Source organism: Hypanus sabinus, chromosome 4, assembly GCF_030144855.1.
Source record: "Hypanus sabinus isolate sHypSab1 chromosome 4, sHypSab1.hap1, whole genome shotgun sequence".
Lineage (NCBI taxonomy): Eukaryota > Metazoa > Chordata > Chondrichthyes > Myliobatiformes > Dasyatidae > Hypanus > Hypanus sabinus.
In genome coordinates, this window is record NC_082709.1 from 134,069,788 (window position 1) to 134,136,312 (window position 66,525).

General features: G+C 38.7%; 1 protein-coding gene and 1 pseudogene across 5 annotated transcripts; both read right to left on the minus strand.

Moving 5' to 3' along the window:
- Positions 1 to 2,431: 2,431 nt before the first annotated feature.
- LOC132392358 (sin3 histone deacetylase corepressor complex component SDS3-like) lies at positions 2,432 to 3,368 on the minus strand (annotated as a pseudogene).
- Positions 3,369 to 12,750: 9,382 nt separating this feature from the next.
- LOC132393213 (zinc finger X-chromosomal protein-like) lies at positions 12,751 to 46,151 on the minus strand. 5 transcript variants are annotated; one of them, XM_059968191.1, is made up of 11 exons: positions 42,539 to 46,151; positions 35,850 to 35,933; positions 34,900 to 34,937; positions 32,344 to 32,441; positions 30,765 to 31,094; positions 24,308 to 24,466; positions 23,649 to 23,792; positions 22,440 to 22,481; positions 20,061 to 20,198; positions 18,583 to 18,723; positions 12,751 to 16,278 (listed from the first exon to the last, which is right to left on the minus strand). In XM_059968191.1, the coding sequence occupies exons 4-11, from the start codon at positions 32,408 to 32,410 to the stop codon at positions 15,083 to 15,085; spliced, it is 2,217 nt and encodes a 738-aa protein (XP_059824174.1). In that variant the 5' UTR covers positions 32,411 to 32,441; positions 34,900 to 34,937; positions 35,850 to 35,933; positions 42,539 to 46,151; the 3' UTR covers positions 12,751 to 15,082. The 5 variants fall into 5 exon arrangements, with proteins under 5 accessions (XP_059824174.1, XP_059824171.1, XP_059824173.1 ...); XM_059968188.1 differs by having other exon boundaries at positions 30,528 to 31,094; XM_059968190.1 differs by having other exon boundaries at positions 30,528 to 31,094; positions 42,533 to 46,151.
- Between the last annotated feature and the right edge of the window lie 20,374 nt (positions 46,152 to 66,525).

Consider the following 66,525-nt stretch of genomic DNA (forward strand, 5'->3'; position numbering starts at 1 on the left):
TAAATGCCCTGACATTGTTTTCAGCATTTCAAAAATCATTAATAATCAAACAAGCAATCACAAAAATAAAAAAACTGTAAGTGTAAAGGAAATACATATTAAAACATTTTTAATATTTAAGAACATAGAAATACAGAAATCTACAGCAAATTACAGGCCCTTTGGCCCGCAGTATCGTGCCAACCATGCAACCTATTCTAGAAACTGCCTCGAATTTCCCTACAACATAGCCCTCTATTTTTCTAAACTCCATGTACCTATCTGAGACTCTTAAAAATACCCTATTCGCCTCTACCACTGTCTCTGGCAGTGCATTCCATGCATCCACCATTCTCTGTGTGAAAACTACCTCTGACATCCCTGTTGTACCTACTTCCAAGCACCTTAAAACCTTAGTGTTAGCCATTTCAGCCCTGGGCAAAAGCCTCTGGCTATCCACATGATCAATGCCTCTCTTCGTCTTACATTTTTAAATATATTACAACACACAACATCAGCTTTTAGAACAGTCACTAAACTCATTTCTACCTTAATTTCCTGCAGCTGTAAAATCTCCATTGAGAAAAGGTATGTTATTCCCAATCTAAATCTTGCTTGCAGTCGGTGGTCTCCATTGTCTCCAGATTATACTTGTGCTTCAACTTTCTGTGGGCTTTTCCACTGTGGCTGGAGGTCATTAAAGGACCAGAGCAGTGCAGTGCCCCCACAGTGAAATTTCAACCTATATAAACCATATTTCTTCATCATTCTATTAAAGAATTCTTATTGAGACCCACTGGATATTGAATTATTCAATCAATGTCAAGCCATGTATGGAACGCTAAATATAGAAAGAGAAAAAATGGTGGTATTAAGAGACAGAGTTAGAGAAACTGATTTTTTTTTTGAACAACTGATTTGGAGACACAAGTGAGTCTACACTGCAGATGCTGGAAATCTGGAGCAACTCACTGAAGGTTAGACAGCATCCATGGAGGAAAATGAATAGTTGATGATTCAGGCCAAGATCCTTATTAGAACTGAAAGAATCTTGAATTTGTAGGAATGAATCTCCACACATATGATTTTTTGGTTTTAACATGAAGAGTTAACATGGTATGTGCTAAATTTAATGTGCTTGTTTTCCAAGTTTGTAGTAGGCACCCATGTCAAATGTATGACATTTTACATATTTTAATGACATATGTCAATGTAACAAAATTTGTGTGGATCTGCAGAACAAGTCGGGATATTTAATTCAAGGTAAAACCTTCCACAGAAGACCAACTAAAAGGAGGCGAAGAATGGTGGGATTAAGGAAGTTTAGATGCAGAACAAAAGCATACAGGCATTTGAAGCTACGCTACATGTTAAGGCAACCATCTCAACTATGCTAGATGCTAAATCTTGAGTCCGATTGTTGACATTCTTCTAAAACACATAAACATATCAATGTATTAAATCCAGGAATTCTTTATTTGTAAGCAGAGCAGAGGGCCACTGTCAATACACTGTGTAATTATTTGATTTTTTTTTTGGAGCAAACATGAACAACCAGAAATCTGCATTTTCTGCTTTCATGAATTTCCATCCATATGTGCTCAGGACAATTTCAAACAACAAGACTAGATCTGGCCAGGGTAGGAATGATTGTGGGACAGTTGTGGTCCTAATTTCAGTCAAGCTCAAAGTGGACAGTTTACTCCAGTGGGGCCTGACCCATCAATTAGGAGCTGCTCCTAACAGGTTCCAACTCCCAGGAACCCCTCCACTTCACCTGATAGTTCTCCTGGTAGGATGTACTTGGCACTTTGCTGATCCTGTCTCATGGACTACTCAAACCCAGAAAACAACTCAGTGAGACCAAGTCTATTTGACAAGCAGTACCAAGGGAGTAATCCCACCACTTTGCTGTTGCTGTGTATGTGGCCTGGTTACACAACAAAGCTATTAATAAAAAACGCTGCAGATGGGAGCGAAGTTTCATGGAGCTTTACTGGCAGAATCCGAACTCGACACACATGTACAGATCAATACGCGCCTAATAGCACATTCAACGATGTGTAATTAAAACATAAAGTAGTCCCTTATTATACTGTAGGCTATACGGTACACTCCTCCCCTTTTACTTTAATAGTGTATCAACTGTTGTTTTTACTGGGGCACTATGCTAAACAAATATGTTTACCCTTAACTTACAAATGACTACCATTTGTTTTCTTAGTAACTTGATAATATCAAATTATAACAAAGTATAACAAGCCTTTTTTTTACTTTTGGTCTAAGACCCATTTATAACTCAGGTCTCTGTGGGGGTCTTCTCTGCCTCTCTGGATAACGTCTGTCAATAAACTTGTTTGTTTTAATACAGATTTCCATATAAAAGTCATGAAAAGTTGACCTCTGAGCAAAGGGAGTTAAGGAGATGTGCGCCTCCAACTTGCGAAGAGTTCTAGGCAGCAGATCGCCTCTGTATCATGAGGACTCCTCTGTGCAGATGTCCTAGATATATACGCATCTTTGTGCTATCACCTGTCTTCTTTGCCCATTTCTCATTTGTTCCAACTGAGCTAATTACACAGCCAATCTTTGTATTCTCCTTAGATTCCAAATAGATAGCCTGACCTTTATGACACCATCTCTTATAGTAATATAACTTTCCAACTTCTATTCGTGCTTCATATCTTTGTGCTGGTGATTCAGCAGGAGTGTGGAGAAGATGCTCAGGAGAAGATAGAGATGCTGGTCTTTTTGGAGATTTAAGCTTATTGAGAGTTTGCAGATCTTCCATTATCTGTTCATCTGTTAACAAGTAACTTAACTGCGCAGGTGTATGTTTTTGTCTTTTGTCTGTAATTGGAACAGGGTCATTAGGTTTCCTCCTTAGTTTTCTAGTCATTATTGGCTTTACCTCCATAGAATCTCCTGCTAGTTCCATTGTTATCCTCTCATTCTCAATCATCTTTTTATTTCCTTCTAACTCAATCATTTTATCTTCAAATTGCTTCACTGCTGCTTTTGTCTCTTCAATATAATTCCTTTCCACTTGTTCTGTCTCCAGTTACAGAAAAAGCTCTGCATTTCATAGTCTTTCCTTGTATTGTTGATCTAGTTTCTTCATCCTTTTCTGATACTCTTGAAAAGTGTCTTCCTGTAACTGCTGTAGCTGTCTTTTGAGAGATGTCAATTTCTCTTGGTACATCTGCTCTTTTACTTCCAGGTAGTCTTCATCATCCTGCTTATTGACAATATCCGTCTCCCTTGCATCCTCTGTATATTCATCTGAGTCGCGGCCACGGATATTTGCGTTAGTCCTCATCGTCAACGCTGTCTAGTTCCTTGTCGTCATTGTAATAGTCAACAATGGGTGAGAGGAGAGCTGCAGACATCTTCCCTGCCGAGCTGCTCTCCTTTGTTGATACATCTAGTGCCTTGATGGTGTGCCAATCCAACTGAGCCATTCACGTCCCAGCAATGGTGGTCCTCCATTTTTCAGTACATAGAGGTTCAGCTGCTGTGTTTTGTCTCTGTAGGTCACTGTCACTTTAATTTTACCTTTGGGATGCACTTTCTGTCCTGTGTAAGTCTTTAGCAGTAGCTTAGTTCGTTTTAGAGGTGTGTGAGAAAACAGTCATTTGTTGTTGTGTACAGAGATCACTGTTAAAGCTGAGCCTGTGTCCAACTCCATTTTCAGTCTCACGCCTGCCACTTGTGGAGTGACCCTTATTACTGTCCGATCATCTGTCTCTTTCACGCTGTGAAGTTGCAGACAAGACAATTCACTTTCGTCAGAGTTGTTTTCATCAGAGCTGCTTTCTTCTATTTTGTGTTCATTGTTGTGTTTTCCTTTCTGGGGTTCCTTGTTTCTCTGTATTTTGCCCTTTTTCTGCTGTTTACTAGCTTTGCATACTCTGCCAGTGTGGCCCTGTTTGCCACAGTTTCTGCATTCTTTGTCTGTAAACCAACAGTCATCAGGGTCATGTGACCTGTTCCCACAATAGTAACATTACTTCCCTTCATTTCTGTTCAGTGACATTTTATCCGTAGCGTATTCCGGAGATTTTTTGTTGTATCGGTGAAGCACCCCATGCTGCTGTTCTGTTGATATTGCAATGCCCAGTGCCTATCTCTAATGTAAGGTCTATTTCACCCAGGAGCATCTTCTGAGTGGTTTCACAGTGCATGCCACAGACTAACCTGTCCCTCAATGTGCCCAATAGACCTCCAAATTGACAATGTTCTGATAATTTGCACAATTCAGCACAATATTCAGAAATGCTTTCATTTTTGCTCTGATTGTGTTTGTGAAATTTAAATCTTTCAGCGATGATCAGTGGTTTGGGGTTTAAATGCTGTTGGAGAGTGTCTACTATTTGCTTGAACACTTTGTCAGCTGGCTTTTCAGGGGTTAACAAGCTCCGTAGCAGCCCGTATGTTTTTGCTCCCATAATACTGAGTATGACGCTGGCTTTCTTTTCATACTTAACACTGTTGGCCTCACAATATAACCCCACTCTCTCAATGTAAGTTGCCCAGTCTTCAACGCCACTATCAAATGCTGTAATGGTTCCAATCATTGCCATCTTTGTTATGTTAATTTAGCCCCGGGTTTTTCTCATTTTCTTTTTGACTCACGTGTCCTTTTTGCAAATGCCACGAGTGCACTCGTCTAGTTGGGTGTGTCGCTCCTTTTTATCTTCCTTCTGGGGCAGGCAGACCCTCAGTCCCTGGGTTTCAGCACTGGCTGTGGTCTCGCCTGGACGTGCTGCGGCTCCGACTGTGTCTCTTGTTCTCCCAATGTTCCCGACCCTGGTTGTGCTCCCGCTTCCTCTCCGGCTCGCAGCCTCACTCTGCCTCCATCTCCCACTCCTTGTGCTCTTATTCGGAGTGTCATTATCAATTAAAACATGGCATTCCGATATGATGTAGGTTCAGTAACCTTGTCGCTAGTTTGTTGTGTATGTGGCCTGGTTACACAACAATGCTATTAACAAAAACACTGAAGACAGGAGCAAAGTTTCATTGTGCATTACTGGGAGAATCTGAACTCGACACACATGTACAGATCAATACACGCCTAATAGGGCATTCAATGACATGTTACTAAAATATAAAGTAATCCCTTATTATACTCTAGGCTATAAGGTACAGCCACAAAATCCAAGGTCCTGGAAGATGAGGAATAATGGTTGCTGAATGAGGGTAGCAGTGAGTATGAGAGGAAGTACAACAAATGGACAATTGGGCAATGGTTAGAGAAGGTGGCAGTGAGTGGAGATTACACACAATACTCCAGTTGTAACCTAACTGATGTTTTATATTGTTACCATCTTAATCAATTAATAAATGCAAATATGCCTTCTTAACCATCATGTCCACTTATAGACAATAGACAATAGGTGCAGAAGTAGACCATTCGGCCCTTCGAGCCTGCACCGCCATTTTGAAATCATAGCTGATCATCTACTATCAATACCTGGTTCCTGCCTTGTCCCCATATCCCTTGATTCCCCTATCCATAAGATACCTATTTAGCTCGTTCTTGAAAGCATCCAGAGCATTGGCCTCCACTGCCTTCTGAGGCAGTGCATTCCACACCCCCACAACTCTCTGGGAGAAGAAGTTTTTCCTTAACTCTGTCCTAAATGACCTACCCCTTATTCTCAAACCATGCCCTCTAGTACTGGACTCTCCCAGCATCTGGAACATATTTCCTGCCTCTATCTTGTCCAATCCATTAATAATCTTATATGTTGCAATCAAGATCCCCCCTCAATCTCCATAATTCCAGCGTGTACAAGCCCAGTCTCTCTAACCTCTCTGCGTAAGACAGTCCAGACATCCCAGGAATTAACCTTGTGAATCTACGCTACACTTCCTCTACAGCCAGGATGTCCTTCCTTAACCCTGGAGACCAGAACTGTACACAATACTCCAGGTGTGGTCTCACCAGGGCTCTGTACAAATGCAAGAGGATTTCCTTGCTCTTGTACTCAATTCCCTTTGTAATAAAGGCCAACATTTCATTAGCCTTCTTCGCTGCCTGCTGCACTTGCTCATTCACCTTCAGTGACTGATGAACAAGGACTCCGAGATCTCTTTGTATTTCTCCCTTACCTAACTCTGCACTGCTCAGATAATAATCTGCCTTCCTGTTCTTACTCCCAAAGTGGATAACATCACACTTATTCACATTAAACATTATCTGCCAAGTATCTGTCCACTCACCCAGCCTATCCAAGTCACCCTGAATTCTCCTAACATCCTCATCACATGTCACACTGCCGCCCAGCTTAGTACCATCAGCAAACTTGCTGATGTTATTCTCAATGCCTTCATCTAAATCGTTGACATAAATTGTAAACAGCTGTGGTCCCAATACTGAGCCCTGTGGCACCCCACTAGTCACCACCTGCCATTCCGAGAAACACCCATTCACCGCTACCCTTTGCTTTCTATCTGCCAACCAGTTTTCTATCCATGTCATTGTCTTCCCCCCAATGCCATGAGCTTTGATTTTACCCACCAATCTCCTATGTGGGACCTTATCAAATGCCTTCTGAAAATCGAGGTACACTACATCCACTGGATCTCCGTTGTCTAACTTCCTGGTTACATCCTCAAAAAACTCCAATAAATCAGTCAAGCATGATTTACCCTTGGTAAATCCATGCTGGCTTGGCCCAATCCTATCACTGCTATCCAGATACGCTACTATTTCATCTTTAATAATGGACTCTAGCATCTTCCCCACTACTGATGTTAGGCTGACAGGTCGATAGTTCTCTGTTTTCTCCCTTCCTCCTTTCTTAAAAAGTGGGATAACATTAGCCATTCTCCAATCCTCAGGAACTAATCCTGAATCTGAGGAACATTGGAAAATGATTACCAATGCATCCGTAATTTCCAGGGCCACCTCCTTTAGTACCCTAGGATGCAGACCATCTGGACCTGGGGATGTGTCAGCCTTCAGTCCCATCAGTCTACTCATCACCATTTCCTTCCTGATGTCAATCTGTTTCATTTCCTCTGTTACCCTATGTCCTTGGCCCATCCATACATCTGGGAGATTGCTTGTGTCTTCCTTAGTGAAGACAGATCTAAAGTACTTATTAAATTCTTCTGCCATTTCTCTATTTCCCATAACAATTTCACCCAATTCATTCTTCAAGGGCCCAACATTGTTCTTAACTATCTTCTTACTCTTCACATACCTAAAAAAGCTTTTGCTATCCTCCTTTATACTCCTGGCTAGCTTGCATTCGCACCTCATTTTTTCTCCCCGTATTGCCTTTTTAGTTAAGTTCTGTTGTTCCTTAAAAATTTCCCAATCATCTGTCCTCCCACTCACCTTAGCTCTGCCGTACTTAGTTAATGCTATGCAATCTCTGACTTCCTTTGTCAACCACTGTGGCCCCTTTCCCCCCTTTGAATCCTTCCTTCTCCAGGGGATGAACTGATTTTGTACTTTGTGCATTATTCCCAACAATACCTGACATTGCTGTTCCGCTGTCTTTTCTGCTAGGATATCCATCCAGTTAACTTTGGCCAGCTCCTCCCTCATGGCTCCATAGTCTCCTTTGTTCAACTGCAACACTGACACCTCCGAGCTGCCCTTATCCTTCTCAAATTGCAGATAAAAACTTATCATATGCTGCTGCTGTCTTCATAGATCTTTGGACAACCACATCACGGTACTATTACTCAACACTTTCTCTAAGGACATACAGTACTATTCCATATGGACATTGTAGCCTTACTAGTCCTTCCAAAATGCATTACATTACCTTTTACAAGATTTAATTCCATCCATCATTGTTCTGTTTGTTAAGGGGTAAATATTGGACAGAATATTGACACCTGGGAATGTTGTCAATATCTTTGCTTCTCATTTCTTCTGAAAGACAATTCTGCATTTGTACCAGAAAATATTATTTCAATGTGTTGTTGGATGTGTATATTCCAAAACTAGTGTTCATTTTCATGAACCATCCTTAAAGCAAACTTAAGCATACCACAAAAAATATCAGCAAAGGCACATTGATTGGGAGAAGTAATAATGTGCACAGAGTATAATTCTCTCTAAAGTACTGAGAATGCTAAGATATAACTAAGAGTGATTTACATCTCATTTGAGAGTATTTAGAAAGAACCCTTTCTGAAAACAAATTGAGCTTACAATATGAAATGCGCTTTTTGTTTAATCCTGAAGAATGTCTTTCATGCCCTCTGTAGATAAACCAGATTGGTTTTCCAGATAATACACATTTGCTTTTCTAGCATCCGCAGATTTTCTTATTTGTGATTGTTTTTCCAAATATCCATATGTATTTAATGTGACAAACTGCATTTTGACTTTCAATTCAAAGGCTTGGAGTTTAAAAACAGGGAGGTTTTGTTATAATTGTACAGGATGTTGGTGAGGTCTCACCTGGTGCAAGTTTGGTTGGTTCCCTTACTGAACCTTTTGCAACATTGGAGGCAATACAAACCAGAATGGGAAGAAGTCAAAGTAAATTTATTATCAAAATACTTGTACAGAATGTCAGTATATACGAATCTGAGATTTATTCTCTTGCAGGAATTTATAGGAAAGGGGTATCCAACCAAATGAGATTAAATAATTTGGTCTTGTATTTCTTAGAGTTTAGAGAATAAAGGGTGATCTTGTTCAAACATGCATACTCCTAACGGGAATATTGGAATATTCTCACAAGTGGAGAATCTCAAACGAGGGAACGCAACAAGAGGGAGTTGGTCATGTGAAACGAAGGTACTGTACTTAGAAATTTCTTCTCAGTGAAGCCCTGGCATTCTCTGCCTTGGCAGATAGTGGAAGCTGGATCAGTAGATTTACAGTGACTGTGTATAACTATTTGATAGATTGAGGAACAGATGGTACTGGAGAACTGGCAGAGGAGTTGTCATCAATAAGCTCTAATCATGCTAAATGGCAGAATAGGTCTGATGAGCCCAATGGCCTCTGCTCTTATTTTGTATGCATTCACTTAATATTCTTGTATATATATATTTTTTAAATCAGGGAAACAGGTTAGAGCGCCATGAAAATTAACAAAATAAAGAGATGAAAAATAATAGCTGGCTTATCATTTTCAGTACTGGCAGTTTGTTAGCAAAAAGATATGCTTAAATAACTATTTCAAGGTTTTTATTCAGAATTTCACTCTTGATTAATCATGCAATCTCCTCATAATCATTTAGCTTCAATTACTAAATACAAATATTAACCCCATTTTCAAAATACAACCTGTAGAGTTAAATTTGTAACTTAATGAATTAGTTCAGTAGCCCTGAGGATATAATAACCCAGAGGGAATTATTGCAGTAAAATAGAACTAAATTTATTATCAAAGTACCCACATATCTATCACCATATACTACCTGAGATTTGCCACTGCCATTACAAAAAAGGCACATCAGCACCTCTACTTTCTTAGAAGTTTCCTAAGATTTGGCATGTTATCTAAGATTTTCACAAACTTCTATTGCTGCAGCAACAACCTTGCACTCAACATCAGTTAGACCAAGGATTTGATTATGGGCTACAGAAAGGAGAAGTCCAGCAAACACACAACAGTCTTCACCTTGGAGAGGGTGCTGACTGGTTGCACTATGGCCGGGTATGAAAACACCAAAGCCCTTGGAATGGAAAAGCCTACAAAAAGTAGTGGATACAATCCATTCCATCATGAGCTGTGCCCACCATTGAGCACATGCTGTCAAAGAAAAGCAGCATTCATCAAGGACCCTCACCATCTAGGCTATGCTCACTTCTCACAGCTGCTATTAGGGAGGATGCACCAGAGCTTCAGGTCTCACACCATAAGGTTTAGTCAGAGTTATTACCCCTCAACCAACAAGCTCTTGAACCAGAGGGGCTAACACAATGACAATCAACACTGGTGGACATCAAAGGTGATCTATACACCCATGACTTTGTGGCTAAGCACAGCTCAAATGGCATCTATAAGTTTGCTAACCACACTACAGAATTTCAGATGGTGATGAAGAGGCATACAGGAGTGAGATAGATCAGCTGGTTGAGTGGTGCCACAGCAACAACCTTGCACTCAACATCAGTTAGACCAAGGATTTGATTATAGACTTCAGGAAGAAGAAATTGAGGGAACACACACCAGTCCTCATTGAGAGATTGGAAGTGATAACCAGAACCATATAACAATCAGAGCACGGAAACAGGCCATCTCGGCCCTCCTAGTCCGTGCCGAACTCTTAATCTCACCTAGACCCACCTACCCGCACTCAGCCCATATCCCTCCACTCCTTTCCTGTCCATATACCTATCCAATTTTACCTTAAATGACACAACTGGCCTCTACTACTTCTACAGGAAGCTCATTCCACACAGCTATCACTCTGAGTAAAGAAATGCCCCGTGTTTCCCTTAAACTTTTGCCCCCTAACTCTCAAATCATGTCCTCTCGTTTGAATCTCCCCTACTCTCAATGGAAACAGCCTATTCACGTCAACTCTATCCCTCTCAAAATTTTAAATACCTCGATCAAATCCCCCCTCAACCTTCTATGCTCCAATGAATAGAGACCTAACTTGTTCAACCTTTCTCTTTAACTTAAGTGCTGAAACCCAGGTAACATCCTAATAAATCGTCTCTGCACTCTCTCTAATTTATTTATATCTTTCCTATAATTCGGTGATCAGAACTGTACACAATATTCCAAATTTAGCCTTACCAATGCCTTGTGCAATTTTAACATTACATCCCAACTTCTGAACTCGATGCTCTGATTTATAAAGGCCAGCCTTCCAAAAGCCTTCTTCACCACCCTATCTACATGAGACTCCACCTTCAGGGAACTATGCACTGTTATTCCTAGATCTCTGTTCCACTGCATTCCTCAATGCCCTACCATTTACCCTGTATGTTCTATTTGGATTATTCCTGCCAAAATGTAAAACCTCACACTTCACAGCATTAAGAGTGAGCAGTTTCAAGTTCCTGGCTATCAACATCTCTGAGGATCTATCCTAGGCCCAAAATATTAGTGCAATTACTTTGGCTATTTCTTTAGGAGTTTGAGCAGGCTTAGTATGTCACCAATGACAAACACAAATTTCTATAAATGTACTGTGGAGAGCATTCTTACTGTGTGGCATGGAGGAGCCGCTGCACAGGAACAGAAAAAAAAACTGCAAAGATGTAAATTCAGTCAGCTTCATCATTCATCTCCCCAGCATCTAAGACGTTCAAATTTGATGCCTCAAAACAGCAACATCCATCAAGGACCTCCATCATCCAGTGGATACCCTTTTCAAGGATGTGGTAGAGCGCCTTTAGATACACACTCAACGTTTCAGGCACAGCTTCTTCACCTCCATCCTCAGATTTCAGGATGGACAACAAATCCGAGAACATACTTTTTTTTTCCTTTTTGCACTACTTTCTTTGTATCTATACTAAAGGAGGGGTCTAATTCCTGATATTCAAAGTTAAGCAGGAGTTGTTTTTGATAAAGATTGGTAGGCTTTGAAAAGGAATGCAGATGTTGCTCATGTCACATTACTTGAGTATATCCCTGTTCCACAAATGGTTCTATACTTCATTGCCCTTGGGAATTTATTATCAATACCCCTGAAGAGAGCAGATGTATAATAACAATAATAAAATCTGCTGTTAGTGCCCATACCTTGCCAATTCACCAGCGATTATTTTAAAAACATTTCAAGGTTTTTGTCTGGAATGCATGTCTGCTTCCCATGTGGTAACTTAGCTTATTACATCATTGGTTATGTTCAGCTTTACATTAATGGGCAACTGACTGTACTGTCATTATTCAATATTTCTTTTATTCTGCATGTTTACATCATCAGCTTTACCAATGATCCACTGCAAATGTAACATATATCAAGTTATTTTATCTTCAGATTTTCTGTACACTCTTCCACTTAATACACAAAATACATGCTGTGACAGCCTGTGAATAGTTGGTATTTTTCATTTTCAAGAATGTAAGTGGAACTATGACCATGGTCTATATTTTGAATTTTCTGATGATAGCAGAAACTGGTTTTGAATGAAACTGCAGTTCATGCTACTGTTAACTGTGACACACAATGTTAGAATACAATGCATCCTCCCTCCACCATGTCATCTCTATCAACATTAGTTTTATATGCCTTGTTCATATTGGACAGTAGATCAGTGCATAGTTTTCATTGTCCTAGTAAATATCCTTAACGCTCCTCATTCTGATAGAACTGAAATCCAAATCATAAATAGGACAATAAGCGATAACCTGCAGAAGTAAATATTTTAAAATGTAATAATCTGATTTTTTTTAAAACAGCGAAAGTAGTACTCGTTACTCCTCATAATCCTGATGGCTAATCTGCTACTAAAACAAATACCATACAAGTTCATTGCTAACAGTAAATAGCAAAATTACTACAAATATTATTTCTAAAAAAGTCATTGGGGAAATTCAGTAGGTGATGTTGAGGAAAATAATTTGAATTTTATTTTGTTTACAGATTAGATGTACATTGTTTTAGCATATAAGTGACACTGAAAATGGTTTTGTTTACAGGTACAATGATATAAAGCTTCCTTCTCAAATCAAACACGAGGAAATCTGCAGATGCTGGAAATTCACACAACAACACACACAAAACGCTGGTAGAACACAGCAGGCTAGGCAGCATCAATAGGGAGAAGCGATGTTGACATCTCGGCCCGAAACGTCGACATCGCTTCTCCCTATTGATGCTGCCTAGCCTGCTGTGTTCTACCAGCATTTTGTGTGTGTTCTTCTCAAATTAATTGGCTTTTAATTAGTTCACGTTTTATCTCAGTATAAAAAAGTCTACACCTATTCAAAGAATTCTCTTAGCTGCCCTTCAAAGTGTATTAAATACAATTCAATTGCTCAAGTTTATATTCCCTCTCAAAGTTTATACAATGAGCAATTGGTAACATTAATAAGAATGTTTTTAATAAACATATACATTTTCCCTATTACCCACTCTCCATTATTTTACCTTACTTCAGAAATAAATTTTGCCTCAGAAACTCTGTCCAACATCAGGCCTGCATTATGATAATGTACAACACTGCTTCTTGCTGTATGGTACAATGAGTACACAAGCCCAACCAAAAGAACTGCATTTGTTGTTAGTGCAATTTTCAAAGCTCCCAATGTCACAGGACAAATTAAATCCCAAAAATGCATCAGGAACACTGGGGCACTGTTGTAATATCAGGTTTGTGTTAACTTAGAAATCATGATGGGGAGAAAATGCTCAAATCGCAATGTGGGATTCAATTCCATCTGTTCCAACTCTGGTACTTTAAACAGATTTTAAAAGTAACAAAGTTTATATTTTCTATATTTTGTAGGCATGGTGGGGGTCAGGAGTCAGCTAAATTAGAAAGATTATGTTTAGAATAAAATTAGTATTCCTAATGATTTTAACAAATGTGTTGCTTAAAACATGTACATTGAGGACGGTATAACATTAAATTAAATGACTTTTGAGTAAGTAATGTTAATCACTGTGTTGTATAAATTATTTAATACCATCTTTTCTTTTAAATACTGTAATCTTCTCTCTTTTCATCCAACAGTGTGCAAACTTTTGAGAATACATTGAGGAATTAGTCTGCAAGTTATACAATAATGGTCAAAGATCTTTCATTTAAAATTAGTTTAAACTTAGATGCTATTTTAGGCACTAATGAATATAAAGCCCAACTTATACTTGAAAACTTACAGGATTCTGTAGAAACCTGATGTTGCATGCAGCTTTGAATTAAATATTTTATAAAATATAAAAACATTAAATTTTGGAATTAAGCTGTACTTTTCAGTTTCCCTTCACCTTCCAAATTAATCCTGATCTGAAGACTTCAGGAGATTATTCCATATTGCATACTTTCCATTAATCATTTCTCAGTACTTTTAAAAAGTTGCACCCACTCCTTTTGCTTTTTTGTTGGAAAGATTTAATGATACAGAAAATACTAACCTCTGTTACTCACCTCCACCATGAACCTCATTCCAGTGTAACTAGATTGAGGTACATTGTATAAAATAAGGTATTGCTAACCACCTGAGTTATTTCAAAGTATAACTTTTATAACTTATGCAGAACTGACAATACAGTTTTTAACTTGCTAACTTAAAATTAAGCTGCAGTGTACTACAGAAAGCACTGGACCTTTTTTTTAGAAAACATATAGTGCTATTTCTTTTATTTATACAAGATACAGACATTGGCAAAATATAATTTTGGAAAAAAATGTGTACACTTGTAAAAACATGAATAATGTCATTCTTTTTACACAATATCTGGAAAAGTAAATTAGCTGAGAGGATTCTGCCACCACGATGCATTGCTAGACCACACAATACAGGAATGAAGCGCATCTGGAAATACAAGTAGAACGTGGGAAGTCGGAGGAGGCCTTTAGGCTCAATGGTATATCACTGAAGAATTTTCTTTTAAAAGATGAAATTGTAAAAAAAATTCAAAGAAAAACAGAAAATATACTATTACCATAATACATTGCAGCTTCAGAAGCATATCGGAAAAAATTAACTACAGCGCAAACAAAAAGGTAATTTCAAAATACAGAATATGCTGAGAATGTGTTCAGCCAGTTAGCACAAAAACTGTAGCACTCCAAAAAACTGAGCAATAAGACAAACTGATAAATGGCCTCATTTGCCATCAATAGTTAATATGAAGCTAAATTGTTCTTGAATACAATATCTAATCTCGGGTCCAGTAATTATAATGGCAGGGACTATGATCTGCAGCTGACTGGTTGCAACTAGATTGTTAGTTTCATCTCTTAAAAGAGTTGACACCATGTTGCAAAAAAATGTCCATTTAATGGATTTCCAAGTCAAAGGACATACAACTTTCAATTCAAGCTAAAGCTCCAATCCATGACACAATACAATGGAGAGAGGGAGAGAGAAGTTAGTTCAGTAATCAGCATGAACTTAAGTTTCCAAGTCTTCAACAATTAAAGGACACAAATATTCCTTTTTTGTACAACAAATGATGAGAAGCAGATGCTTTCCAAATTGAAAATAGTTCATGATAGCCCCTCCACCAAAACAACATCTTTATGATGTCGAGAGATATGTTGGTTCTTTTCTGAAGGCCTTCGGAAGCCCTTTTTGCAGTAATCACAACGATGAGGATAGTCCTTTGTGTGAATAGAAATAACGTGTCGTTTAAAGCCCGAGGCATCGGTAGTGCTATACTCACAGTACTCACACTGATAAACTTTTTTGCCACTGTGGGTCTTCATATGCTTCTTGAGCTCAACCTGTTGACGAAAGCCCTTTTTGCAACGTTTACATCTAAATGGAAGATCCTTGGTGTGGACTGAAAGAATATGCCGACTAAGAACAAAAGGATCTGCAATTTTAAAGTCACAGTGCCTACACTGGTGCAGTTTTTTACCCTTGTGAGTTGACATGTGTTTCTTGAGCTCTGAGGGTCGATGAAAACCCTTGTCACATACCTCACATTTGTGAGGATAGTCCTTGGTATGGACTGAAATAATATGGCGCTTCAGATCACTGGAGTTAGAACTCCTGTGATCACAATGTGTACATTGGTGGGTTTTGTGTCCTTGATGAATGGCTGTATGTTTCTGCAGTTCTTTGGCATCCGTGAAAGTCATTAAACAATGCTCACACTTGAAAGGCAGATCCTTGCTGTGCTTTGTCTTCATGTGGGTCTTGAGATTGGAGGCATCTGCTGACTTATAGTCACAGTACTGGCATTGGTAGGGTTTCTCCCCAGTGTGGGTTCGCATGTGTTTCCTCAGTTCTGATGGATGACGAAAACCCTTTCCACACTCCACACATATATGAGGGAAATTCTTGCTATGCACAGCTAAGAGGTGTCGGTTCAGAAGCCCCTGCTCTGCAGTCTCATAATCACAAAATTTGCATTTGTGCATCTTTGTAGCTCCCTTTTCCCGGTGAACCAACTTATGGGAAACCAGAGCTCCTGGGTGAGTAAATCTCTTGCCACATTCATCACACTCATAGGTCTTCTCCACCTTGTTCATGAGCATATGGCTTTCCAGGTGATTATGCAAACTGGTCTTCTTATTGGTAGTGTAATCACAGTCTGTACACTGGTATTTTTTCTTAGTCAGCTGCTCCGGATGATTCTTCATGTGCCTCTTCAGAAAGCCTCTGGACTTGAACTTTTTTCCACAGATCATACATGGATAAACTGTAATAGGATGCCCATCAGGCCCTATGATGATTGCTGTATCAGAATAAAGAAACAAAAATAACTTAATTGGCATGATTGATAACAAGGATAGGGAAACAAAATTGAGAGAGTGATCAAAGTTCTTAACTAAATTTTAATTCTTCACAAACCTATTTTATGTAGATTTAAGCAAAACCCTTTATTTGGAAATTTCTTGTCCCCAAGTACAATAAATCAAGACATATCAGCTTCTCAAAGTAAAAGTAAACCCTTAATATTTCCTTTCAGCCCCAAATATTGAAAAGATCATCTGTGTAGATAAAAATACTGGAATGTGGTGCAGGTTTGGGGGAATATAAATTTAAAGGAGTGAATAATGACATGATATTCAATAATGCAATATGTTGTTGACTTGTCATCTAACTTTATCCACATCACCATTTACTCAGTAGCTTTATGAGGAAATGCAGTGATGGGAAAAAAGTAAATAATGGGTTCCATTTTTGACAGCCATTCACTCACAAGGTCCTGAAGCAAATGTTCATGCTTGGAGACATTAAAGCAGCCGTACTAAACTCATAAAAAGGTTCAATTTATTGAATACATTCACAACATTTGGACACCCGTTAAGTGCTAATCTTTGCAGAGCTCTACATATTTTTCTTTACTGAATATGCATGGTGATTTGTCTCTATTTTGTTGTAATTTGCAAATCCATCTTCCAAAAACATCACACAATAATAGTGTAATGAAACTTGGAGAACTCCCACCCATTGCCACCAAAATCACAGTTCCCTTATCCCAAATTGCTTGCTGCTACCTCCTACCAAAGATCCACAAAACTGACTGTCCAGGTAGGCCAATTGTCTCTGCCTGCTCCTGTTCCACTGAACTCGTGTCCTCATATGTCAACTCCCTTCAATCCCTCTTTGTTCAGTCACTTCCCACCTACACCAAGACACCTCTCATGCTCTCGATCTTCTCACTAACTTTCAATTCCTTGGCCCTGACCACCTTATTTTCACCATGGATGTCCAGCCTCTATGCACTTCTATCTGTCTTCAAAAAGCTCTTTCCCTTTCTCCTATGGTCTATTCTCCTTTTCTCTCATATTCCTTACTCTCCAGCCCTTTACCTTTCCCACCCACCTGGCTTCAGCTGTCACCTTGTAGCTATCTTCCTTACCACCCCTCCCCCCATTTTATTCTGCTGTCTTCCCCCTTCCTTTCCAGTCCCGAAGAAGGTCTCAGGCCAAAACTTCGACTATATATTCATTTCCATAGATGCTGCCTGACTTACTGAGTTCCTAAAGCATTTTGTGTGTGCTGTCCAGTACCTGCAGACTATCTCATGGCTAATACATTGTACTGCTGCACTACAAAGTCAACCATGAAGTAACAGACTTACAAAATATGGAAAATAGCCCTTCAAGATAACTCATCCTTGCTAACTAAAGTGCCTTCCTAATCTACCTCCAGTTGCCTATATTTGGCCCATATCTTTCTAAACCTTTGCTATCACTGTATCAATTCAAATAGCTCCTTATAATTGTAAACACCTCTACTTCTTCCTGTGGCAGCTTGTTCCACATACCTACCACCACTTGTGTTAAAACATTTGCCCCTCAGATCTCATATAAATCTTTCTCTTTTCATCTTAAACCAATGCCCTCTAAGTCCTAGACTCCCCTACCCTGAGAAAAGAAATATGAATATCCACCTTTATTAATACCCCTCATGATCTTGCAATTGTGCACCAAGTTTCTGCAAAAACATGTTGAGGTATAAAAGCATCAAGAGATACATGTTTCACTTATGATCAGCACATGATAAATTGCTGTCAGCATCACCAAAAACAGCACCAAGAGAAGATTAGGAACTTGCCTGCAAAGACTTCAAATAATTCTGTTTCAAAATAAAAGACTGACCAAGTTTTTGTAATCACTCACTCACATCTAAGGGAACAATTTATTTGCAACAATGGCATAAGTATTCAGTCAGTGAATAAAGCAATATGTAATAAAATAAGATAATAAATAGGAGAAGAAATTGATGGAATGTTTCCTTTCCTCCTATCAAAACAAAACCATTTCAACTACTTCCTAAGTATATGACTGTCTAAGTTTATTATTTGCTGCTTTAGGAGCAACAGGTGAATAGTCAATTAGTGAATATTTTTTAAAAGTAAAAATAAATTAACAATTTAAATTTGAGAGAAACGACATCACCTGCATACATGAGAGCAAGGAAAATGCCAGATTTTGCTGTTTGAGTGGACTAGGTATTAAAGAGCCTTGCAAAAAAATGTTTTCAATGCCAAGCAATGACTCATAATAAAAGATCAAGGAAAATTAAGTACCTGTCTGATATTGTCTACTTTCAAGTCTCTTCCTTTTCCTTGATTTTGGTTTTACCAATCTGGTAAGCTCATTTGTTCCATCTGCCTGGAGGAGGTGACTGCCTGTTTCATTTTTATTCTCTACAGCATCCGAACTGTTACCTGAGAAGACAAAATGACCAGTTTCAGGTACCCATTTTATTTACAGATTTTAAGTTAATTCATATATATTCATATTCTATATAACCTCAAAAGCCACTTTATAAGTAGTTCTGCTGTTGTAGTCCATCCACTTCAAGGTTCAATGCGTTGTGCTTGCAAAGATGCTCTTCTGTTGTACCACTTGGTTACTTGAGTTACTGTCACCTTCCTGTCAGTGTTAACTTGTCTGGCTATTCTCTTCTGACCACTCTCATGAACAAGACATTTTCTCCCACAGACTTGTTGCTCACTGGATGTGTTGTTTTTCACACCATTCTATGTAAACGCATAAGAAAATTCTTGACCATGCTTTTTAAGCATTTGAGTTGCTGCCACATAATTGGCTGATTAGATATTTGCCTTAATGAACAGGTGGACATAATAAAGTGGACGCAGTGTATATAAATCACTCTCATAATTCATCTGCTTTAGCCATTACAATCCTTAAAAAGGGCTAGCCAAGCAATTTTAAAATATCAACTCAATCAAAAATGGATTTAGAAAAATTGTCAAACCCAGTAATGGGAGTTGAGTTTGTTTCATATACAATAATTCCTTGCATGTAGGCAAAAAATTGTGCTGTTGATCTGACATTATCAATAATATGATAAACAAAAATAATGTCAAAGTTCAACAAGTGCTTAACAAATATTACAACTGTATACATAGTCTCCTAGGTATCAATATCTTGCTTGCATGCAATAATTTTAAAATAGATTGAACAATCAGCTATGAGGTTAAAAATGGGTGCATGGTCTATATAATGATATATAAAATTATTGAACTAATTCAAAACTCTTGGAGGAAGTCTTCAATAAAAAACAAATACCCAAATTGTGTGCTTTCATTATACATACATCAAATTGTCAGAAACCGCCACTCACTGGCCTCAGTTAACATGTACTTACAATGTGCTACTGCAACAAAAGCTTTTGTTTTGTGAGCACTGATATAAGTGAACATATTTTTTACTTAATTTTCACAGCCAAAAATGGAATAAAACAATTTAATTTTAAAACTTATCAATCAGTTAAGCAAATTTTTCTCTTTTAAGTCAAACTTTTAGCTTAATTTGTGTTTAGAGTCATGATGTTCTCTAATTAATGACCCTAATTGCTTTGGTAATAGTTCTTAACTTATCTTGATTGAGTGCTTTGTGGTAACAATTTTCCACAAAGTTATGACATTAACCACTCGGCACAAGAGATCAAACACTAGTTACTCAAACTTTGTTCTAACTGGAAATAGCGTTAATCACTGATCTTAACTGGTAGCTTTTTAAAAAAAAACATACTTACCATATGCGGTAGCCCAAGCTACCGGAACAAATGTTTTGCTAATATCTGTTTCTTCAACTTGTTGTTCATGGCCAACTGCTGCTTCATCTTCTCCTACTATGACTTCCATGTAAACTTCATCTGCAATGTCGGCACAATCTAGAAAAACAAGTAACAATAAAATCTATTTCAATTCCTTCAAGCAAGTTAATTTTGCACTTTAAAAAAAATCACTTGGAATCACAGATAAACAAATCTCTATTAGTTTTGCATTTGCAAATTTGTTTGGACCATAAGCATTTACTGAAAATAGAATTTTAACCCCATCAGCCATGCAGTTCGAAACCCTTTTGCGTACTTAACTCTGTGGATTACCACTGTTGTTCAAGCCCAGTGAAGAATGATTCGATATTATTCTGCTCAATATTGGATGTACACTGAAGGGATTGTACAGAGGGAGGTTCTTCTAGTGAGAGGAAGTACAATGAGGTATTGTATAGTGAGAGGATATACAGTAAGTGGTCTTAAAGTGGATATTGTACACTGAGTGGTCCTAGTGGCCTTACATGGAGGGGATTGTACTATGAGTGGTTTTATTGTGAGGGTATTGTACACAGTCTTCTTAAGAGTGAGGGAACATACCCTGCAGGGATACTGAGGATTATGTGGGGGGAGCGGGTTTGGGTTCAATGAGCGGTCTTACAGTAGGGACTGTACACAGTGGCCATACTGACTGCATGGACAAGAAGGATTTAGGGAAGAGGGATTGAGGAACCCTGGAGCATATCCTCAGCAGCTGTACAAGGGCACTTGGTGAGGGACGGTACCGATGGAGACATGATCAGGTCCTGAAGACCATCGCTGAAGCCATCAGTGCAGGAGTGGAGTGGGTGAAGTGGTCCCAACCCTCCAAGCAGACCATTGCCTTTGTAAAAGCTGGGGAGCAGCCAATACATGCCAAAAGAACATTGGCAGGTATACTGACCTCTGCAAGAGATTGGCAGCTGATGTTCCTGATTCCAGGAACATCACTGATGATGTGTCCAGAAGCATCAGTAGACGTATGCACACAGGGGGCAATGGGACTTCCTCACTGGGCAATGCATGATAATAGAGTCATAAAGTCTTACAGTATGGATGTTTAGCTGAAGTGTGTGCTTTTATGCTGTAAGACTCAATGACTCTTTATTGTTTATAAAATAACGTAAAGACTCATTGACCATGCAGATGAGAACACCTACTCAACACCACTGAAGTTCCAGAATATCAATCAGACAACATTAAGGCATTAATTCAAACTCTGAAGCAACTTATCTGCATGAAATTGGCCTATTATTGCCTGAAAATTGCACCAAAATGAACAAAATTAAAGTCACTGAGATAAGTAGGATAACTGTACAGTGGCTGAATTCATACCAAACATAAATCAAGGTGATTTTGGCACTGCATACCAGTCGTAACAGCCCCAGAACCTGACAGCAAGTACTCCTAAGAAGGCATAAGCATCAAATTAATTCCCTATTGTGTGGCTTCTGCACTTACTAAGTAATTCAATCATTACTTCAGTACCATAGTCTTTCTGACAATTATCCGAAAGGTGACAACTGTTATAGACAATAGACAATAGGTGCAGAAGGAGACCATTCGGCCCCTCGAATGTCCTTCCTTAAACCTGGAGACCAAAACTGTACACAATATTCCAGGTGTGGTCTCACCAGGGCCCTGTACAAATGCAAAAGAACATCCTTGCTCACTGTATTCAATTCCCCTTGTAACAAAGAGATATGAGATATCATTGCCAAAGATAAGCATCACAGTTCAACATTATGGGATCCTGAAATTCCCTATCCAACATGGTTCTGAAGTATTTTCATAAAAGTAACAGCAATGGTTCAAGATGGATAAAAAATGCTGCTTCGTTACCCACAAATCAACATAATATTTTTCAAAAAGTTGGTATTAACATTTATACCAGCAGATAAATGGGGTAAATAAACTGTATTTTAGTTTAAATGTAATCTTACACCCGGTCAAACCTTCAGTACCTCATTAAGTATAAGACCCTGTTACTATTATCAGTTGTTGCCTCCATTCAATTGTCTTATCTTCCTCATTAAATCTATAAAATTTTCCAGAGCTATTGGTGTATAAATAATCTATATATTCAACAGATAGTATGTAAATACATTAAATCTATAATATACACCAATAAACTCATTTTCAACTGATATACATTTCCTTGTTGTAAAAATCATGCAAATTGTATAGTATGTACCGTTCGGGATAGTATTATGTACAAAACAATAATTTGATTCATTATCCACCTAGAATTTCTGGGTGTTCAAATTCTTGAAACTTGACAAATTTTAGGATAAGTGAAATAAAACAATAGGCACTTACTTGCTTGAAGGTAGCAGTTCTCCTCATGCTGTGTTGCGTTCACTATGAGATAATCCATTGAAATGTATTAACTACTTAACTGAAGAACATGTATATACGACTTAACTTTAAAATTTCACCCAATTTTAATTTAAGTGGCTAATTATTAGTTTTAGTTTAGATTATTAGTTTTCTAAACTAGCAAGCCAGTGGTTGAAAACTGAATGCACTTTGCCAAAGGAACATAGTGGAGTTCAATAAATTTTGCAATTCTGGGTCAATATAATTACTGCAGCCTGGCTAATCTAGTTGACTAGCCAAAGGACGAATGATATGATATAATCTCTTAAAGACCATGTAGAATAATCAAAGCCTGCCTTTTCTGCCAACAATTTGTGCTTGTATTATCCATATTCCAATAGTAACCAAAATATTTCACTGACAAGGCTGAACAGATATATTAAGATTAATTAAAATGGGGTTCAATTTTGCAGGATTTCCTCTCAAACAAGTCAGTGGTTTACGACTGTGTTCCTGAACGTGTTCAAATGATGGACATAGACATTGGGGGATAAAAACAAAACTTCTGCTAATTCTCCAGTGGAGAATTTGCATGAACATTCTGCATCAGGATGGGATGATAGTACTTCAGTTAAGGCAAAGAGCTATGCAAGTCTAAATACTAGATAATCTAGATTTTTTAAAGCTCTTAAATAGCTTTTAAATGTCATACAGATTCAAAGATTTTGACACTGGTTGCATTTGGTTTAACTGGCTGTCAAAATAGCTTTAGGACTTTTATGGGTGGGGATTAAATTATTCTCTTTTCCAACATTTGATTGTTTTACACTGGGGTACAACCTGTAGGACAGGAATTGAATAAACTTCAAACCACATGGCATCAAACTGTCATCCACATTTCAGGCATCAAGAGACTACTCACATGACGTACTATTCGAATACTCAACATAAGTAGTCACAAATTTCACCCAACACAAAGTCCAAATTAAATTATTTTAAAATACCTATCTTAGATTCAAAATTGCATTCTAATTGGTATTCAAGTAATGTCATCAAAGTTTAAAGTGGATTTCTAAAAGGTGCCTGGGAACAGTAATCCATTCTGACTCACTCAATTTCTTTAATTTGCTTAACACTCTGGAAGGATTGTATTTACATTGGGGCTCTATTTTATTAAGTGCAAAACCTTTTCAAGAAATCTGTACTTACTTATATCCTCATCCTCCTGATTAGGGTCATTAACAGTCATGTACACCATTTTCTCTCGTGATATTCTGCCCACATTGCCCTGATCCAGTAGTCCAACCCCATGATCATTATCGGGTTCACTTTCACCAATGTCTACAGTTCCACCTTAAGTTGCACAACAAAAAAAGTCATTATATTTCACCACTAAGAAGCTAAAAATCCCCATTACTTGCACATGATCTATGACACATCATATCACTTTGTAAAAATAATTATTTAACTCCCCTTCCAGCATTCTTCTCCCCATCTAAACATATAAATTATTTAGAAATTTCAAGGGGATTTACAATGGAAGTACAAGATAAAATGGAAATTGTCTCAAATAGCTTTTGTTCTTTAAAAGTTGTCCCAAATAAGCCCAATTAATCAGGATCACTATATAAGCAAACTAATGCTTATTGACTCACCTTCATCAGCTACAGTATTTCAAAACCAGCAGCACAACAAAAAATACAAGGATCCTTACATAAAATGAAAGAACTCGGTGTGTCTAATATTCTTAATTTAAGTAACTGGTTGAATCACATATGCCCAGAATTCCTACTTGCCCCGCCTAACCTTCGTTTTGGGTGGATTCAAAATGGAATAATAAAATGACATTGATCCACCTGATTACTTACCTAAATCATCCTCACCATCATCTGCCTTGAAAATGTAAACTTTAATGACATCACCACAGGTACTATCTTCTTTTAAACTTTCACTCTGTGTTGACAGTCCACTTTCCATTTTCAGCTCACCATTTCCTCCATGTTCAATCTTTCCTCCATCATCATCCACTAAAAGAAAAACAACTTTAGTATTAACCACACACACGTCCTGAAACATGCAGATCCAATTTTTACAAATTGCTTAGTGATCTGTGTCAAAGTAATTGTTCAAATATTTTCATTTCGTCCAGAGTTGCATAATTCATGCTAAACAAAAATGTAGCTTTCTACAGGGAAAATACAACAAAATTCTGAAATATGAAATTTAAAAAAAGTATTATTAGATAAAACTATTTTTAATAAGTAAAAGTCTCCGAGTAGCACTTGCTTTTAGCAACAAACTCAAAAAAAAGTAAAAGAAACATCACTAAATTAGAAACTATACTTAATCCCTTCTTATAGTCAAATATTCATTATGGACAGATAGTCTGCACTGGTAATTGTAAGTGTAATGGCCTGCTTAAGATTTCTGCTGCTATGCTGTGAGGTAGTTTATATTAGTAGTTTTCTGTAAAAGCAGTGTGCTATGCTGGAAAGTGTGTTTTGGCTTTGGTGAGTTAATGACCCATGTCGTTCCACACAGGATTACGAGTCAGCCAATCAGGATTGTGAGGTGTGAGAGAAGGTTCTAGAGAGCTGTAGGAAGGAGTTTTCTTAAGGACGGTAGTGTAACTTGAAGTCTTTGGCACGAACTGCAGAGTGGGGCACAAGGGAAGATGCTGTAGAATGCCATTAGGAGAGTCCCTATTGCAATAACTGTTTTGTACAGATGAATGGCTCCAAGGAGGAAGGGCCAATACTCCTAAGAGAGCCATTTCATTCAAGATGGTCTTCAAGGGGAATTCAGAATGAGACACAGACTGCGGGTCCAGAGCATGAGTGAAGAGATACACCCCGACTTCTCCAGTATGAGTTCCAACATTATGTGCACATTGGACTGGTTTAACAGTTATGGGCCATGTTATATTTCTTTTATTTTTCTGTAAATGTTTGTGAAAGTTGAAATTTGGTAAATATAATTTCTTTATAATTTTATGCTGGTGTATGATCTGTCATTTCTGGGCTACCGATAACTGTGTATGGGCAGTATTTACTCAGTATTCACTCAAAATCGAGGTTTCTTTAATAGGGATATCACTACGTCCCTTTTTGGTTGACCTGACTGACCCTAGACATATATCGTTTATGAAATGTGGCCTTCTCACCAGTGACATGGCTGTTCGCAGAGTTAGCTAATGAGCCAAGTCTGTTTGCCAGCCCCAGTGAGAGGGTCACATAAGCAATACCTTAATTGCCTTAATTCATTAAGGTACCACCTTAAAGGGTGGTACCTTAATGAATGTGTTTTCTAAAATTCAACCACATAGTACGCATTTTCATGTTTTTGTAGCCACTAACTTTAGCAGGAACACGTTGTATCCAGTGGCTCTGCCTTCAAATATGCTTGTGATATTGCACTAATCCCGACAACTTCAAATTCAATCAGTGACCCTTTTCCCAGCCAATCTCAGTAGACAACAGCACAGGTTACTACCACCCTCGGCATCAGAGGGAAGAAGAAAAACAATATTTCAAGATATTTATTATAAGAGCTAATAAGATGGGAAGGATTATTTAGAATACCAGATAAGGATAGGGCTGCACCTGGCTATGCTGAACCCATGGATAGGTAAGTTACTGTCTAGACTTATAAATGAGAAAAATTGTCACCAGCAGCTGAAAAAATGTAACCACTAATGGAGAAAATGGAAAGAAAAAACACCTAAAAAGTTCAGAGTAGTAACCAGCAAAAGCATAAACACAGTTAAAATTCAAAACAAACTGATGCTAGAAAATAAATATCAGGGCAAGCAACAATGCAGGAGACAACAGCAGAACAGGAACATTGAAACATAGTGAAAATAACACAAAAGGTATGCACCTTTCGAGGCACTATATTGTCTAGGAATAACTATTATGCATCAGATTTAAAGCAAAACAAAAGTGACACTTGATTATGGCCAATAAGTTAGAAACCTTGTGGCTTGAATACCAAAGGAAGGAGGATGCCTATTTTACAATTAATGAACTCCAGGATAAAATGTCACAAAATGTAAACAATAAAATGATACAGAATGAAAAAACTAAAAAATGTCTATAGTTAGATAGGGAGAAAATGAGTGAAGCATCTAGAGTCAGAAATGGGTAACACGTCTATACAGTTTTGCCCATCTACACTAGTTCCATTTGACCAGAATACATCCATATTCAAATGCTTGCCTAAATGTCTCCTATGTGTAATAATTGTATCTAATTCTACCACCTCATCGGTCAATGAGTTCCCGATATCAACTACTCTCTATATTAAAAACAGTTCTCGAAGTTTTCTTTAAATTACTTTCTTTTCAACTTAAGACCTTTGTGGGGGAGAGAAACTCTGCCTCTCCAATTTGTATGTCTCTCACAATTTTATACACCTCCATAAATCCACCCACCAGCCTCCTTCAATACACGGAAAACAACACCAGATCCAATCTTTCTCCAAAGTCCTCCAATCCAGGCAGTATCTTGATGAGTTTCTCTCCAGCACAACCACAATCTTCCTTTCATGTGACAACCAAAACTGCACATATGGTTCTGTGCTGGAAGTGCACAAATTCAATTGTATTGGTCCTCTGTAATTAAAATAGCCTACCATTATTAATTAATAAGGGTCATAAATAAGATCAACTTGGGCAAGATATTTGAGAGTACCCAATGCTTGGGCAGGAACACTCGTCATCACTATGGAAAGGAGAAATACTGCTGAGAAAAAAAGACTGGTTATTGCTTTTAAAATTTGCTGGATCTCAAGGCACATAAATAAGCGTGACTTGACACGATTCCATAATGTGTGAACACACAAACATCTGGATAGACATACTATGAAATAATTTAGTGAGCTAAATTCTTGGAAATTAAAGTTAAGAATTTATCCCAAACTTGCATTTTGTTTTACTGATCAACAAAAAGTGAAATAATAATCAGACCCAGTAGTTATTTTATAGTAAAACCCATAGAAGCCTTAAAATGACTTAAAAACTTTAACATGTTATAGACAACTAATTAAAATTGAAGTCTGGCTTTATAGGTCAGCGAAGCAAGTTTAAACACACTTGTAAATTAATGAAGGACAGGATGCAAAGCTTATGTCAAAAGTGTCAAGAGAATCTGGGACTATGGTGCCTAACATCTGAAAGTCACCCTCTGCAACAATCTCAATTTTGACTTGGAATTGTTACCCTAACTTAACATATAGATTCAGACAGCACAGACGTAGGTTCTTTTGTCCAGCTCGTCCATGCTGCCTGTGATGTTAATCCATAACAAACCCCATTTGTCTGCATTTGGCTCAACACTTATGAAGATAAAACTTAGATCTCCTCTCATTGTGTCCTCTATTTATAGACTCTCCTGTCCTGGGGAAAATAGACTCTAATCATCTACCCACTTTATGTCCCTCACAGTTTTATAAATCTCTGTTACAGTGAAAACAAACACGCCCATACAATCTCAAAAGTATAGACCTTCATTCCAGACAACATCACTCTGAATCTCTTCCACACTCCCTCTATTGATACATTGTTTCTGTAGTATGGTGACCACAACTCTTATAGCTGCAACTTGATGCCTGACTCTTGTGCTGATAGACTCAGGGTATCAAGGCAAGCATACCAAAAGCTTTCTTCACTGCCCTGCCAACCTGTGTCACTACTTACAGCAGCAAGTTATGGGTTTGCATCAAACCAACTGTCTGCAAAAGTAAATGGCATCAATATATATTAGCAACAAGGGCCCCAACAGCAATCCTTGCAATATACAATTTTTTTAGACTTCCAGTCAGAAAAACGTCAATCCACCATTGCATTGCCTCCTTTCACCGAATCAGTTTTCAATCTAGCTTGCCAACAATCTCTTGTGCCTTAATCTTCTGGACCAACCTAACAAGCAGGAATTTGTCAAAAACCTAACTAAACTTTTTAACTTGTGCCCATGTGATGCCAGTGAACCAACAATACACCTACTGTTTTAATAGCAAAGCACATATTGAATATAAAATTAAATTATTTTTATTTCATGTGTAAGGATGTAAACCCCACAAGCCTTATACTCCATTCGTTCTAAGGACTGGATATAATACAGGCAGTTAAAATCAGAGTTAATCCATTACCATCCTAAACCAAAATTGCCTTGATAAGTTCATGGACTGGATTTCACAATTCTTACACTGAAAACAGTTGTGTAGATGCAGCAAGCAGTTCATAAGGTATGTGGCATTGTTAGAGGTTTTGAGTACAAAAGCAAGAATATCTGACTGCAGTTGTACAAGGTCTTATGAAGATTCATCTGAAGTGTGTGCAGTTTTGGTTATGATGTCTTAGAAAAGGGATTTACTTGCTATAGGAGTGCCAGAAATGTTCATCACAATTCTGATAAGGCTAGACTACCTAGGTAATGGAGACAGCACTTTTCATGCCTGGGTACCTAGAACTAGGAGCCACAATCTGTGCAGGGCATTTGGACCAGAAACAAGGAGAAATTTCTTCATTCAAATGGTGATGAAAATGTGTAATTTTCAAAGGATCATGAATAAGCTTAAGAATTGGACAGGCAGATTGCTATATACAAAAAAGAATCAAGGGTTTGGAGAGAACAAGAATATTAGAATAGTTGAATCCTACAGTATAGAAATAAGCTCTTTGGCCCACCATGTCCAGGCCAACATTTTTGACAATTTGTACTAATCCTATAATCCCACATTAGAACTGAGACAGAGGACCAGTCATGATTGCATTGAATGGTGGAGCAGACTCAACAGGTTGAATGCCCTCATCCTGTACCCACCCTTGTATTTTACTGAGCTAGGTTCTTGCAAGTACATATTTAACATAAGAGAATAAACAACTTCCCCAGACAGGTTAAAAATCCATCTCAAATTTACTTGCTCTTTGGGACTGAGCGAATAATGAAAATTTGTCTGAACTCAAAAGACATGTTCTAAACATTTTCACACAACACAAATAATTGCAATTCACCAATTCAGCTTGAGGGCCAGTTTTAGCTATCCTACCCACACTGAGTTTGAAATTTTTTTCCCAATGTTTCTGGACTGTGGAGGCTTGCAGTTTAAACTACTTTAGTATTAAAAATTCATGGTGTAAATTATGGGCTCAGGGTGGACAAGTGAACTTGAGAAGTACTTTGTGCATTGGGAAATAGTGACCAAACAATAAGAGTGCAAAATTTGCAGATATGAAAACTGCAACTCTGGCAGTGCCAAAATTATCACAGTATCCAAGTCCCAACTATTGACATCCTCTATTAATAACATTAAAGTGAACAAGAAATTGGCATCGAAATGTACTGAAGATATACAGGGAGTTGGGAAAGCAAGGTATGATGACACAGAAACACACAGAATACTCCTGCAGAGAGGTATCTCAGACATGAAACATGAGAAGCTAGTATGTCAACTAAGTAAATAATGATGATGGCAAGTGGAATATTGGCACATTTACTGTATACGATGTAAATGTGCTAATGGCACAAATATTGGCAAAAATCACACCTAGAGCAATGTGTACAATTCAGATCTCTTAATACGTGGAAGGCTGCTCAAGCAGTTTGATTAATTGGAGGAAGGGGCTTGTCTTGAGGAAACATTCAGAAAGTAGGATCTTTACATTGGCATCCAGAAGAACAAACGATATAACAGAAACATGAAAGGTTGAGGCTGATAAGATGGGGCTCCTTTGAGAAGGATTCCAGAAATGGGGACTATGATTTCAAATAAAAAGGAAGCTCCTTACTTAAGACGGAATTGATGGGAATTTCTTCTTTCAGAGGGTCATAAACTTTTGGAATTCCCACAAAGAGTGACAAAAAATGAATCCCATTTCATGTATTTTACAATTATAAAGTAAGACTCACTCAAATTAATTTAGATTGCAATCACTTTTTAGATTTGAATGAAATAGTCAGAAGTTTCACAAACAAAATAATTTTATAATATCAAATGAAACATTATGATTGCGTCAACTTGTGTGCAGGGATAAAGAACAAATTCCATTCATTTTCCATGTGCCAAAGGCCTACCTCTCTCGTCACTTACAGGAAATCATTAAATAATCTTCATTAGTGCCTTTATTTCCTACTGGAGCCTCGATGGTTACGGGAACTGTCTCCTGACTCTGAACGTGTAAACTGCGTGCATCTATCACAGTCTCTGCAGTTGAGTCTGTCACCAGAACCTCTTCTACATCAGGCAATAAGGCATCCGTGACTATTTCAGCTTCACTGACTGCAATGTGCTCAGCAGTGGCCATATCAGACACATGTATCGACTCACTTGTCAGTACATGTTCAGCAACACACATGGCCTCTGAGGTAATGTCAGAAGCTAATACGTCTTCAGGGATTGTAGTCAGAGTTTCCTCTGTGCCAACATCTGTGTCCAGTACTTGTTCAGGAACAATTATGGTTTCTGGTTCCTCAATAATATCAGGGCAGTGGACATCTTCAGCCACAACATCTTCAATGGCATCTTGTATTACAACAGAGTCAGTGTCATCAGAGACAAAGTGGGATTCTGGGTCAATAGTGGAATCTACAAAGACGGTTTCTTGAACTTCCACAAGAATATGGTGTCCATCAATATGCTGTGAAGTCACTTCATGAACTAAAAAATTAAAAAAAATAAATCTCAATTAATACGCATAAACAAAACCTGGTTACTTTACTATAATAAAACAAGCATCAAAATTATGACACAGGATTGTCATTTTGTCCATTACAATCAATATAAAACTATCAAGTTGAATCCCATCTTACAACACTTGACTCTGCAGACCACAACTTCTCATGTTTTTATGCAAAGCAGGTTGTCTCTACCATCCTACCTGTGAACACCTGCCACCCAGTGGTGGAAACATTCTCCCTCACTACCTTTCCAAATATTCACCAAAATTCTTTAAATAAATGCCTTCTCTTTTTGAAACCTTGGCTTGAAGAAATTAATCCTCCCTATTTGCTTACTCGAGCTCCCACAATCACTCTACAAAAACAACCAGTAAGATAGAATAGTTATTCAATTTATTGTTTGAGAGATCCTGTATATGAATTTGACAGTAATAGTGTCCACGACGACCACGGAAAAAAATATAATTAACATTTCCAAGTTCTCTGCCTCAATTGTTTATCAGAGTATTTTCTTTTGATCACGAGTGGAGGATGCACACTAGAAGTAGAGCACAAGTTTTAGACAGCTTTATAACTGTCCAGTGCTTAAATCACATACTGGCAAATTGAAAAATAAAACTTTCAAATTAAAAACATACTCAGAATCAGATTCTGGTTTATTATGTCTGGCATGTCATGAAATCTGTCAACTTAGCAGCAATTCAATGCAATACATGATAATATAGAAAGGGAGAAAAAAGTAAATGGATTACAGTAAAAAAAATATATATATATTAGTGTGTGTGTGAATATTGAATAGACTAAGAAGTGGAAAACAGAAATATTTTTTAAAAAGTAAGGTACTTTTCATGGGTTCAATGTCCATTTAGAAATCATATGGCAAAGTGGAAGAAGCTGTTCCTGAATTGCTTAATGTGTGCCTTCAAGCTTCTGTAATCCTTCCTGATGGCAACAATGAGAAGAGGGCATGCCCTGGGTTATGAGGGTCCCAATATTGGATGTTGCCTTCCTGAGGCACCCTCCTTGAAGATGTCTTGGGTACTGCGGAGGCTAGTACACAAGATGCAGCTAACTTATACTTTATGACTTTCTGTAGCTTCTTTCGGTCCTTTTGGATTTTAGGATTTTAGGTCCAATTCTAGGATTGTTATATGCATTTTAAAAAGCTCAATATATAAATATTCCTCAAATATTCTTAATATTCCTGTAAATAACAGATTGTTTATTACCTGTGTTATCAAAAATCACCTTGGGCTCCTGTTGTTGCAGTTCAAGCCCTCCTACATCTTCATCCATGGTCTGCAAATTTCATCAGTCACCACTGTATCTGTTAAACAAATAAAAAAGTTTAAAGAACGTTTACAAAATATTTTGACTGTCACCTCAATTTGTACTCAAATTGAATAATCACAGTACACTGCTCCTGAAAGAATTAGGATATTTCATACAACATTTGGCCACTACTAGGAATCGAAAATTAGGCAAAATGTACATTCAACTATCTGCTACACTGCACTGCTAATTTCAAAACATCAGTACTTCTTAGATATGCCAAGGATCTATGAAACGTAAATGAAGAAGAAAGAATATACATGTTTTCAGAATATGGCTATTTCATGCGATATTTGGCCATTAACAGGAATCAAAAATTGAAATGTTACAGCTAGACCATATTTACTCAGATTTCATTGTTCACAAATTCAGAAAATTTTAATAGCTAGGGATGGCAAGAATTACTTTTCTTAACTATACTATTTAGTAACCAACTATCGAACCTATAAAAACAACAATGTGCTCATTATTATTTCTCTCACACTCATGGCGCAGTTTCAATAACCTTTCAAATCAAGGGACTCAATTCTTTAAAAATAACAAACATCAGAAACGGTGTTAGAAAAGTAATCTGTGCATGCGCAGAATTGCATTCACATCTGTAAATTCTAGTCAAAATCCCCAATCTCAATTGTGTTGGAAGGAAAGAGCAAACAGCAGATTACCATTTCCCTATAGGGAAGGAAAGAAAATTAACGGAGACAACGTATGCAATAAACTACACAGTATGTCTCATGGAATGTATTTTCAAATCATCAGAGATCTGGCAGCAGATTGATTATGAAAACTAAGAAGGGAAATGGGATTAAACTTTGCTAATTTTCTGCCATTTTGTAGCTTTCTGAAGCTTAAAGCTCTTAGTCTAGTTGCAAGTACACACATGAACACAAATGAACACTATTGTCTTGTCTCTTATAGTTCAATATTAAAATACTATTGTTAAACACTCATAAACAAACAGAAAATTGTCCGAAACAATGACATCTATTGGCTTTAGTATTAAGTATCTCTACATCACCCTACCTTAAAGGCAGTATCAGAAGGAAAGAAACAGGAAAGTGAGAATAAAGATAACTTGTTTAATCTGCAATCTCATTGGTTGCTTTTATTTTAATAGAGCCTGCTTTGACTTTCAACTTACAATCAATCAGGAAAATGGAAGATTATTTCCCAAGTCTAATGTCTTAACAGATGATGGTTCCTCATCTACTGTGTAATGACCAATGTCTCCTACAAAAGCTATTTGTTGGTTATTTGGCAATGAATAGTTATTTCAGCTCTCCCCCTCAAACATTTACTTTAGATTTAAATGTTAAAATGAGCAATATTTTAAAAAAACTAACACCAAACCACAGTTGGAGATATTTCATTCCTCCTTCAAGAACTTCAAGACACAAGTAAAAGTTGTGGGAAGTTGTGGAAAAGGAAAGAGAAGTAAACATGCAGAAAAATTTGAGAAAGCTATTCTGGGACTTAAGACTTTGGTAATTGATGGAATCGTGTCAGCAATGGTACCGTATTTAAATTTGGAGTTTAAAATAAGTGATATTGTACTACAGAGCTGAAGAAATATGACTTACATGGATACACTGTAAGAAATTCATTCAGAATCAAATATGACATCAAGATTGTGAACAATTTGCTTCAGTAGCCAGGAAGGGTGTATGGAGTTAATAGTAAAGGAATAGAGACCCATTTTTAATCTTGTGCTTTGTTATAAGTTAAAGAAACAATCAGATATTTTACAAATGTTGAGGTCAGGAGAGATGTTGAAGCAAAGTTGGATTTCCTCTGCTGAAACTAACACGACTTGAATGTAACAACATTGCTAATGGGCAACATTAGAAACAGAAGGGTACAAGTACAGATCTCTGAGGAACCGAAGAGGCAATGCTGGAAACATGGAAAGGAACATCACCGGTGACTGAATACAATTGGGCAGACAAGAATGTAACTTAACGACTAGATCCCAGCTGAGTGACAGAAAAGGTACTGTTGGAAAATACAGTGTTCAACGTATCAAAGGATGTAGATTGGTTGAAAAGGAAAAGATAGGCACAGAAAACAACAGCTCATTTGTACAGTTATATCAATTATAAAAACCTACATGGGGTTTACTTATGTAGCACCTAACTTGGAAAATATATTTGGAAACCACATCTGCCTGATATTCACTGCTGAAGGCTGTAGTTAATTAAAGAAGGCACATTCATTTGTCCAAATGACTGAAATATCATTCACACTGGACCTAGTATATTTGGTTGGCCCCAGACTGGTGAAGAGTGTTAATGAAGTAAAAATTGAGCTTCAAGCTCAGTGAATTCACTTCAATTATTCATGCAATAAAATGAAGTAACCAAAATATTTTTATTAGAAGAGGGAAAATCTTGTCTTTTGACTAAACTACCATCTTCATGTTTAAGATAAAATTCTCTTAAAAAAATATTTCTTACCTTAGCCCGACCTTCCTTCAAATGTTCACTGCTATAAGCTAAGGTCAAAGAAAGGAATTTTAGTTTACCAGGCCTACAAATAAATGTGTCAACATAAAAGCTAATCTTTCAAGAAAAAAAATAAACAATGGACATTTGCAACAAAAATCTCTAGCCAGTGCCTTGCGCTTGATCTCCTTACTTAAAGAAGGGTGTATGTGGGAATCGTGGGAAGTAAATTTATTACTTGGGCAACATTAGAGACTGAAAGGTATAAGTACAGATCTCTGAGGAACAAGAGACAATGCTGAAAACATGGAAAGAAACTCATCCCTGGTGGCTGAATACAAATGGATAGACAAGAATGTAACTTGATGACTAGATCTCAGCTGAGTGACAGGAAAGGCACTGGAGGAAAATACATGAAGTGTTCTTCCCAAGAAGAAAAATTGAGTTAAATATGCTTATATACTTTGTAGATTCAAAGAATGTGAAATGGTATCATTAAAAAATATTAAGATTCTGAGAGGACTTCCTAAACGCTGTAATAAACACTGTGAGGATGTTTCCTTTAGAAGTAGAGTCCACAACAAGAGGATATAATCTCAGACAAAGGGTCAACCAGTTAAGGTTGAAACAAAGGAATTATTCATAAGGAAATGTTTAAATATTTGAACTTTTGAGGACTTTGAATACTGAAGTCAATAACTAATAATTTTTAAAGATGACAAGACATGAACTAAAACAAATCAAAAGGTTTGGAAATGCAAGGAAAAGTGAAGTTGAGGCCATACAGCAAATCAGCCATGAACCAGAGCACGTGTGTAAAAGTGTAAGGTCCATTTATGCCCTTTTCCATTAAATACCTCTTACAACTTTCTTCTTAAGATCATAATGATGTACACAGCTGTTTTTGCATACAGACCCTTCAGATTTGTTAGTTAAGAACACATCTCTTTAAAAATAATTACCATTCAAACTAATTTTTCAATGTGTATAGATGTCGACCACCATTTGGGCATAGGTTTTCAGATGCATCTACATGAATAAGCCACCTGGTAAGAGAAGGAAATAAAGGCAAATTGAATTTCATTACTTAATTAGACCTCAAAATCTGTACACCCATTTATAGAACATGCCTACTATACCTGAATCTAACAACAACATTTAAATTCCTTACATGATAGTTTAGATTTCAAAGGTAAAGTTTCACAAACCATAAACAACTCTGGAATCTCCCATGGCTATGAAAGACGACTACAAATACAAGCCTCCTTTCTTCCACGTCAAAAGACTGTGTAAATGCGCCACAACATACACATACAGGATTTCAAATAAAGGTGATCCCTTCATGTAGACATATAACATCTAATGTGAATTAATTATCCACCATGAAAAACTGAAGCATTGGTAAGAATGAGGGAAAAGAATAAGCTACGGCAAGACAATTTCTGATAAATGGGAAGTTCAGTATCAGAACTAAAGCTCTATTCATTGTTGTAAGGTTCATGAACTAACAGTCAACGTGCATTCAACAGTTGTATGAATGAAGCTTCATGGACATAGCTTTTCAAAAAAATTTTGGCAGCTTAGTTAAGGGATCAGCATACCAGTGAAATTTCCAACTCTACCTTTCACATCCACCAGAGGGCAGATGGGCTTTAGTTTTATATTACACTCAGAAAGTGAAAAGCTCCCTTTCCTCTACAGAACTGCTCTAGAAATTCTAGTATACCATAAAAGAAAGTCTAAATAAGAAAGTCACTGATATTCCACTGAGATTACTTACACCAAAGAGGGAATGTAAACAATTAACTTAGTCTGCCCCCACTGTAGAATCTACTTGCTCTGGGAATACCCAATATAAGCACTCCCAGGGCAAGAACCCTCCAGAGATTGCCCTGGGACTTGTATCTTTCTTACCATATTTATTGTACAAATCATATTGAATTGCAAGCATGACAGAAGTCAGGATTTGCATATCTGGAGTGATTTATTGCTTTTCACTCCAAGAAATCTCTCCAATTGCATGATACAGAAAAAGACATGCTATTTACAAAGGAACTTCAGATCAATCGTGGGTAACGCTTGCTTCAGGGTGAGGATTGATAACATGAAGCCCAGACTCAGGAGTAGGACCAATAATGTGGTAAACTATCAGGATCCCTTGTGATGCTATGTAACATCAAGGTAGCTCAAAAATAGCTGCAGCAACTTGGATTTCCAAAGAAGCTATCTCTCATTATCCCTCAAAAATGGTAGTCTGTTAATCTACTACAATCCTTTGCTGTTTTAAAAGCTGTTGATTATGTCACTAAAATATACTAATTAAAAATCAAAGGAGCAACATTTTAAAAAATGATATGAACTAAAATGATTACCTAACTGCTCTCCTGGCCAGTTAGCTAGAAAAGAACAAATGAACTTATCCATTAAGACCATGCTGTTGCATGAGGAATCACTATAATGGTATCACCACACAGGTCCAGCCAATGACAAGTAAGGGAGGGGAGGTGGGGTGGTGCAATAGTTTCTTTTGTGCTTCCAGCTCAGTCTTCTTTCAAAAGGCTGCATTTGATCATTTGCAATTAAATATGATGCTGAATTTTTTGCAATCCTCACTTACATAAGTTAGCCCCAAAGTTATTACAGGCTGGGGACCCTTTATTCAAAATGATTATTTTTTTCTTGAGCGCTGTTATCACAAATGCAAAATTCCACAAGACACTGGGAAGGTTCTCAGGTGATACACACGTCTTTGCTCACCAAACAGTCCTGACAAGCGTCCTCACATATGTAATGAACCCATGTTAATGAAAAATAGAAAAACACCGCAATAAGGTGAAAAATAAAGACCTCAACTGTGTATTTTCAGCGTTGGAATGAACATACGCTGCTCGTGAAACAAGTAAAGATCTATCATGGCGAACTGAACATTGAGGGTAATTGTGAATATTCAGCAAGTCGGTAGCAGAACAAAGGCATGGCATTTAATTTTTGAAGCATTGCTGATAAAAATCTAATACCAGAACAAGTCTAGAGCGCTGATTATCTTTTACCTTAGATAAAACCTTTTTAAAAAGTTACCGTAACCTTTTAATCACAACACGGCATCATAGGTATAAACTGCCACTGTTTATCATTCAACAGCTGATTCAGGTACTCTCCTGATCTGCTGTGCTGCTTTTGTTACTCTGTACACATTATATGAATGGTATGTAATAATTTTTACTGTTCAGTACATATGTGTGAAAAAACACGTCCAGCCCCAAGCATTTCCGATAAAGGGGTACTCAACTGTATATCTTAAAACGTTGAATGCCTTCAGGTTCAAAGATTGAGTTTTATGTTTAGTCTCCCAATATCTTACAAACCCTTTAACCAACATATTTCCCATTTCCTTAACAGAAAAAAAATTAATCTGCTTTTGACAAAATTTGTGCTCATGCTTCCTGGTGAATTAGTTAATGCGAACTATTTACAAATTAAATATGTTTACCAAATTGCTCTTCAGATATCATGATAGAGAATAAAGTATAAAATAGGCAATAACTGAATATGTTTCTTCACCGAACTGATAGCAGTTTTGATAAAAGGAAACCTCTAACTCCAGCTCTGCCTTCAGACAAAGCCCAAGGCTGCCTTTAGGAACTCAGCTGCAGTCATCTTTCAGACCTCAACACCCATCTTTGGAATGCAAAGATGCAAAGGGTCAGATCAACAGGCTCTCTACATACAACCCATACAGATGCAGCATTTCCAGGAAGCCAGTTGATCCATTCTGAAGCATGAAAGACAGTGTCCTTGAGGAACAATAAATGACATTCAACCACCTCATTGCTCAGCCGATTCAAGATCTAGACCATAAACATCTGCTCATCTGACACTCTCCACATGTCATCTAATTTACTGTATGTTTCCAATTGATAGTGTTTATTTTAATATTTCAGCAATATTTTCATATTTTTCTCTGCAGAAATTAACCATTTTTGGAGCATGTGTAATGGTCAAACCTATAAGTTAACATGTAGGAAGATGATGTGGTGCTAGATGGCACTCTTGTTCCACTTTCGCCATGAGTAAAATTTACTTCAGTCGACTGTGTTTCAAATCATTTGAAACCAAGAAGACATGCATGAACACCCTTGTTTGACAATACTTTATTAAAATTGAAATTCTCAGGATGATAACTCAGTGGAACATTGACAATCAGCATTAAGTAACAATCTGGAAACACATGTAAAGTGCCTTCAAGTGTAGCTTAAGAAACATGACATTAAATAAGCAGGAAAACAACAACCTTGATTTCAACAGATTCTCAGCATTTGTTCTGCAGTTTCATTCCTATTTGAACTCAAGACAACACTTCCTTACAACCAAATTATGTTTCATACTGATTCATCTCATAGAACTTGCACTCTATGCTGCTGACAATCTGACATCAGGTGCTCAATAAACTCTATTGTAATCTCATGGGATCTGCAGTGTAAACACGTGTGGAGCCAATGGAAACAAGCAAGTCTCTGACCTCAGTACTACAGGCAGGTGTGTGGCCAGTTGACCAGATGTGATCAAAACATGGCAGGTGTGCCATGTGGGTGACAGGTCCATGAAAGGCGACAAAGAACAAAGGATTGAAGATGCAGCATAAACTCAGGTGGATAGTGAAACATGTAGGGGGTGGGGAAGTCATTCTTACATACATAAACACTACAGATGGGAGGCTCACTAAATTGAATAGATATTGCTATCTAAAACGATATTTTTTTCTTCCAACTCTACTTAAGACGAGTTTGTCACTTTTTTATTTCAAAAAGATAATTCTGCAATCTATGAAAAACTAAAACCAATGAAACCTATTGAGATGACTTTGAGTTCACAGGAAATTGTCAAATCCAGCAGATTGAGTTTTAATCCCATTTGTTAGTTAGTATTTTATTAATTTCCTCACTCCAGGTGGATCTTTGGTTCCATACTCTTTCCACATTTTGATGAATTTTTCCCCTCATGATGACAAATACAACAGTATTTAATACTTCTACAATTTTTCTGACATTCCTTGGAATTACCGTTCTAAAACATTACAATTTACACATTTTAGAAGCTGTTATGTTCTGTATTCAGTCTCTTTCAGTGGGCTAATCTCAATTACCATAAGATAAGACACGGAAGCAGTAGGCCATTCAGCCCCTCGACTCTGCTCTGCCATTTGTTCAGTTATTTCTCCCCCTCAACCCCATTCTCCTGCCTTCTCTTTATAACTTTTGATCAATTTAGAACGTTTTAAATATACCAATGACATTGCCTCCGCAGATGTCCGAGGCAATGAATTCCACAGATGCACCACCTTCTGGCAAAAGAAATTCCTCCTCATCTTTTTATTCTGCAGCTATGTCCTGTGATCATACCTTCCCATTACTGTAAAAATCATCTACATATCCACACCTTTCAATATCCAGTAGGTTTCAATGATGCCTCCACTGTTCCTCACTACCCATCATCCTTCTAAACTCCCGCATGGGTCCAGAGGCATCAACGCTCCTAAATTAACCCATTCCATCTCCAGGATCATTCTCATAAACCTCCTCTGGGCCTCCTTCAATTTGGGGCCCAAAATTGCTCACAAATCCCCTAATACTCTTAAAACCCTCTCCTCCACATGGTGGCAGAAGCACAACTTTTCAATTTACAATTGCAGATAGATTTATATACAATCAGTACAGCACTTCAATTCAGATTAATCATGATCTCTTGTTCCTTACCCATACACATCATGGAAGCTAATATCTTTCCTGTTACAGCCTTTCATAACAATATCAGCATTCTTGCTCCAAGTTCTGTTACTAGCAGCTCTGTGATTGTCCAGCCTATACCTCAACAGAAACTGTGTCCTGTCCCAAAACGTATTGTTAAATATCACTGTAAATTGCACAATACTGAGGGAAAATGAGAAGAACTATTAAAAAGCCTGCACCACTCACTACAGAAAATTATTTGGCCATTTAGTTAAAATCAATAAAATTAAGCTTGATTTTTCCCCCCAAGTGTTCAAAAGTTGTGCATTATTCATAATATAGGCATATTTGAGTTTCCCCATGTCTTCTCTTAGCATTTATACCTAAGTTATGTTGAAGAAAGTGAACAGCTTAACAAAATATTTCATGCCATGGTGTAAACTATTCACATACAGACACTGAAGAAATTTCTTAAGCGTATGGAATTTGCTTTCAGAAATCAAAGCCTTTTCAATTTCTCGGTATACAATTTGATAGAAACAAAGCAGTTATAGGGCGTCTAAACATGAAGTATTGCATCTATTTAAATATAGGCTTCACAGCTTCGAAAATTGGATTTGCTCCAGCCCACAATATAGGGGAGAGACAAGACACAGGTTCACTGTTAATGTAAATCGGTAAGAAAATAGCAAATGCAAATGAGGCAAAAGGACCTATCCTACCCCGGACCGAGTGATTTTTATTTGACCGATTAAGTCCCAATTCATTATGGTAATGTTTCAAGCATTGTACTAGGAAAACATTAAAATAACCAGTTCCCATGACATCAAAACGACCTATGTTCACTGGCGATTCTGAACTACTTTGAAGTAGCCCAGAATATACTGAGTGTACGGGATCTCTTTTGATATCGCCACGATTATGCGCGAGTTGCAGGACACTGGGATGAAGATGGACACAGCAGGGCATTCCCGACTAACAGTGTCGTGACCTGGCAATGAATGGCGGCGACAGGAGAATCGAGCCTCTCAGTGTTTGACAGTGCCGAGTGGAGGGTCGGAAGGACGCAGTGCGAATTACTGTCAGTGCAAGTGGCGCGCAACGCTTGGCGCCCATTGACAGCGAGAGAGAGAGAGAGAGAGAGAGAGGAAGGGAGGGAGGGCGCGAAAGGGCCGCCGTGACGACAACCATGTTGAAATGGCGGGCTGGCTGAAGCGCGCAAGCTGCCGACTCCTGGGACACCGACTGAACAGCGGCCGCAACCGACGGACTTCGCCGCGGGATTCCCGAGCGGCAGATCGCCTGCGCGCCATTCTTTTATTTTCATAAATTTAAAAAGCGTTGGATTTAAAAAAAAACTCCTCTCCACCAGCTCTTTTCTACGTAAGCTGTGCGAGAGAAGAGGGGGGGAAAAAAGCAGAAGGTAACGCGGCCGTGGGTTGGCCGGGTCAGGCTCCGTGCTGCCCCTCAGTGAGAGGGAGAAAGAACACATTCGCCGCCAAGATGGCGCCGGCGCCTTGCTCCAACCCTGCCCCCAACCGCCGACATTTTGTCTCCGCCATCCGCCGCAAGATGTACCTTCGCTTCAACTGCTTAACTCCTACATTTACCTAAAAATCATTGAGCGCGCGGCGACCACATTCAGGCCTTCCCAACGAATCCTCCATGCAACATATTTTCCCTCATTTTTAAAAAAAGTAATTTTCGGAGCGGCCTGAATCTAGAACCCAGAGCGGAGCCCTTTCCCGGGAGTTTGATCGCTTGAGGCCTAACTGCGGCCTCCTCGAGGCCTACTGCCCGCCATTAACTCCCACGGCGGGGCTCGGGCTGAGACGCCAGTGCCGCCTCGCCGTTCACGCCCGGGAGAACGGCCGCATGTCCGGAGGGAGGCGGTCGGGAGCCCGGAGCGGCGCCTTTACCTTTACCTGGTGAGTGTGTTGGGCGGGCGGAGGCCGATTTCGGTTCGTTTCGACTCCTTCCTGGGCTTGGTTTAGGCTCAGCCTTTCCTGGCTGGGCCGAGCGCTGGCGGGTCGGGTCGGGCCTAGCCCTGCCAATCAGGCTTTGTTGTTTGATGGCTGCGGGGAGGAGGAGGAGGGGCTGACTACTCGGCTCTTCGCTGCCGCCGCCGCCGCCGTCGTAATACGTAACGTCAGAGTCTAACCCCTAGGAAAATGCGGAAGAAGCAAGTGCCGTCAGGCCAGAAGCGGGAGAGCAACCAAAGCCCTCCCAGGTTTAACGCCCTAATAATGGGTTCCTGCGAAACCGGACTCGTCACTCGGCCGGGATCTCTCGCAGGCTCCCTGAGGGTCTTGATTTGGTTTATTTTCTCTCTGCCGCTTGTAATCAGATGTGCTCTGACCTCAGTCAGGACACGGCGATCGGAGGCCGGACTGCTGGTGGAAGGGTTGCCCGTGTGCCAGGCCTCCCGAGCGATTGGACAATCTCAAAGGGCGAGAAAAGGAGATGACAGCCATTTACTCCAAGGTGGCCGGGGGAGTAAATGCTCCTGGTCCCTGTGTTGAAGGTGCTGGCGCTTAAAACGTTCTGAATTGTTCCACAGTAATTGGATTGAGTCTGATTATTCCCAACCCGACCCCGCCATTTTCCCCTCTTGGGCCACCATTTTACCAAAATAAAAGTCTTAAGTCTTTTGATTGTATCTAGTTGTTCAGGGGTGATGTGCAGAGCAGACAGCACCAGCCCCTCCCCAGAAATAAATAAGTAAATGAATATTTGATTTGCACCAAGCAGCGCTCACATTTTTCCCCGGAACCTCTCAGGCCAGGATTGTTTTTCTCATGGAGATTTTCGTTAATATGGGGAGATGGCGTTAAAGACAATGGGATTAAATTTGAAGCATGTTCTTGTAGTTCGAATCCTGGTGTTTAATAGACCACATCTGTTTTTCAAACGTTGGCTTGGGGGAGGGGGCGGTGCCTGGGCTAAGAGTTGATTGGAGATCACTTTACACTCAGTGAAGCGGAGAAAATTTGTGGAATGGTAACTTGAGTCTAGGTATGTTTGTAGTTGTTGAAGGAGATGCTGTACTGTACAGCGTGTATAGCTTATAAATGTATAGTAGCCCCTCCCAGCAGCCCGCTACACAGACATCACCCATCCCATCTGCCGTTCACTTTTACACTAATGGTTCCTATAATTACATCAGCTTCCAACACTGGTGTCCTGCTTATCTCCCTCCAGTAGCTGTCTCCAATCTTTATATCTGCACCTCACTTTTTCTTTGCAACCTCTATCATTCATCTGCCACTCTCCCAGCCCTGCCTCCTTTACCTAGCACAATCTTACCGCCTTTTTTTATATATTTTTCACTTCTCAGTCCACCAATCACTTTGGACTGGTGTCTCACCACTCCTTCAGTTCATTATAATTTCCCACCAGAATATTGTGTAGAGATAATATGATCAGAGAAATGTTAACTGGCAAGAGATTCTGACATGCATGGTAAATTGTTCCCTGATTAGGTTAGGGTTAAGTGGGTTTTTCAGGCATTGCCAGGGTGGCATGTTTCCAAGGGCTGGTTCCACGCTGTATCGCTAACTTAATGAAAATGTGTTGGGAATCTGAAAAGGCAGAAAACAAGACTACACCGCATTTGTTTGAAAATAAAAGTTAATATTTCACGTTGATCTTCCTTTGCAGCAAAAATAGTTGGGACTGAAGAGCTTTTTATCACCCAGATAAATGGAAAGTATTTTGGCCCTTGGTGAAAGACTTTGGTGTATTGAATAATTTTGTCAGGTGTGGAAATTGGTGAAGATGGAGTGAACTTGAGAATTTTAGAAGCAAAAATCTTTTCAGGAGGGGGAATCTACAAATGGAGATTTCAGTAATTGTTAAATGTAGAGAGTGGAAGGCAAACAGGTACTGCTATCAGCTTCTAGAAATGGGAAGAATCTGCATATAAAGTTGTGGAAAATGGAATGAACACTATTAGTCAACTTGTAGTGAAGGGGAATCCATAATTTAGGAAATGTGATGAGAGTGGTGAATCTGTGGAATTCTCTGCCACAGGAAACAGTTGAGGCCGGTTCATTGGCTATATTTAAGAGGAAGTTAGATATGGCCCTTGTAGCTAAAGGGATCGGGGGTCTGGAGAGAAAGCAGGTACAGGGTTCTGAGTTGGATGATCAGCCATGATCATACTGAATGGCGGTGCAGGCTTGAAGGGCTGAATGGCCTACTCCTGCACCTATTTTCTATGTTTCTGTGAAAACAGAGAACCTGGAAGTGTAGAAAAGTTGGAAGGTGATGTATTGTTGAGTTTGAGATGAGCCAGTGGAAATTAGCAGTAAAAGACCATTTTCCATATCTTGTCCTTCACAACCCATAGTACTGCACTTAAAGAAAACCTCCTTGCACTATATATTCTGTAAAGCTTTCTCACAACCTCTGAGTTCTTATTCACCAAAAGGAGAAAAATTGACTTGGGCATATTTTAGGTAGCAGTTGATTTTAGGAATTGATAAACTTGCATTTATTGGAGTCTGGGAAGCAGAATGAGGCAAAGAGGAAATTAAATATGTTGGTAGATTCTGGAGTAATAGTAATAATTATTCTTCTGGAATTACAGCCCAATAATATTTGAAGGTGCTTATTCAATTTTATTTTTTGATGAAAGTAGTTGTGCATTTATTAAACTCAAATTTGTCTCCTTTATACTTGAAACACTGAAGATAAAATAGTAGTAGGGAATTTACTCTGATTTTGACAGATGAAGTTTTGTTGGGTATAAAAGCACCAAAAGATTGAATAAACCAGATAAAAATCTATCAGCAGAAGAGATTCAAAAGGCTTCATTTGAAAACAACTTGTGGGGAATTTTTTCCATGGGTGGATTAGATTGGAAGTGGGTTTACATGGGGAAGATAATGATTAGAAATACAGGATATATGGTTTGTATTAGTGTTGGTGATCCTGACTTCCAGTAGAAGTCGCAGGATTTGGAAAGTTTGACAGTTCAAGACTTGATAATAAATTGAAAGGACAGGGTCTGTGAATAGATTATTGCGGAGATTAAGGAAGCCTAGGGTTGGGAAGGGGGAGAATTTAAGGTGCTAGGAAAAAAGGATGAATGTGTAGATTTCCATGATGATACTGTATATGACAGAACTTTGGCAACGAGTAATGTATTTGTGAGCAGGTATACCAATACATTTTTCCAGAATGAGGTAATTTGAGTAAATAAGTATATTGAAAGAATTTGTAGAGGAAGTCTGTGAATGCCGATCATTTGATTGTGCTTGTGTAGGTTTATGCGAGAGTTGGTGAAAGAGTATGGGAGTTGCCACTTATATATGAGCGGTTATAAAAAATTCAAAGAACTTTAGGGTGTTGTCAATAGTGACATGGAACATGTCGAAATATAGGAAGTTTAATAAATCAAATAACAATTTCCCAAGCCTCACTAATGTAATTAAAGATGAAATTCAGGCAGTTGCTGCGCAAATATTTTGGCCCCTCTTATCCCATTTCTCTGCTAAGTTTGTTACACTGGTTTTTCACCCTGCAGATTGACACTGAAACCCAGAAAGGTGTGAACCTAAACTTCATTCAAGCATACATGAATTTTTAACGGCATCGTCAGTCTTAGACATGACTTTACCAATTATTTTGTGCTGAAACTTTAACTTCACATTTATTGAGTCTCAGTTTTCTTGCAGAATTTATTAGAGATAAAACAAAAATATTTTACTTTAATCTTTTTTGTCTCTTCACACCTTCTTCCAAGAGAGGGGATGCATTTTGTGAAGAAAAATTGCTGCAAACTTTTTTTAAAAAATTAAGGAAAATTGCTGAACTGAGGAGATTTGGGGTTAAAATGCCTAGTTCCCAGAAAGTGGCAATACAAGTAAATAGCGTGGTGAAGAAGACGTATGACAATTTTACTTTTATAAGCCAGTATGTCGTGGGTATCCATCATGTCTGACAATGACAGGAACCTCTGCAGGAGAGCTTTTAAAGTGGAAAAGATGTTGTCGTGGAGCAGCTCCATTCTCTCAACCTCAGAAATCTGGGTCCATTGGTAAGAACAAGCAACAAACTGAGGTCTTCCTTGATTGCAGTGGATGCAGCTTAATGTGAAAAAGACTTAAGGAGCTGGTGGTAGACCAGAGGAGGGCTAAGGCACTGGTGACCCCTGTTTCCATCCAAGGGGTCAGTGCAGACATGGTGGAGGATTACAAATACTTGAGGATATGAATTGACAGTAAACTGGACTGGTCAAAGAACACTGAGGCCGTCTGCAAGAAGGGTCAGAGCCTTCTCTATTTCCTGGGGAGACTGAGGTCCCTTAACATCTGCCGGACGATGCTGAGGATGTTCTATAAGTCTGGTGGCCAGTGCTATCATGTTTGCTGTTATGTGCTGGGGCAGCAGGCTGAGGGTAGCAGACACCAACAGAATCAACAAACTCATTCGTAAGGCTAGTGATGATGTGGGGGTGGAACTGAACTCTCTGATGTTAGTGTCTGAAAAGAGGTTGCATGCCATCTTGGACAATGACTCCCATCCACTCCATTATGTACTAGTTAGGCACAGGAGTACATTCAGCCAGAGACTCATTCCATCAAGATGTAACACTGAGCGTCGTAGGAAATCATTCCTGCCTGTGGCCATCAAACTTTATAACTCCTCCCTCGGAGTGTCAGACACCCTGAGCCAATAGGCTGGTCCTGGACTTAATTCCACTTGGCATAATTAACTTATTATTTAATTATTTATGGTTTTATATTGCTATATTTCTACACTATTCTTTCGTGGTGCGGCTGTAATGAAACCCAATTTCCCTCAGGATCAATAAAGTTTGTCTGTCTGTCTGACTGACTGTGACATCTGTGTTTTGCCATGCCCTTCGCTCTTCACGGAGTGTTGCAGTCCCACCTTCATTGCCATTGGCTGTCACTGTAGATCTCATTCACCCAGTCTGCTGGAGCTGACTTTGCATGCTCTTAGTGGAAAATGAGGTTGCGGGCTACCCTCACCTGGTTTAGCATGTCTGTCAAATCAATGTGCCATGGTGTAGCTGCTGTCACATGCCAACATCTACTTGGAGCCACAGGTGAGAGGTGAGTGTCCAGTGGGGACCAGAGGTGAATGAGTTACCCCAGAATGGACATGACTACCTTCTATACCAGAGGTGCATCCTATACCTCTGGACACCCCTGCACCCTTGTCAATTACCTAAGGTTGGTTACCTGAAATTTTGAATTCTTAAATCAGTAGCAACAGAGTTAACTTCCCAATGTATCTTCCTCAACAAGCAGATCAGCAATGATTAATGGCACCATCTGTAGTCTCCCTCAATATCTACTCTACTTTTGTTCACTCCAGCCCTCCAGTTCAGCAACTTGAAACGAGTTCTGAAGAAAGATTATTATCTTGATACATTGTGAATTCCCTAATGAATATTCAAGAATGCTATAGCAGTTCATTATTAAGTAAATTTAAATATTGAACCTGCATGTTGAAATCACCCACAACCATTATAACATTGCCATTTTTTACATGCTGTTTCCATCTACAGATGCAATTTGTACCACATCCTGGCTATTGTCCAGCGACCTGTATATATCATTTTACAAGACCTCTTACGCTTTTACTCTTCATGCCCTCCCCCCTCCCAGAAAATGTCTTGTTGAGCCATTACATGATTAATGCATCTTCAGTAATAGTTTTTGCTTCGTTTCCCATATGATCTCCCAGATGACCATTGCTCCACTTTTTCAGGAGTTGCCAAGTAATAGCTTTACTTCTCCACGATCATACTTGATTCCAGAATTGAGATTGCTACCTAGAGTCAACTCTCAGAAACCTCTTCCTGTTTGCTCCTTAAACAAGACCCCACTAAGGAACACAGGCCATCATACCCCACTGAACTCGTATCGGCTTACCTTGACTGTTTTATCCTCCCAGTTCAGTCCCTTCCGACCTACGTCTTTGACACCTCACACACTCTTGATCTTTTCAAGGATTTCAAGTTCCCTGGTCCCCATCATCTCATTTTTACTATGGATGTCCAGTCCCTATACACCTCCATCTCCCAGTAGGAAGGCCTCAAAGCTCCCCATTGTTTTCTGGACTTAAGACCTAACCAGTTCCTTTCCACCACCACTCACCTCTGTTTAGCAGTATTTTTTCTCTCACTCAATAATTTCTCTTTTGGCTCCTCCCACATGGGTCACAGCTATGCCTGCCTGTCAGCTATGTGGAATAGTCTATGTTCCAAGCCTACACTGATGACTGTCCCACACTTTTCCTACACTACATCGACGACTGCATTGGTGCTGCTTCCTGCACCTGTGCTGAACTCGTCAATTTCATCCACTTTGCCTCCATCTTCCACCCTACCCTCAAGTTCACCTGGTCTATTTCTGACGCCTCTCTTTTTTCAATCTCACTGTCTCTATCTCTGGAGACAGCTTATTCATTGATATCTATTACAAACCCACAGACTCTCACAGCTACCTAGACAACACCTCAATTCTGCCGCATCTGCTCTCAGGATAAGGCTTTTCATTCTAGGATGAAGGAGATCTCTTCCTTTTTCAAAGAGAGGGGCTTCCCTTCCTCCACCTTCAACTGTATTTCTTCCATTTCATGTACATCTGCTCTTACTCCATCCTTCCGCTACCCTACTGGGATAGGGTTCCTTTTGTCCTCACCTACCACCCCACCAGCTTCCGCGTCCAGCACATAATTCTCCGAAACTTACACCACCAATGGGATCCCACCAGCAAGCACTTCTTTCCCTTGCCTCCTCACATTCTGTTTTCTGCAAGAATGGCTTCCTATGTGACTCCTTGTCCATTTAACCCTCCCCACTGATCTCCCTCCTAGCACTTAGCTTGCAAGCAGAACAAGGTGCTATACCTGCCCCTACATCTGATTCCTCACTACCATCCAGGGCCCTAAACAGTCCTTCCAGGTGAGGCGACACTTCACCTGTGATGTTGTTGGGGTTATTTAATGTGTTCAGTTCTCCTGCTGTGGCTTGTACATCCACGAGACCCGATGTAGATTGGGAGACCGCTTTGCCAAGCATCTATGCTCCTTCTGCCAGAACAAGTATGATCTCCCAGTGGCCAGTCATTTTAATTCCACTTCCCATTCTGTTATATTCACCCATGGCCTAGTCCACTGTCGTGATGAGGGCCACACTTATTGGAGGAACAACACCTTATATTCTGTTTGGGGAGCTTCCAACCTGATGGCATGAACATCGATATTTCAAACGTCCAGTGATGCCCACCAAACCCCACCCCCTCCATTTCCCATCACTTTATCTTGCCAACCAACATCCCAGCTCTTTACTTCATCCCTCCCCCTCCAGGTTTCATCTATTACCTGGTGTTTCTCTCTCCCCTCCCCCCACCTTTTAAATCTACTCAACTTTTTCTCCAGTCCTGCCGAAGGGTTTCAGTCCAAAACATCAATATTACTTTTTTCCATTGATGCTGCCTGGCCTACTGAGTTCCTCCAAATTTTGTGTGTGTGGTTCAGATTTCCAGTATCTGCAGATTATCTCTTGTTTGTGGTTTGATTGCTACTTGGACATTCTTTTGGATGAAACAACTGAAAACAGTTGTCACATTAAAAACCACGTGCAATGACACAGGATACTGCATGAAATAGACCATTTAATTCAATAAAGCTATACAAATAAAATTTTGAGCTTATAGCTGGGTACAGGTAACAGTTTAAATCAATGTTTTGACGACAAGCTCTGCTACCTTCCTCATGATGCCTGGGTATATCTAGGTCATTAGGGATGATGCCCTTGTCCTGGCATCTCAGAAGGGAAACTAAAGAACAAAGAAACCTTGTCTTCTCTATATGCAGTGATTCAAAATGACAAATATTGCAGTGAACTTCCTCCCCATAGAGTTAAGTGAAAAAGAATCTAGTGCTTTCATGGTATATGTGACAAATAAACTCTTCTCTGGTTTCTAGCCAGGTAGTTGTAGCAATTTTAACCAATGTTTTGATGACAAATTACCATCTTCATCTTGATAACCAAGATTCTCCTTCCATACATTTTTTATGTACCTCAACAATTCAAGGTGGTGAATTATGAGATGAGAATGTGGATATGATAGTTAAATAGAGGATCAACCGTGATCAAATTGAATGATCATACTGCTGTATCAGTGCAGTCTATTCCAATTCAGTTTACTATATCTATATTTCACATTCAAATGACTTCATAGAAGTGTTTATCTTTAATGTATTCCTCCAAGTTTTGTTTTCATCCACATGGTATAGTCTTGTTATCCAGTAATAACTACCAAAAATTTCAGATCTTTGCTTAATATTTCTTGGTAAGTATAAATTCCCAATTTTAGTATCTGTTCTTGTAAACTTTCTATTCCTTCCTCAAATGCTCTGTAGCTTCCCTTCAAATACAATATCATATTCACATCAATTATTACCATGTGGTGCCCAATTCTACATTTACACTCTTGTATCTACATTACATTTTCAATGTATTAACAATATTTTATTGACACTCTCCAGTTTTTGTTCTTCTCCAAAGTAGAGAAACTCACCTTTTCAATGAAAAACTTCCATAACATTGAAGAATCTAATTAGATAATACTTCTATTTTCAATAAAGTATTAATACTTTTCTGATGGTACAACCTTAATTCTATTACCATCTCCCAAATATCTTTGATGCACCACCTTAATCTAGTGCCCATAAAAAATGTAACAACAAGTAATTAATTTAACAAGTGATTTTACAAAGCTTCAGTGTTTTTGTATCTCTCCAATAATAAACTCAAATGATTCATTTGTGTTTTATTTGGGTTATTAAGATAATAGGGATGTATCCTGAGATTGTGAACAGCTTTATCAGTGTTGTTTATCTGTTGAAATTAATTCAGCCATTAAATGCCATTAGACATAGGAGCAGAATTAGACCAATTGGCCAATAGACTTTGCTCCACCATGGCTGATTTATTATCCCTTTCAACCCCATTCTTGTATCCTTTGAGACCCTTAAGAACCTGTCAAAATCTGTTTTAAATATATCCAATGTCTTAGCCTCCACAGTTGTCTTTTGCAATGAATTCCACAGTTTCAGCACCCTCTGGCTAAAGAAATTCATTTTCATCTCTGTTGTAAAGGTACATTCTTGTCTTCTGAGGTCCTAGAATTCCCCATTACAGGAGAAATCCTCTTTGTGTCCACTCTATCTAGATTTTTCAATGTGATAGGCCATTCTTCTAAATTCCAGTGAGTACAGATCCAGAGCCAACACTCATATTCATTTCACTTCACTCCCAGGATTATTCTCATGAACCTCACCAATGCCAGCACATCCGTTCTTAAACAAGAGACCCAAAACTGCTGGCAAATACTGGCCAAGTGCAGTCTGACTAATACCTTATAAAGCCTCAGCATTACATCCTTGTTTTTGTTTTCTAGTCCTCTCAATATGAATGCATACATTGTATTTGCCTTCCTTGTCATTGTTTTAAAGTGCCTATTCAGTGTTTACTAATATCTTCTTGAACCTCTACCCCATAATTGGCCACTGCCTTAGAGGTGCTCAGGCAGATCTAAAAACAGAAATCTGGGGAAACACTCAGCAGGTCAGGTATCTGTAGAAAGAAATCAGATTTAATGTTTCAGTTTTCAATTTAGTTTCAAATTGTGGATATAAATGGGGAAGAGCTAGACCAGAAGGAAAATCTGACACCATTGAAGGTGAGCAAGGGACGAGGAGACAGAATTCACATTGGGGAGATGCAGAACTTCAAGGTTTGCCACTCCTGGATTTACCAATAACTTAAAAAAACACAAATGCTGGACATCTGAATTAAAGCAAATTTTAGAACCAATCAGCCAATCTGTAGAAGGAGAAACAGACTTAATTTTTCAGGCTGAAGATGCTTCATCAGGACTGGAAAAGTGAGAAAAATTAGGACTGAGAAGTCCTTGCCCAATCCTGCAACTTAAAACCAAATTCTTTTCTCACTTGTCCAACATCTTGAACGTGAAACATTAACACTATTTTCTTTCTACCAACACTGACCTGTTTTTTTTCAATATTTTATGTTTTTATTTCTGATTTCTAACATCTCCAGAATTTTTGATTTTTATCAGATACAAAAGTGGTGTTAGAAGGAGATTGGTTAATTTGGCCAAGTCAATTGATTGGGTGGGGGGGGGGAGAGAAATGAGGTGAATAGTCTTACATTGGCATTTTGGTATCTACAGAAGAGGAGGTTAGATGGAAAGGTCAACATGGAATAAGAGTTCTTAAGAGGAATACTTTACAAGTTTTTGTTTCTTTTTTTAATGATAAAATCTTCCCAATCTAACATTTTCTAATTGCTTCTATTTAACAAAGAAATGGGGTTAAACAATTCAGTGTTCCCAATAATCGTTTGGTTTAAATTTAAACCACACTAAGTGGGGGTGGGGGGAAGAATTCTGACTCAGTCCCCAAGCATTCATCTTTTTTTTGATGGCAATAACTCATGTTGGGAACTGAAATCTATAAATTTACCAGAGGGTGCATTTTGATATTTGTGTACTTGGATGTGCTAAAATACATACAAAATAGAATTCAACGACAGATGATTAAGAAAAATGTAAATCATATACTATTCTGAGAAAGGATTTTATCCAAGAAAACTGATGGTATATTAAAACCATGAGCTAAGTTTTTGCCCTTCGGAGTTTTCTGAATTGTCCACAGAAGTCTATTAAATGAAAGGCTATAAATCAACTGAATCCTTAAATAATAGCCAGGGAATAAAATAATTAACTTTAGTGGCTGTACCATTCAGCTGTAAACAGGAAAATTGATGAGATCTGAGAAAGGTGAAAGAGACTATATCCACCTTGCACAAGATGTTGCACATAGAACAAGAATTCCAAGAAAAAAGCACTTTTGTTTTAAAATTTGATGACCCAGAGATGTTACTGGACAGACTAGATCTGTACAATACTATTAGTAATATTTTAAGTTTCTATAGATACTGTTGCAAGCAGTCAGTGTCCTCTTTGGATATAACAATGTTACAGGTGCTTATGATAATGCTATATCCAAAGAGGGTGTTGTTTATAAATACATGGTTATATAAATTTTGCTAATATTCCGTACAGTACATAATGATAATCTGTCCGATAACATCAACCCGGAGTGCCCAGTAAATGACCTGTAATAATTTTGGTTGTTAATTATTGTTAATTACCACTATATTTAAGGTATTCTGCACTGGGTATATTACTTAAGTAGTAATCAGTTAAGTAGTCAGTCTTTCCTCATTCCTTAAGATCAGTTTATAGCCCAATATTCTGTAGAAATATACCCAATCCAGGTTGTACCAATAAAACTTAATGTGCAAGCTAATTGTCTGTACTTCACGTGTCCAATCTGCATCTCCTACTATTGCCTGCAGACCAGATTAGACCAATTGTGAGCCAATAAGACAATTTATATCTCTCAATGCAAAAATGTTTTAGGTGAAACTGAATTTGCTTCTGTAACATAAATAACATACTATTTACTTACCTTCCGTCATCAGATTTCTGAACAATGAACCTATGTATTTTACTTCACTTATTTTTGGGAGGGGATTCTCTCTTTGTGCATTGCTTGTTTAATTTATATAAATGCATGTGTACATATATGTGGAGTGTATACAAAATGTATTGCTCTGTACTGCTACAGAACAAATTTCTTGACATACAGTAGGCCTGTGACATTAAATTTGATTCTGAATCTATAATGGATGAAATCAATTTATCTAATTCGTTCTCCAAAATTAATTGACATAATGGGTAGGTCAATTGGACATTGTAAATTGTCTCATGATTAGGTTATTGTTCTTTGGGGTTTTTGGGGGTGGCGTGGCTAGAATGGCATAATCTGCACTGTATCACTAAATAAATAAACTTTGGTTAGAGCAATATATGACTTTGTGGCCATATGTGAAAGTAATAACAAATTACCCCAGTTCATTTAAAAAAGTATCTCAACAGAAACACAATAATAATTCAAAGTAATTTTTATCAATGTACATATGTCAACATATACAACCCTGAGATTCATTTTCTTGGGGGCATACTCAATAATTCATAATACAATCAATGAATGACTGCGCCAACTTTGGTTGAGTGCTGCCTGGCTTGCTGAGTTCCTCCAGCATTTTGTGTGTGTTGCTTAGATTTCCGGTATATGCAGATTTTCTCTTGTCTGTGATTTTGATTACCAACTTTGGTGTTCAACCAGTGTTCAAAAGACAACAAATTGTACAAATACTAAAAGAAATAATAAATAAATAAGCTATAAATATTGAGAACATGTGATGAAGAGTCCTTGAAAGTGAGTCCGTGGATTTGTGGGAACATTTCAATGATGGGGCAAGTGAGGTTGAGTGAAGTACACCCTTCTGTTCAAGATGCTGATGGTTGAGTGGGTGGTTGGTGTTGTGGGCCCTGAGGCTCCTGTACCTTCTTCCTAGCACCAACAAGAAGAGAATATGCCCTGGGTGGTGGGGGGTCTGTGATGATGGATGCTGTCTTTCTGTGACAACATTTTGTGTAGATGTGTTCAATGTAGAAATGGCTTTACCTGGGATCCAAGAAAGATATGAACCATTGTGTCGGTAACTTGATTAAAAAGTTTAAAATCAGTTGTATTTGGTATTCACAACCACAGTATATTGAAGTTATCAACATGTTGAAGCTTACGTGCTGTTTTCAGTGCATCTTCCTTAGCATTTCATTGCCTGTAGTCAACACGCCACATTTCAAAAGGCAGGATGATCCTACAGCCATAACATAGATAACATCAAATATTTCTAAATATACCTTTCAATTTCAAATAGTAGTCCTGTGAAATACAAGTTTTCTCATTTTGCACGTTCAAGCATCAGTCTCACCGAAAGTACCATATGATTTTCGGAAGGTCATAATTTTTATTTATCATGAAGTCAGCATCATTCAATAAACCAATTATTCCCCGACGAATCCTAATTCCTTTACTATATCAACTTATTAATTAACATAAGTTGTAATGCGCATTCATTTGAGTTAATATAAGTTAACATTACGTCATTAATTTTAGACAAGTATCGGCAAAGTTTGGTGGTTTTACTTTTTGAGGAGTAATATCTCTGTTCAGTTTACCGTAACATTTATTGTTATACTTCCATGGATCTAAATTCAAATTCTTAGCACCTGTGAATCCTTTCTTTGGACTTTTCCATGAAACGGTACTTTGTATTGAGAATAGGTTGAGTGAACTCGACCTTTTTGCCTTGGAGTGACGGAGGATGAGAGGTGACCTGATAGAGGTGTATAAGATGATGAGAGGCATTGATCGTGTGGATAGTCAGAGGCTTTTTCCCAGGGCTGAAATAGCTAGCACGAGATGGCACAATTTTAAGGTGCTTGGACATGGGTACAGAGGAGACGTCAGAGGGCAGTGAGTGCGTGGAATGGGCTGCTGGCGATGGAGGTGGATATGAGGTGGACAGTCTTTTAAGAGACTGCTGGACAGGTACATGGAGCTCAGAAAAACAGGGTTATTGGTAACCCTAGGTAATTTCAAGGACGTGTTCGGCACAGCTTTGTGGGCTGAAGGGCCTGTATTGTACTGTAGGTTTTCTATGTTTCTGTGTAACTCCATTAAATTATTTTCTTGCCAAGGGGAAATAATGAACACCTTTATGCCTTTTGGTGGGGGTAACATTATAGAACTATTTAGTAAATTCTCACCTTATTACAACCATCAGAGAGGAAGTACAGAGCCCGAAGACTCGCAGTCAATGATTGAGCAACAGCGTCTTTTCATCTGCCATCAGATTTCTGAATGATCCATAAAGGCTTATGCCATTCCTGTTTTTTTTTGCACTATTTTGTAATTTATGGTAATTTTATGTCTTTGCACTGTACTGCTACAAAAAAAAATCATGTCATGCAAGTAATAAATGAACCTCAGTCTGAAAAGCTCAAAACCATTTTGCAGACAAGTAAATTTGAAAAAAAAACCTAACGAGATGGAAAATTAGATTCTAGTCTCATTGTTTTCACCGTGTTATTCACAAACTTCATCTCTCCCTCCACTGCCAAATGCCATCGATTTTACAGAAATATACACTCAGTGACCACTTAGTGAGGTACACCTGCACGTTCATGCAAATATCTAATCAGCCGATCAGGTGACGGCAACTCAAAGCATAAAAACATGCAGACATGATCAAGAGGTTCAGTTCAGACCGAAGATCAGAATAGGGAAAAAATGTGATCTAAATGACAATGATTGTTAGACGGAGTGGTTTGAGTATCTCAGAAACTGCTGATCTCCTGGGATTTTCACACAGAACCGCCTCCAGAATTTACAGAATATGATGCCAAGAACAAAAAAAAATCCAGTGACTGGCAGTTCTGTGGGCAAAAAACACCTTGTTAATGAGACAAGTCAGAGGAGAATGACAGACTGGCTCAAGCTCACAGTAACAAATGAATGCGTATTACAAACAGGCGTGAGGGTGATTGAGGAGGGAAGGGCAGCATCTTTGGAAATGAATAAACAATCGACTTTTCAGTCCGAGATCCTTCTTCAGGACTGTTAAGGAAGAGGGGTGGTGCCATAATGAAAAGGGGGTGAAGGGTGACAGCTAGAAGGTGATAGGTGAAGACAAGTGGGCAGGAAAGGTAAAGGGCGAGATAGGAAGGAATCTAATAGGAAAGGAGAGTGGACCATAGGAGGAGGATATGGTGGTGATAGGCAGGTGAGAAGAGTTAAGAGGGCAAAGTGGGGAGGGGCGGATTTTTTAGACCGGAAGGAGAAATCGATATTCATAAAGTGTTGCCTCACCTGCGACCCTAAATGGAGGTGAGGGGGGAGGTGTATAGGTGTAGCACTTAGGCGTTTGCAGAGATAAGTGCCGAGAGCGAGATTAGTTGGGAGGGACGAATGGACCCTACAGAAAGTGGTGAGATGGGTGGGGGTGGAAGGGAAAGATATATTTGGTGATAGGATCCCTTTGGAGAAGGCCGAAGAAAGTTATGTTTAGGTTTGTTTTTAAATACCTGAAACTACAGTAGCCAAGCAATTGAAGTGGTAGATTAGCAATTCATTGTGCTAGTGACGAAACTGCACATCCCTTTCAATGCTTAAAGCCTGTAATGTTGCATTACTTAGTTAAATTCTCTATAGTTATTTGATTCGTCTCTCCTTACTCTCCCACAATATCAAGTGGGAAAAAAATTGTCACCATAACGTCATAATAAACATATGACCTTACTGTTTAATATTTTAATAACGATGTCAATTTCTGACGATGTGATTTTGCGGTGAAGTAACGTATCTTTATTGTGCTTATCCTGAAGTTTCTAGTGGTAGGGCTAAAGTTGCTATGTTCAGAGGCAGATTAACGCTTGTGCTACTGGAAAACTAATCAGTATTTGCGACCAGAATCACATCACAGCCACAGACATTTGTATCGCAAGTCTACTCAGATTGAAAAAATGAAATTACGGGTTTAAATATTATAGAAATTCAACCGTAGATATGATTGCATTCTATAGAATAGCAAGTCAAACAAAAAAAAAGGGTTAATGTCTCTGAGTATTCCAGACCAGTGAGATTGTTGCTGTTGTCTGTGATGAATTAGTTGATGTCAGCTAAGGGTTTTCTCAAGTTTTCCATCACACCTAATTGCTAAGCAGTGACCCCTGTGCCTCTGCTGAGAGATTTGTGTAAATTAGAATCGCTTGGGTAATATCTTCTACAGACAAACATCACATACTATCAAAATGTACAAATGCAGTATAAAATCATAAGCTTAAGACATTTGGTCTACTTTCTGTCAAACAAAAAACTATCCAGCTTCGTCCATTCACGACCAGTGTCCACAGGTTACAGATCTTCAAATCTTTATCCATTTAATTACATTTCTAAACGTGACTAATGTTTCCGGCTCAGTTTCTTCAGGCTGGTAGCATCAAACCAAAATTATTAGAGAAAAAGAAATTCTCCATATTCCCTCTATTATCTTAAACACTTCACCTCCACTCTCTATTGAATCTCTTGCATGTAAAATGTTAAAGACTCATACAGCTCCACAGCTCTCTCCCCCCCCCCCCCAACTTGGAATATCATATCAAAACCTGGTTCACGTCATGTCCTTGTATAAACCCAAAGTACCTACAGCAACAGCTAGCTACCGCCAAAATAGTAAAGAAATAGTCTCTAGAGTCCATTGAGGCCTTGAAGGGCTGCTTTGAGGTTGTTAATTGGAAAGTACATCGTGAACCATATGGGGAGGACATTAATGGACTTAGTGATTGCATTACTGGCTACATCACCTTCTGTGTGGACACTGTAATAGCATCAAGGATTATTTACTGCTTTCCTAACAACAAACCATGGGTCACCAGTGATCTAAAGACTCCTCTCAACCACAAAAAGAGAGCCTTTAGATCAGGAGACGGGGGAGAATTGAAACGTGCAGAGGGAGCTAAAGGAGAAGATCAAGGTGGCTAAAGAGGAATACAGGAGAGAGCTGGAGAACAAGCTTAGGCAGAGTAGCACACAGGAGGTGTGGAAAGGAATGAAGAACATCACTGGCTTCAATCAACCTAGATGTAGAACCTTGAAATAGATGGGCTAATGTGTTAAATCAATTCTATAGATTTGACAATTGCCTCCTGTTCACACCCGTCTCAGCACACCAGTCCAGGTGCTGAGGCACCCAATGCTCCTTCAGCACCAACATCTCCCCTCCTCCTCCCTCCAGTTTACCACATGGATGAACCGCACTGGCTACTACGTCCACATTCCCTCCCTGCCCTGCACCTACCATCCACACCTCCTCATACCCATTGCTATCGTCCTGATCTTCACCTCCTCAGCCTCCACCTTCCACTAACTCTCTGGTCATCATGGACTCTCCTTCACTACTGAGCAGGTGAGGAAGACTCTGAAGATCCTCAGACACAGCAAAGAATTGGGACCGGATGGTGTGAACCCCAAGTTCCTGAGGGAGTGTGCTGAGCAGTTGCGTGGAGTTCTCCAGAGGATTTTCATTCTGAGCCTCAGCCCAGAATGGGTCCCGACTGTGTGGAGGGCATCATGTATGGTTCCAGTACTCAAGAAGGGGCAACCAAAAGTCTTGAATGACTACCATCCAGTGGCCTTGACCTCACACATCATGAAGACCCTAGAGAGGCTGGTCCTGGCTCACCTCCGAGTCCTGATCAGATCAGCCATCAATCCCCTGCAGTTTGCCCACATTGGAGTTGGTGAAGTGTCATCTACCTGCTAAACAGAGCCAATCTCATTTGTTTTTGATTTCTTAACTGCCTTCAATACCATACAGCCCTTGTTGCTAGGGGAAAAGCTTCATTCAATGCAGTTTGACACTTCCATTGTATCCTGAATAATGGACTAGCTGATTGGCAGACCAGTTTGTGTTGCTTCAGAGCTGTGTGTCAGACATGGCTATAAGCAGCACTGGGGACTGTATTGGCTCCCTCCTGTTTACCCTGATAACATCAGACTTTAGATACAACACTGAGTCATGTCCTCTGCAGAAATTCTCGATGACTCAACCATAGTTGAATGTATAAAGGGAGGATGGGAGGATGAATATAGGGCCATGTGAACGACTTTGTCAAATGGTGCAAGCTGAATCATCTGCAGCTCAACATTAGTAAGACAAAGGAGATGGTGATGGACTTTAGGAAGACTAAGCCCTGCTCCCTGTAACTATTTATGGTGAGGGATGTGGATGTGGTGAGGACCTACAGGTACCTGAAGGTGCACCTGGATGACAGACTTGAGTGGAGCATCTGCACAGAGGCTGTGTACAAGAAAGGCCAGAGTCACCTCTACTTCTTGAGGAGACTGAGGTCCTCTGGAATACGCAGGCCTCTTTTTCTCATGATCTACCAGTCTGTTGTCACCAGTGCAGCCTTCTAGATGGTGAGCTAGGGCAATGGCATCAACATGGGTGATGGCAACAGGTTCAATAAACTGATTAGAAAGATTGGTTCTGTTATATAAATCTAACTGGACACACTGGAGGCTTTTATAGAACAAAGGACCCTATGGAAAATCCTGGCAATTCTGGACAATGTTTCTCACCCTCTGCATGCTACCTTGGCTGAACAGAGGAGCACTTTGATGCACCATCAATAACTCTCAGAGACGTGAGGTGAGAGATAAGCTTTTATTAGCTGGAAGAAAGCACTGTCAGCAGCAAGAGACCATCACACAACATCCTGGAGACTGAGGGAGGAGCAGTCAGCAGGGGGGCGTGTCCAGACAGGTATATGTAGTTCACCACACAGTATTAGTAATAGACTAAGACAACTGTGCTGCTCCAAAGAGCACTATATGAGGTCGTTCTTACCCTCGGTCATTAGACTCTATAATAATCAACCAGAAGTTGGGGAAGTGATGACCCCTCCTGTTAGACTGTTTGAGGTAACTTATTTTTTATTCTTTACTTCTCTTCTAATATTTGAATATCTGTGCACTTGTAATGCTACTGGACTTTTTACTGGGGCAGTTCACCTGAGCTGAAAATATATTAAATGTCCCTATAGATTCACTTCTTTATTAAAAAAAAACTTCTCTTGCCTGACCAGCAGCAGAACCATTGAAACAAATTAGTATTCCCTCCTGATTGGCATCACGTTTTTCCTAAACTCTGGTGATATTAAGTTTATTACACTCTGGGTACAATTTTCCTGCTTTGATGTCTTATTTCTGGCCCGTGAGGGGAATATTTTACATGCATTTTTATTCACCATTGTGTCTTCAGGGATCTGTTGTGATGTGGTCCAAGTTTCAACTACATTTCTCAGCTTTCCACCATCTTTCATACGGCCCTACATGTCTAACCTGGTTCTCCTCCTTTCTGCAGTCTATAGTTAATTTCTTCATTCATTCAGTGAATTCTCTTTCATGATATATTGTTCAAGCTTATTGAAACACCAGCAGACCTTTAAGAATTCTCCTCTCTACAAATATACATTTTCAAAATCAATGAACAATTCCAAATTGAAAATATAAATGGTTGTGTGTATATTGAGTGTGTGTGTGTGTGTGTGTGTGTGTGTGTGTGTGTGTGTGTGTGTATGTATGTATGTATAAATACATAAATAAAAATCAGGTTCTAATTAAATGATTTTGAGTAAAAGTACTTTTTTAATCATTTGAGTGAGGCTTGTGGGGCATAGGTATGATTCTCCCAGAAGCCCGACTTTGGCTAGAACTTATCCTAGTCCTGTTAAAAATAATCCTTGGAAGTATAGAGCACTAAAGCATTGATTTTAGTTACATAGTAAAAGTAGAAAGCCCTCCAACCCTTCCTAATATCACAGTCAATCCACTTTTCTACCAGATTACCATATTCCTAATCCCCTATCCAGAATCCATTGATTTTTGTCCCAGAAATACACAAGATATGACCATACATTTTGTTAGGTACCAGTTCATGTATTGTGGCCTTCTTGGACACCACACTTCAAATCAAAGTCAATTTATTATTTAAGTATATATAAGCATACTATTTTGAGATACATTTTCTTGCAGCTATTGTCAAGAAAATAAAGAAAAATAGCATTTATGAAGAAATATACATACACTTTGAGAATGTTAAAGGCTGAGGGAGCATATACAGATTTTAAAGAACAGGAGCAGTCTTGAAAGACAACCTAAAGCTATGCAGAATGAGTCCCGAGTAAGGAATTCACTGCCTGCAGAATCAGTAAAAGGAATTAGATAAGTACTTGAAAATATCTGCTGTGCTATGCAAACAATTTGGGAGTTTGGTTGATATCTGTCAGAGTCAGGCCAGATATGCTGAGCCAACTGACCTGAGCTTTTGTTCTATAATCCTACATGACGTATTTTTTCAAAAATTATATCCCAAACTCTAAGTCCTTGGTGATTTCTCCAATTCCCTAGGCATCTTAAACATAAATATGTATTACAGGTTGGGAGGAAAATTACTGCAAATCCGTGTTCAATAAATGAGCTAAGCAGAAACAAGCAACACACAAAATGCTGGAGGAACTCAGCAGGCTATGCAGCATCTATGGAAAAAAGTACAGTCAATGTTTCGGGCCGAGACCCCTCAGCAGGTCTCTGCCTGGCCTGCTGAGTTTCTCCGGCATTGTGTGTGTGTGTTGCTTCGATTTTCAGCATCTGCAGATTTTTTTCTCGTCTGTAAGCAGAAACAAGGGAAGCCTGCAATGTTAAGAGTTCACAACAATCCACTGAGACCCCCCAAAGCAAAAGAACTAAAAAGCCTTAAGCATACCCAAGAAAAGTACAATCTGGAATTATTTAAAACAAAATATCTGTACACCATCTTTAGATTGATACCTTAATATCTGGGGAAAAGCTAAATAGCATTCATTACTTTAACCATGATTCAACGCCATGGGGCTATTCTTACTTGTAGAAACATTTCAAACAAAAGTAATAGTTAGAAGTGTTACAATGGACCTATTGCAAAGCTCCTTATTGTCTGTGGTGAACTACATATACCTGTCTGGACACCCCCCCCCCCCCCCCTCCGTTGACTGCTCCTGTGGCTCCTCCCACTGATCCCAGTATAAAGGCGATTGGGGACTCCGCCCCGGCCTCAGTCTCCAGGATGCAGTGTGGTGGTCAATTGCTGCTTGATCTTTCTTCCAGCCTATAAAAGCCTATATATCACCTCACGTCTCCAAGAGTTATTGATGGTGCATCATTGTCCATTTGGAAGTTTATCGTGAAAGAAGATTTCCATTGTAATATGGAGACACAAAAGGCTGCAGATGCTGTAGATTGAGGAAAAAAAACTGCTGGAGGAATTCATCAGGTCAAGTAGCATCTATGCATGCAAAGGGATAGTCAATATTTCAGATTGGGACCCTGCATCATAACTGTTCTGTTTCAGTCCTGAAGAAGGGTCTCAGCCCGAAATGTCAACTGTTTATGCATTTACATAGATGCTGCCTGACCTTTTGTATGTATTGCTTGTTGTTTATATTTACATAATACTTTTATGAACAGATTACAAGTAATTTTGGCAGGTAGGAATATTTAAGGTAACAATTTCTTTCTGTAATATTCATTTAAACAGATCAACCCTAAGAGACATTGACTGTTTAGCTTCACACTGTAGGTTAACTATTTTAACCTCAAACAGTAGCCCATTGATTATTGATAATAACCAGTAGCTTACAAGATTGAGGTTTAAAAATAAAGACTGAGGCCAAATACCATCCAAGTTTTCCAGGTGTCATGTCCACGTAGCTTTCACTGCATTTTATTTATCAGTAAACAGAAAATTCATACTAACATTTTATCCTTAATTTATGCAGTAGATTGGAATATTTAAAACTATAGTTATGATAATTGAATGTCAAAGCCAGCTAATATACAAATATAAAATCTGAAATTTTCATTAAGGTACATATTACTCATCTTAATTCACAAAGACAAATTGTGTAAAGGTAAAATATGAAGATATTTTAATTCAGAACTTTTGTTTGTAGATCGTTGCAGGATATAGATTTAGTATACAAATATGGACTTAGTGATGCATTGTCAATGTGAAAAAAATTGGCACTTCAGGATGCATTGGCAATCGTTTAGGATAAAATGACCTTTTCTTACTTAAGGCTCGTAACAAGTTCTGATGAACACACCTCTCTGCATTTCCAGCAATATTTTAATTTCATGCTTCATGATTACAATATTTTACTTTCCAGACTTTATTTGATTATATTTTTGTTGTTGCTACCACCAAGTAATTATAAAATCACTGCATGTTTAATGCAGTCTCAGAATTTACCCATTATTCTGAATCATGGCTTTGGCTTTCTCCCTCTATCAATTTTTCTTCTCCCTTGTTGCTTGCTGATGCAAGTATCTGTAATGCCATATCGTTGGTACTTCGTCCACTGGATGCCTTTGATGACCAAGCTTGGACATTGAATACTGACAGAAGAAGCACAAGTTAATGTCATTGGCTTGATCACTTTGCTCTACCAAAGCAAGAATTCGGGTAGTTTTCCTATCTTTATTGTAAAGTTACAGATGCCAAATGCACCACTCAACAGCTGCTTGGAATTCCGACTAGATTATTTATCTGGTTCATCTATCTATTTTAAAGAGTAACCAAGTAGATCACTCTAAATAACCAAGGATAACACCGAACACTCACTTGAATGTGAGGAAGACTCTTAAAATCAACCTTTGTTCTTGCGTTCAAACACAGACAACTTAACCAATTGTTGTCAAAATGTTTTCTCTGGCTAATTAAGGTTTCCTGTTATCATATAATTTTTATTAGTTTATTTTAATCTCAATGTCTTGAGACTTCCAAGCATTAACATAAGATTGAGCTGGCCAGACAAAGCTCTTGAATATTTCAAATTAAATAATGCACTTATCAGCTACATAAAGATCACAAAATAAAAAAAATGATTTCCATTCTCAGCAGTCAAAGTGAAGTACCAAGGTATGGTCTCATTTGTTGCTACTTTTCATTTTAGCCCAGTTGTTGAAGAGTTCTCCCTCCCACTGTATACCTGTGACAGTTTTCATCTCTCCTCCTTCAAATGAAGCATTCAAAGGTAATTCTTGGTAGTTTGCTGAGGGCACTGTCTTACCCTATCAAGCACCTTTGTCACCTCCTCGGAAAATTCAATCATTAGTAGGGCATGTGGCCTGTTCCACACAAAATCATACTACCTGTCCCTAAACAGACAAGTCTTTCCAAATGTGTATAAATCCTATTCCTCACTACCCTCTCCAATAACTCCCCTATCACTGACATGAGGCTTACTGGCCTATAATTTCTCAGATTATCCCTATTCTCTATTTGATCAAAAGTACATTATTTGCTACTCTCCAGTCCCCTAAGACCTCATTTGTTCCTATAGGGACACCAAAGATCCTTGTCAAAGGCCTAGCTAGCAATCTTCTTTTTTGATTCTGGGAGATATGCCATCAAACCCTGGAAACCTATTCACCTTAATGTTTTCAGAAGATCCAGCACTACCTCCTCAATGTCAAGATATCCCAGCACATTAGGATGCACACTCAGTTTTCACTATCCTCCAAATCCTTCTCAGTAAATACCGACAAAGTACCCAACCACTTATTCTGACACTAAGCAATGACCTCCTTTATTGTTGGGTGGACATACCTTCTCCTTAGCTAACCTCTTTTTGTTAACACAAGCCTAAAATTCCTTCAGACTTTCCTTGAATTTGTGAGCCAAGGATATTGTGACTCCTTTTGGCCTTCCGAATCACCTACTTTGTGGAATATAAAGGTAATGGGAAAGTGCTCAAAGTCCCATCTGATTTTAAAGTTCCTTTTCCTTCCAGACTGTATTTATGGCCTCTCAGGTCCTCTAAACTTATAAAGTTTGTTTTTAAACTATTTAAACTGACAGCAACTGATCCCAATCAAAACCCCTTAGCTCCTGTCCTTTTCCATTGTACCGTAATTTACCCTCCCCCAATTTAGTACCTTCCTGCAAGATCCAATTTTATCTTTATTCATAACCTTCTTAGAACATGAATTCTTGTCACTATTCCCAAAATACTCATCCACTATCAGGTCCGTAATCTAGCTTGGCCCATTTTCAAAAACTAAGACAGTATGTTTTATCCCTGTTGGACTCTCAACAGACTGTTTCAAAACCCCCTCTTGGATGCACTTAAGAAATTACACCCATTTAAGCTTCCTGTATTAAGGAAATTTCCTTCAATGCTGGGAAAGATAAATTCCCCCAATGTGATGACCCTGTTGATTCTGCACCTTTTCATAATTTGACTGATACCTATTTCTCCATCTCTCATTGGCTATTGGGGAATCAGTAGTTTAATCTTATCAGCACAATTGCACCTTTCTT

Excerpts from the sequence above, each read along its gene's own strand:
- LOC132393213 (XM_059968188.1), bottom strand. The coding sequence starts at position 32,410 with ATGGATGAAGATGTAGGAGGGCTTGAACTGCAACAACAGGAGCCCAAG. Across the intron at positions 24,467-30,527 it reads AGATTATTTAATGATTTCCT|TGGATGATGATGGAGGAAAG; the intron begins GTAAGTGACGAG and ends TTTTTCTTTTAG. Across the intron at positions 20,199-22,439 it reads GAACTGCTACCTTCAAGCAA|ATTGTGCCGACATTGCAGAT; the intron begins GTAAGTGCCTAT and ends TTGTTTTTCTAG.